We start from the raw sequence: 72,089 nt of genomic DNA, 5'->3' as shown, positions 1-72,089 counted from the left end.
TAATTCTCATTATGTCTTTGTTTTCTCCCTCTCAGTATCTCTCCAACATTCTGTTACCATGTCACGGGGTGGGAGAAAAAGGGAGGGGAGGGAAAGGGAAGAACCAGCCTGGAGAAAGAGGTCTGCACCACATACAACATTCAAATGGATTGCTGACATCAGCACATCAATAATTAAAAGGTTTTATTCATAGCCTGGAAGGGAGGAAAATCAATTGACAAATCACATATTCACTTTGAGTTACTTCAAACATCACGACAATTAGAATGCAGGAAACAGAAGGTGCTGTTGGCTGTATGAGTGTGTCTGTGTAAACAGAAGTAAAATACCAAAATGTGAGTCTGTGTGGCAAGAATGTTACATGTAACCCCGTTTTCTATATATAGTCACGCAGTAATTTTGCACATGGGAACCAGGATGCCACCCGTGAATTAAATCAATGGCGAGAGGAGGAATAGCAGAGATAACACCTGTAGAAACAGTGACTCACATGCCCTTTTATAACTGAAGTATTTAGTGAAGATGAACAACATTTTTCTCCTGCACTTCATCAGTTAGTGAACGTTGATGAATCTCTCATTACATTTGTGCGGACACTGTTCAGATCTCTCATTAGGGAGTAAGGGATGAACTGAGAGATGTGATGGACTGAAGATGATGACAGAGGTCTGTTTCTATTACAGGCTGCACGTCTATCAACTATCGTGTGTTGTGCACAAGTGTGGTGATTACTAGTAATAGTTCTAGCTCTATAAAAGCTCTCTGGCAAATCTAGGACAAAACAGTAGGATGACCAGTTTTGCTGATATTTATTATATTGCCATCAATCAAATAGAAGAATTTGTTTTTTTTTTAAATTCTCACGGTGTTGTGGAATAATAGCATATAAAATATGTATCATTGTGAGGTAAGATTGTGTATGTTCTTGTATTACGTCTTACTTCTGTGTGTCTCAGATTGACAAAGCCAAACAAATGAAGTCCAACTTAGTTTGGGTAAAGTGTCATCACAACACTGGAGTAGACACTCAGCTTGAAAATTAATAATTTATTCCAGAGTGCATGCACATAAAAGTGTGACGCTTGCAGCGGACAACCAATCACTTGAAACATGGAGGGAGGCAGAGTGATTTACTTTCAGCTGAAGTACAAGAGATCATCCAGAAAAAGGGAGTTTCGACACATATTCACAGAAAGAAGCAACACCACTGCTGTCACAGAAGCTTTCTTAAGAAGGCTTTTTGATACAGGGTTTGTGAGTGAATTTGTACAGGAGTTATTAGCTGTGATGCAGATACATATGGCTATTTACTGTAACAATATGTGTGATTTGCAGTATGATCTGTTATCTAGAACATGCAGCATATGTTACTACTGTATGTTGATGTGCCCCAGTCAGGAGTTACCCAGCTTATGATAACAAGACTGGCTCAAACTACTGTAAACTTAAATGTAGCTAAACAACTGCTAACAGGCCTCCGGTCACTCTACCTCAGACACTCACTCGGTTCGTTTCAATGAAATAACCTATTTTTAGACTGATCACAATCATAAAATAATTTAACAGCTGGAAGTAAATGGCAAAATATGTTGAAATGAAGAGGCTGTAGATATATCTGTTTGGGCAGGAGAGAGATGCTGCTAGTGCTGTGTTTTCAGCACGGTGGCGGGGGAGTGTTGATTTATCACTGGCAAACAGAGTGGAGCTTGACTGCTTGGCGGGGAGCGGTGATGAAAACATACATCCAAATGAATGAGTGTCAGGGATTAATCAAGCCCTGTCCTCAGGTCTGGAGACCTGATCATAACTCATTCCATAAAGTTTGCGAGGAAACGATAATCTCAGAGAGTCAATTAGGCTGAGTGCTAATGTGTCTGAACCGCTGCTTAGCGGCTGAGAGGAGGGGCCGGGCCAGTGTGGGTGAGAGAGCTGTGATGTGTAGAGAATTGCCCCTATCACCATCAATCATTGCTAAAGAGGAAGGTGTGACCGGGTAGTACATCACTCTGTCTTTAGTCACGCTAACTAGAGGTTTAAATCTGTGGTCACTGCACTGTTACCTGCCATTTAGCAGATACTTTTCATCCAATTAACTTATGACGAACTCACTGAATGAATAGTTCCCCTGAGGCAGTAAGGGGTTAAATGCCTTGCTCAGTTACACAGCAGTGATAGGGCAGGATTGTGATCTCAGTAACTTTGCCATTTGAGATACTGTAGCCCTGCTTGGGACTGCATCAGAAACCTTTCTGAGAACTGCTTTTGAATGAATCTTTTAAGTGAACAGATCATACTGCCATTCAGAGTTTTTTGGTGTCTCTCTTTTTGAGGACAGTGAGTAAGTCTGAAGTATTGTGACTGCTTTGAAGCCTTTTCCCACCTGTAAAGTCTATCTTGCGAAAGATGTGTAAATGTGACTCGGGTCAAGCTTATTACAATGACACCAAAATGTTTTTGTAACCCATCATGAATTTTAGCCTATTTTTGTTCTTATTTTGTAGCTTGATAAAAGAAACGTCATGCTCAGCAGGTCACATCTGCCTCCTTATTTGAATGGAAAACACTTAAGATGTCCTTATCTAATTGGTTAATAAACCTAGCATTGTGTATTGTGAATATTGTTTGCTCTTTGTCGCTTTAACAACAGCTAAGCATCTGCTAAATAAATGTTACATCGACATAAAATGAAAATTTTCTAAATGCATATGTTTCTGATATTTTTTTTATTTTTTTTATTGTTTTGGACCATGTGATGTTTAAATAAAATATCATAGCTCGATCTTCCAGTGAAATGATAAGACTTCTCTCTGGTGACATATACAGGACTTCTGCAATCATTTAATTCGCTTAAAACAAATCCTTGCATTTTTTTTTCTTTTTCAATAATCCATTACATTTGTCACAATATGAAAGTAAAGATTTGTTGCTACTTCCGTTTCAACATAATGACACTTGTTCCGTTGCGAGTGATTTGGTGCTTTTTATTCATTGATTCAGTGGCTCATGCCTCACAACATAAAAGACGCTCAATTACCGAACTCTGCTGGCATAATTATGTGAACTATGTATTCTTCATGCAATCAATTTTCACTGAATTATTGAATTAGTCTGAATGAATCTTTCTGGTGAATAGATTCAAAAGACTCGATTCACTGGGGTGAATCAAAATTTCCACCACTGCTGTTCAGGTGAATTGGTAGGTGATTCATTGGTGAACAACAGTATTTGTGAAAGCACAATGTGTATTTAATCCTTCAGATATTCAAATATTAAGCATTGTCATATATATTTACAAAGTATACAGATGAAGACTGTAACTTGACTGCACAAAAAACACTGCGGCCCAAACATAACTGCCTGGACTTAGGAACTGTAATAATTCAGACTTGAACCTGCATCATGATGCATGTGATCTACCACTGTGCCACAGACCATAATATGGGTTTATATCTAGAGGCTTACTGTCTCTCTTCAATTCCACACTTTAATGCCACTACACAGGAGAAACGTTTAATTCCTTGGCATAGGGATAGAGCACACTTTCAGGAAACGATTTGCTAAGCCTTCGGTTAAAGTGGGAGATATTAGCAAGACTGACGCACTGATGACATGCGAGCGTAGCACCATGCAGTTAATGGGAAATGGGATCTGCAAAGACAAGGAACACTCAAGCTCTCACCAGCACACTACAATGACGCTCGGTCATCAAACAAAAACATCAAGACATCATCAAGAGGGTACGTGGTGTGTATGTGCAGGTGCGCTGCCATCTTCTTGAGTGTCACCGAGAGAGGCTATGAATGTCTCTGTCAGTCTTTTTGGAGGAACTTTCAGAGTCTGTTTTCATGCCGTTTCTTGTCTTTATAAATGTAATTTTGTGTGTGTGTGTGATGCGCTCAACAGTTTGCCTTGCGCAAATCTTGTCAAGGAGAGAAAGATGAGGGAGAGGAGAGAACTGTGAGGGGAAGATGTGCGTAATCCTCATTTTTTATTGATGGAAGAAGGCGGGGAGGGAGGGAGAGAAAGAAAGAAAGAAAGACGGGGAAAAAGATAAGAGACAGAAATGTTTTTAGCACTTTTCCTTCACATTGAAGCTATGTGGATCACTACTAGTGCCACTATTGGTGATATACAGAGCCTTACCCTGTAACATGAAGCGTTTAAAGCACTCATGCACACGTAGACATGCACATTCACAGTGTGAGAGAGAGAGAACAGGATGAAGGGTGAAGTGTTTTCTCCCCCTACTGACTAAAAGCAATCTGCTTCTTCGCTCATATTTGACCAACGTGCACTTGCAGCCACACACGTGTGCACGGCATGCCTCAGCGGTCAAGTAAAGAGAAAAAGAATGTTCAGGAGACAATAACACCGAGTACTAGTGACAAACTAATGGAGTATCATTTATCTTCAGCATGCATTACAGCCCATGATCTCATTACTTTAAAAATAACTTATTTTGCGAAACTTTCAGACATGATCTGCTGTTCAGTTGTGTTTTCATGTGTGCCTGTGGATTGGTATTAACGGTTAACTGTCTTTCCATTTTTCTGAAGAACGTCAGCTGTACTCACCTCTCTGTGACCCCTTACTTGTTGCACTATGAAGTACTACCAGCAGATCTTCATGTGAAATATAAGTAGTCCCAGTCATGTCAATGGTTCACCATGGCAAAGCAGAAAAACACAACTTTCATGTAAGTGCTTTAACCTCTGCATTAAAGGAAGCACCTCCTTTTGAGTAGGACTTTATTGGTTCAAGTATGTGTCAGCAAGGATCTGTGGGCTTTTTCTGCAGGCCCAGTTGCGTCAGTAGTTTATATTTTTCTTTCCTGGAAACACTGCAATATTTATTTGTATATTGATATTTTCTGTATGAGTGTGCTGCTAAAGTGAACACATCCCGATAAATTCATTAGACATACCTAGGGGATTTAAGACAAGTTAGGTTTTCCTAACTTTATAGGGGTTATTTACGGTGATTTACAAAAACATGGAATTCAAATTCATCTTAGGTGTTCTTAGGGTAAAAACAAAAACAAACAAAACAAAAAACAACAATAAAACAGAACATTAATAAGAAAAGTTTTTTTGGGAATACAAAATAGTATTAACTTTGTACTTAAGTTAGAAAAATAAAAGTTAAAAAGAATTTTATTTTTAAGAATGTTTAGTAAATCTGGCATCTGGTTGTTCTTTATTTAGCCATTCTCCTCCCTAATTGTTGTTTTGAGTTCCATCATGTACATTGATTCAGATTTGTTTTGCAGATTTGATATCATTTGTCATTCTTTCCATTAAAATGTGATGACTGGAGGATCTCTGCTTCATCCTAGTATGAAGGCTTAACATTCCCTGACTTCAGCAAAGCCAGACTTAAAGGTGCTGTATGTATTTATTTGATTGTACTTAAGTATAAAAATATATGTTTGCAGATATTTAGGAAACATGCTATCATACTTGTTTCTCCAAAACAATCCTATATCCAGTTATTCTACTTTGAAACATGTCTTTTTGTTTTGGTCTGTGTGATTCCGCCCACTGCCAATTTACCCAGTAGTATTTTGACACCCAGGGTTGCCACTTGGCGGAAAACACAGCATATTGCAGTCATGGAAGCCAGCAAATGAACTGGATCAGAGATCGTTCATTCTACCGAACCTAAAACCAATTTACACTGTAAGGTTTGTCACCTTCCACTGTCAATTGTGCTAATTCCTCTTATGTGTCCTCAATCTGGCAACCCATGTGAGTGTGGAGCCAGAGGAGGAGAGGGCGGGAGAAACAATCATTTTAATTTTGACTGCAGTACCCATTTCAACCACTAACTGTGAATATTACATACACCACCTTTAAGCTATCTTCTGCAATATGAAAAAAGTCGGTTCCAAAGTGTGTTAAGGTGGCTTAATTCTGTGTCTCTTGCATTCTCTCCATCACGCCATGGTGTGATATAAATTTTATTTACAGCAGTACTATATTTGGAAGATGTACGCTAATGTGGAGTTTGCGTGCTGGTCTTACACAAAATAAATGAAAAACCGACCTCTGTCCTCCCTAAGCATACCCAAATCAAAGCTTAATTTATTTATTCAATCTGTATGTCTGTATGTCTTCTAAACACATCTCATCACATTTATACAAGTCGGCACATCTGTGTGTGTGTGTGTGTGTGTGTGTGTGTGTGTGCCTTTTTGTGGAGTGTTTGTACTTTGAATCTGACATGAAAAGGCACTTCCATGCCCAAATATTACCTTTCTATAAATAAGAGGATGACGTCAAACAACATTTATCTCAGTTGGCCAGTTTACCATGACCCCCCCCCCCCCCCAGGAGTATACATAACAGAGACAGGAATGCTTTTGGGCTGAGATGAGATATGAAGGCCTCGCTCTTCTGACCCTCAGACCATCAGTGAGTCAGTCTTTCATTCTCCGAGGTCCTTTGGATGTAAATATTACTACCATTCATCTCGGGTTCGTCCCTCATTCAGCTGCCGCTACAACAGGAGCAGTAATAAGGTTCTGAGATAGAGTGGAGGTGTGTGAATGCTGAAGGTCATGGTAATTAAATAGCATTCAATGGCTTACGTCAGGATAATGCGAATGTATTATGGGATTGTGAACACAGAGATGGTTCTTTAGCAGTGACATCTCGCACACTGGCCCTCAGACTGATTCCAGGAAGGTCTTATTTGTTGTTGACATTTTTTTTTCTTGGCCTTCATTTGGGTAAAGGATTGGAATTGGGATTAAAAACAGATTATCACACTTAATGCCATCTGGACATGGCTCGCTGTAATGACTTTATGTGGCATTAACCCCAGAAAAGGACTCGTTCAATACTAAAGTGAATTAGAAAAACTAATGTGAGCACTAACTAATTGAACCAATCAAGACTTTACACGAAGACTGCAATGAAAACCCCATTTCACTGACTTTCCAGCTTCAGGCCTTCAAACAGAGGCAAACAGATCAACTAATTGAACGTTTTTAAGACTACATTTATTCTTCATGCTTCTGGTCAGAAAAGGTAAAGTATTTGTACACTTACCAGTGTTTTTTTTTCTTTTTTCTTTTTCAGGGTTAAATGACATTCACAGAAAGAATAAAGCTCCTTGTCAGAATACTGGGAATTTCTGTCTAGTCTCAGGAATGCTGGAAGAGAAAGTGAGATCAAATTATAATGACGGAAAGGAAAGAAACTGTGGGCCAGTAGGCTTTTAAGTTGCTTGAGACATCTTTGAGATCATGATATTTAGACTGAAGTGATGTAATATAAACATCTTGAACTAAAATAGAAAGTCTGTGATTCTAACCACAGCTCGATCATCCCCTGCTGTGTGAGGAAACATTCCAAGAATTCCTCATAGGTGTCCAATGTATCTTTTTATAATGCTGTTTTACACAATATTTGATTAATATTCACAAATATCACTGTAACTACAGTACATTAATCAAGGTTGTAATGTCTTGCCTTATATAGGAGCTCAACGTTCATGTGATCTTTTTACAAGCTAAAGTGCAAATGATTGTGTGTAATTTCTGCACGTCAGATGGAAGTACATGTCTGGCTGGAACATAGCACTGACTCTATAAATAGCATAATTTGAGGCACAACTACCTGTTCGTCCAATCAATTACAGGCAGGGGGAGTGTTTGAAACCTTTTTTTTTTTTTTTGCTTTCATTTTTGTAGTTCTGTTAGGTGACGCAGAAATCACCTTTAAACACTGAACATGGTGTGACAACCTAAAAATATAGAATGGTTTATGTCACAATACAGGTCACATAATAGAAATTCTTTGCACCAACTAGATGCATGTTTTTTTTATTATTATTATTCCCTAAAGAACTAGAGAAGAAAACAAAGTATTTATGAACTGTAAAAAGGTTCTCTTGTGGCACCAGGGTTTAAAACCTTTCGCTCTACCTGGAACCAGTACAGTCATAGTGTCAGAGATTCTGAAAGTCCTCACATCACCTTAACCTGCCCACCTTTGAAAGCCTGTAGGAGTTCTCTCTCCCTCTGTTTTCACAATCAGCCAAATAACTGATGACTTTGCATGCATACACATCAATAAACATGCTGCTGGCCCATGTTTGACAAGTGAACAGCTCTGAAAGTCAGGACAAAGATTCTTTAGAAGTTTCAATGGATATCACATACACTTGGCTGGTATACAAAACATCCTCCTACATATATATATGACTGTAAGATCCAGGGTTGTGCACCATTCAGAAACAAATTAAAGGGGTCATATGATGCGTTTTCTTGTTTTCCTTTTCTTTAGTGTGTTATGTAGCTGTTTGTGCATGTATACGATCTGCAGAGTTACAAAGCTCAAAGTCTCCCACAAAAGGATTTATTCTATCTAAAAGAGAAGGCTGATCCAGACCGGGCTAAAACGCCTCATTCAAACACGCCTCATTCAAACACGCCCCCATGTCTACGTCAGGATGTGGAAATATTTGCGAAATGCCGTCCAAATGTTCACGCAAAGAAAGAAGGCATGGTTTCAGTAACCGCAGTAGTGTTGCTGCAGCCATGTCAGGGAGATGCTGTGTGTTTCTATGCGAAAGCAAAAGCACTTTTTTTGGCCTTCCGAAAGTAGATGCAGTTAGGAATCATTGGTTAATATTTGTTTACAACAGAACAGTACAACCCAAATGTTCGAATTTGTGCAACGCATTTTATGGACGACCGTTTTGTGAACCTAGGAGAGTACAAGGCTGGCTGTGCACAAAGGCTATTTCTTAAAAAAAGAAAAAAGAAAAAAGGGTAAATTCCAACTTTGCTATGACAATCTGGTGCTTCTGAATCGGCGACTGTAAGTATGTTTTGTTATTAGTTTAAGTATTTGCTGTATTGTTTTGTGTGTGTGTGTGAGTGTGAGTGTGTGAGAGAGAGAGAGAGAGAGAGAGAGAGAGAGAAAGACAGAAAGACAGGGTCACATCACAGTGAAGTCAACTGTCTTAACCGCGGATTCTGTACTGCAAATACATATGAGCATCATCACTGAATCTGCTTGGAAGAACGTCGGAGGCGTCCCAATCACGAATCGTAAATATTCAACATTAAAAATCCTGATGTGTGGGGGGGAACCCCAAGGACACCACACACTATAGGAGCAAAATGCTTAAATCTAGGATTTTCCCCCCTCATGTTTGTGGTCTCTCACATTTCATAAGATTTTAAAAATCTTTTAGTGTGTACCCAGAGGGGCGTTACAATCACAATGATCGGCCAATCACAATGCACTGTGTCGGCTGGCCAATCCAAGCAGACTGCGCTTGTCGGAAGGAGGGGCTTTGTAGAAAATGAAGCGTTTGAGAGAGGCGGGGCATAGAGGAACTACAATAATGTACAGTATTTGACAAATAATCAGCATATTCTGTTACACCAAATGATCTTTAAAAAAAGGAACATACTAAACCATTGGAAACAGAACTCTGAGACCACATAATCTCTGAAAAACGTACAGTATTTACTTCATGACCGCCAAAAAAGTATGTTCTAAATATTATGAATGCTTGCGGTATAAATGTAATCTGAATGTACTACAGCATGGAATGCCCTACCAGCATCATCTGCTTCACTTTACTGGCAATCACAAATCCTCTCCTGTGGCCTCATGGGGTAGTAAAGTGTCCATTGGATGGGCACTTCAAAATCTTGCCGGAAGTTGTACTGTAAGTCACGTGGGTGCTTTTCACCTACTATTTTATGAACACTGTGAATTCTAACATTCCACTCTTTTCACATACTGTTTTTATAGTAGGGAAGTACAGTATGTGATTTCAGATGCAGCCTATTAATGGCAATTCAGTAAATTAATGTTCTTGTCATTCCATTTCCATGGCTTATTCAATCAAAACTTCAATGCAGGCACTGAAAAAGAAGCCAATTCGTCAGTTCTGATTTTTGCCCAACTCAGGTCAGCACTAGATATTTTCATTTCTGTTAGCATTGCAATGCAGATTAAGTACTAAAGTTCACACAAAGCTCAAGGAGAGATGAGCACAACAGAGGCCATAACCATCAGGGTGTGCAAAAAATGATGAGACATCAGCTGGGATGCTGACGGTCTTGGAAACCTCCCCATCAAGGTATGTGCTTACATATGATAATCTTTAGTTATTTACAGACTTTTTTACACTTTCAATGTGCTGCTATCTGGTGTTTTGGCTGACTTTTCTGCTCCTGCTCTTGTTCTCTCTGGCTCGTTGAGCTTAGAGATGCGGCCACAGAGTGAGGTGTGCTTGGCTAGTTCAGGCTCAAGTTCTCCATCTCTTTGTCTGGTTCTGTCTCTTTCTCTCTCACTCACTCTGTGCCTCTGCTGTTTGTTACATGCTGAGTTGGCAGTGTGTTTTGGCACTACCCTTGGCCCCCTTCTGCATAGGCTGCCATTTATTGCCAGCTTCACTTTTCAATTTCAAACCGCACTGCGTGTGTATGCAGTGTAAGCTGTTGCAAGTTTTCCAGAGTAACACATTCTGAAACACATTCACACCAACACACTCACAACGGCCCATACAAACACACAAATGCCCACTCACCTCCTTGGCAGGCATTCAGACAATGAATCACTATAATTATCATTCTATGAATACCTGGAACTCCCAGAATTGGCGCAAAAGCTCTATTACAAATTAAATAATGTTGTTGGGAAACTGTGCTACGCATTACAGAGCAAAGGCTGTATAGTTATTTAATCAAGTTAAAAAAATACAGCATTAAAGCTGTACAGCATTATAATTTCACAATTAGGAAATCATTCCTCTTGCGTACAGTAGGGCAATTGAGAGAAAAGTAGAGAAGTTTGGGCTTTTCACACTCTTCCTGAGTCAATCTTGCTCCATGTTTTACACTGAGCATACATTATGCTGGGTAGTCAAGTTCTGAGGTGTCACACTGTACTTTTGTAAACTCTGGGTTAACATATTTGTTTGCAATTTTTTAAAGTTAAGTAATAACTTTGGATAATGGATTGGACAAATACAGCATGCAACATTGCCCATTAACTGCTTGTCCACATTTTTATTCACAGGCAGTTTGTGATTGGTTGTCTGTATACAACTCGCTTTTTAGGACTATTTTATATTGTTTCCCTTTATTGTCGTTTTGTAAATTGTATGCCTTTGGCAAAGCATTTTGCAAGGTTAAAGCTGGCATAGGACAGCTTAATGTACAATATGTTTAATTATATTTACCTTTTTTTCTCAACTGGAAATCATAAATTCTAGTTAATATCTTGGAAATACTGCCCTGGAAAGCATCTCTAACTCTCTAACGTGCATGACACCATGTTTACAAACTTGTAGCAGTTCAAGCAGGAGACACGATTTTTCAGGCTTTTATAAGTCACACTAAAAGAATAAAGGACTAAAAAGACTATTTGCACTAAAATCTATTAAAACTATTTATACAAATTAAGTCTTACCAGGAAAACTGCTGCTTTCTCATTATTAATTTTTTTTTTTTTTTAAAGCTTTGGCAGCAGAGCAATGGCCTGCAGATGCCTTTGCTGTTGCTCATCCGACCATTCATCTTGCCACCTATCAGAAGAATGAGAAACATCACTTCCTCACATGGCCTCGTGTTCTCTAGTGAAAACCATGACTTCATCAGTTTTGACATGACTGGTCAACAGTTCACAGGCTCTGTGCCATGATGGCAGTGATAAGAACAGATGCCACGGATGTCTATACAAACATTTTGAAATGACTCTACAAATACAAGACATGACAAATTGTTTGGAATTGTGTTCAAACAAACTGCACTGCCATATGGACAAGCATGCAATTCATTAGTTTGATCAATAAAATAAACAAGCCAAACATTAAATATTCAGGGAAGAAGTTAATTTGGTTAATGAGTAATTATTTTCTTTTTAATCCAAAAATAAAGCTGGAATAAGCTTGTAAAACTAATAAAACTAATCATGCCTAACCAATGCAAAACATTCTTTGTGTAAGTCATATTTAGTTTTAATTTAAAGGGGTAATATAATACGATTTCACCTTTTTAACTTTTGTTAGTGTAATGGGTCACACTTTATATTAGGTGGCCTTAACTACTATGTACTTACATCAAAAAATAAGTACAATGTACTTATTGTGTTCATATTGTATTGCAAAACACATTTGCTGCTATTGTGGTGGGATACGGGCAGTGTTGGGCACGTTACTTTAAAAAAGTAATTAGCTATAGTTACTAGTTACTTCTCACAAATAGTAACTGAGTTACATCATTATAAAAGTAACTAATTACCAGGGAAAGTAACTATTATGCGTTACTTTAAAAAATGTTCAAATGTCAAATAACTTTGGATGCCCCAATATTAAATATGTTAAATTAATGAAATGGACACTAAAAGAATAAATTATTATTATAAAACATTGTACATTAATCTACACTATTTATCTACTGACACTTAGTATCAGTCAGTCAAGCATTATAATATAATATTATGATAATTTAATATTATATAATGATAGAACTTTAGTAATTAGAATAACCAAGTATGAATGCATATCTGTCATCAATATAAAACGCACTAAGGATTAATGAGCTGCTGGGTTCATGAATATTAATCACGTTGTCTGCGTTCACTCGAATTGATTTGTTGAAATCAAAACAGGGACGATAATAGGTGAGCGCCAGCCAATGAGATTGTCGTTTGCGCATTAGTTCCGCCCACTACCAGAGAACCCGGCAGTTCTTAAAAGCTGAAGAATTCCAAAGGAACTCCGTTATTTTGACAGGAAAATACAACAAAGAATATAGTTTACATGTAGCGCGTCAATTCTGCATGTTATGAAAGACTCTCTAGCTCTGTATCTTTCTTTGCGTATGTATGTGAGAGAAAGCGATGGCGAGTTGTTCGCCTTCACACTAGAGTTTATGGTACGTCAAATACAGCTACACTGCACATCCATTCAGATGAACTGAAAAATGTAATTCTAATAATATAATATAGTAACGCCACATAATTTGTTTGATTACTCGTTACTGAAAAAAATAACGCCGTTAGTAACGCCGTTTATTTATAACGCTGATGTTCCCATCACTGGATACGGGTAAGGTTAGGGACAGGTTTGGTAGTATGGGTAGGTTTAAGGGTGGTTTAAGGTGTAAGGGATGGGTCAACAGTGAAATTATAAATGTGACTACAGAAATGAATTACAGATGTAATTACATATAGGTATTTTTAAAAATATAAGTACAATGTAAACACATGTATGTACACAATAGCTGCATTGTACCAAATGATTAATTTAAATGTAAGTACATAGTAGTTAAGGCCACCTAATATAAAGTGCGACCGTGTAATGTAGCTGTGTGAGCATAAACAACATCTGCAAAGTTACGAAGCTCAAAGTTCAATGCAAAGGAAGAAATCATCTTTTACAGAATTAGCATAGCAGATAGCACCACCTACAGCGAACGGCTGGTAAGGGACTACAACAAAATAATTCCTGGTTAGTGACATCATAAACCCAGATAAATCCCACCTGCAACGAACATGCAATGAAGGGGGTGAGGCCATGCTGCGCTGCTTTAGAGAAGAGGAAGAAAACCAGGGGTGCACGTAAAATTCTATTAATATACATATGAATCGCGATTCTGTCTTCTAATGATTCTAATGGATTCACAAGTTTCAAAATCAATGTTCTTAAGCAGCGGTTCTCAATCCTGTTCCTCGCATCGCCCTGCTCTGCACACGCTCTGCTCTGCATCTCTCTCTCTCTCTCTCTCTCTCATTCAGATCAGCTCACCTCCAACAATGAACTGTTCCACTTATACACTTATTTTCACATAGCTATGACAAGCATTAAACATGGACGCGCATGCGGTTGCCGTACTGTATTAAAGCTTTAATAATGATAAAACCGTATATTGAAAGCTAACATAAGCAGTAGCATAATAACAGCGTATCTAAAAGTATGAGACAACAACAAACAAAAAACATAAGCCTACCATTAAGAGCCATGCTTGCACAGGTACTGCGCGATCCTCTTCACTAATGCCCTCTGCATCTCAACGGGGCTTAAATTGATAAGCAATATAGACGACGCCATTGTTTACAATACAGCCGGAGCACATGCCGCTGAGGTGAGGGGCGGGACGTTTAGACGTACACTAGACGTGGTTTAGCCAATCACAACACACTGGGCCAGCTAACCAATCAGAGCCCATCATGTATTTCTGAGGGAGGGGCTTCATAAAAGCAGGAAATGATCAGAGCGTTTATCAGGAAAGGGACATAGCAGTGTGAAATAAAGGTAAATTATGTGAAAAATAATGCGTTTTTTAACAAACTAAGCATTAACACATGTTAGATTGCACCCCATAAACACAATCAAGCTTAGAAAAAAAAAAACAGTCAACCACCCCTTTAAATACATTCACAATATTTAAAAAAATTAAAGAGAACTCTTTCTGTATGCATGCATTTGGTTTCCTCTCTTCTGGAACAAAGCATACCATTGCAGTAGTTTACCATATTAGACAGTGTTGCTTGAGTGTCTTTGACTAGCTTTTGAGCGATTACTGTATAAGCTACCGCAGAGACTTCCAGAATATAAGCTACATAGGAAAAGAAACACCCTAATGACCAAAAACAGAACATCCGCCATTTGTGGCCCATCATTAGAGGAAATGCCTTTAATTCCTAACATTCCACTTTTATGACATCATGGTGTTCTCCTTAACTCTGAATTATGAATAGTCTGGAAAGAATTGTATTCATTTATTAAGAGGAGGCCTGCTTTTCACTGCATATGCCAGGCCTTGTGTTGAGTCTGCAGCTTTTTTTTTTTTTTTTCGGTGACAGAGGTGCAGGGTGTAAATATTATGACGGTTGGCTGTCAGACTGTGCCATGGGTGTGTTGGCACAGCATGGTGTGAGTTATGCTAGGAGTGTGTGATGAGGTCAGCCTGATAATGGAGGGTTTACATTCCAGCTGTCTTTGCTGCATCTCTCTCCATGTGTCAACTTTCTTGGTGTTAAAGACCTGAACAATTACAAGAATATATCAGGTTCAATGCAAGTTACATTTAATTAACAGCATTTGTGGCATTGTGTTGACGTCAAACGCACCACCAAAAAAAATAAAAAAAATAAAAAATTCAGCTTCTCCCTTGTGTTCTTTACATCTGCAAGAGAAAAAACAAACAAACAAACAAACAAAAAAAAACCTTAAGGTGAGGAACTTGCATGGAAGTGAATAAAGCCCAGTTTTAGAGGATTTAAAAGCAGAAATGTGAAGTTTGTAATTTTATAAAAGCACCTACAATAATAAATGTGTCTATTATTTGAGCTGTAAAGCTTTTGAAATAATTTAATAATAATAACAGTTGTTTTAAGATTTATGTTGTCAAGTTAACTTGTGTATTGTTTATGGGTTTACTATTAAAACTTTTTCCCATTAACTTCCATTTTAACCCAATTTGGTTTTTTTTGTTAGTTTTTTTTATTAAAGAAAAGTGGAAATTAAATTAATAATTTAAATACTGAAAATGTTACATAAAAAGTTTTGTATTATGCTCACAATGATGAAATAATGTTCTCAGTCTGAAAATGCAGTTACAAAACGTAATTTTGACCATCCAGATGAAACAAGATGGGCTTCAGATTGGGCAACAAGCCAGAGATATTAAAAGGACTAGTTCGGTGTCCAAGATCAGCACTGTCCAATCACAAGCTGTAAAGATGGGATTGGGGTGGGGGTGGGGGGTTGTTCTCTATTGAGAATCTGAGCATGAGCAGCAGACATGAAGGTTGGCAACAAAAACTCACAAATTTTAGGCAGGCCAGGAGTGCTAGTACTCAAATCAAGGTCTCAGAGTTTTTTTTCTTTATAGATCAGGTGATAATATATACTGACATTTGGAGGCTCAGCCCAGGACATTAATAAGCCTAGGAGTGTGGGCATGTGGTGTCATCCATCTGATTCTGAGACACTTCAGCACTAGGGGAAAAGAGGAAGTGCGAGAGAGAGAGGGAGGGGAGAGGGTGCGAAACAGGGATGGATGTGAGTTATATTTTTAGTGTTTCATTCATAAAATGCTGTGGGTATTTTTAGATTTTCATTCAGATTATAAATTGAGAAAGCAGCAGCCGTGTCTGCCTGTGGGGAGCAGGCAGGGTGTCATCCTGGAACTAACAAGGCAAAAAATGGAATGTATAGCATTCAATCAGGCAATTGCTTTATTTACACTTGAAGCTGTTTTAACAGTTTTCAAAACCACAATTGTGTGACATAATTACTCACATATTTATTGCTCGCATGATTTTTTCAACATTGCACATAGTGATGCATTTTTAAAAAAAATGTAATTTCTCAAATTCTTTTACATCAAACAGAACCAGTCCAATTACCAGAAAGACACGTTGCAGTGGCACTGAAGAGTATTAAAGAAACTTCAGTCCTTCCTCCTGAAAACACATAAAGTGCGTGTTGGAGATGAGCATGACATTTTAACCTGAAATGTGTCATTTCTGTGCAACTAGCATAAACAAATAGATTAAAAACAGATTGTTTTCAGACAGGTTTCCTAATAGTCTCTTGTCTGCCTTTGGTTGATCAAAGATAGAGTCACCCAAATTAGTTATTTATTGAAACAGTCAATTATCATTTTCCATGTTTAGGGTGTTTGAAAAAAATAAAATGTAATAAAGCAAATTTTTGATTAACATTCATTCGGCAAAAATGAATATTGCTGCAATTCATAATATTCTTTTAATAACATTGCAGGTATGAGAAACTTCGCAGCTTCTTTACAGAGACTGCTTTAATAAAATGTCATAATCACAGGGATCAGTCCGGGCTAATGCTGTTACATTGGAATAAATGTCAGGGGAAAGATTGCATTAGAAGTTCATTTTGACTCTTTAATCTGCAGAAATGGATGATGTAGTGTCCGCACTCACATGTGAACTGCTCGCGCACAATGTCTCAAGGTGGACGGTTTAAAATCCATCTGTGCACCCACTCAGCTGCTTGTGATTGAACTTGTTTTGGTAAATGCTTAGCTGCTCTTGCTCCAGGCCTTGCACAAAGTAACATTATTAAAATTTGAGGGAAAGATCTATGTCTCACAAAAGTCTATTTTTAGGAATAATGTAGCATTGCTATAAATGTATGTAATGCTTTTATTTGATTTACCTCGTGAAGACCTGATTGTAATCCTACTCAACTGTTGTGTGGGTGGTCTGTTCCACCTTGCCTTTCAGTTTAACTGACCGGTGAATCATCTCAGCCTTTAATCATATTTCAAGCGTGGATTAACTTTTATCACTGCGATTAGGTTGGGAATTTCCTGTGATTCTAAATTTGTCTAATGGTAGTTGTGTTACACACTTCCATTAATCCGTGCATTAAACACTCAGAAAATGTGTGTGGTGAAAATCACGACTGAATGGATGGGTGAGAAGATTATCCATTACAAAACAGGACAGAAATAGGATGTTAGGACACACAGATGGGATGTCAGCACGAACACCAGCTACACCTTTGTTTACCTTTGGAAACAATGCAAGTTTTGTTTAGTAAACTAAAATTTGACATGCTGATTGGATCATAAAACATAACTCTTATATGTCTGGTACGAGGATTTTTCCTCTAGACTTGTTTTGACACATTCTCTTCCCTCTTTTCTTGCACTTGTGCCTTCATATCACTATGCCAAACTGGGCCAGGTTTTTAAAATAATGAGATTTATGAAAAACTGACCCTCAGGCCATGGGTTGTGTTAAGAGCACAGGGAGTGAGTTATATAATGAGAAGAGTTTTTTTTTGTTTGGCACCTATTCTTGCCTTTATATTCTGTGTATTGCTGCTGGAGTTCCTAAAATACTTCATACACCTTTAGGGAGGTGTGTTGGTCTGAAAGAGAGCATATTGTTTCCATCTCATTGTGTCTAATGTGAGAACACACTTAATGGTGTGTCTATTTCTGTCGTTTAGGGGCTGCGTTTGACGTCAACACATCACGCCAAGCTTTGGAATCATGTCGAGGCTTGTTCTCATTATAATGAGTACGATGCATCTTAATTAACAAGCCCAAATCAAAATTGTTCAGTGGGTCAGAGAGGCAAAGTTCCTGCACTGTTTTTGGCTAAATGCTAACAGGAATGAAATATATGCAAGTGTTGCTGAGTAAAAACGTGACATGCAAAAATAATTTTGCCCATTTATGTATACATTTGAATGAAATAATTATCACAGTGAAGAATAATTGTCACATTAAGAATAATTGTGAAATCTGTGCTGTGCAATGTAACAAAATCAAGCAAAGTGAATTATTTGCTGTATATAACCAAATCTAATCAGTAGACTGAAAGGAACACAGTTAATAAGCTGATGTTTTATCCATGTTAATCCATGTTTTTAACGTTTTATTTACAGAAACTTGAAGTGTTGATATATATCAAATTAATGATTCAGGATTAATTTTGTGATTCTGAATATAAGAAATATGATCTCAGTTAGGTTAACAAATAATAATAATAATAATAATAATAATAATAATAATAAATATTATATCTGGACCACTAATGCTGTTGTGTGGATGAATCATTCACCTACACGGTCTCCAACACATCAAGGTTGAAATAATGTCATGTCTGCTAAAGCGAAACCAAACAAGACCGTTGATCCTCACATAGGTTCAGTGCTACCTGAACACTTTGTATGTGTAAACAGAAAACTTTGTGGTGACTCAGTTGTGACACCTAGTGGTATAAATACACTAACAGGGGCGGTCCAGGGGTGGCCTTTACAGTATGCTATTATTAATGGCAAATTAATGGAAATAAATGACTGTCGGCTCTTTAAGATCTTTATAGACAAACTGAGGGCAGGAGGCGCTGATAGATGCATAAGTAATTGTATAAAGATTCACATTCTAGCACATTTTCCTTTGTGTTACAAGAGATCCCATTTGGCAACATTTCGCCTTTTCCACCAAATATTCTTATTTTATTTTTGGTTATTAGAGCAATTTAAAAAACATATGGGGAAAAATATTCCACTGTTAGAACTTAATGTATAGCATACCCATGTTATGAGTACACTACTTTATGTGTCAATCTAAGAAAGTAATACAAATATGTACTTGCCTTAAAAAAAATGCATGTCTGTGAGGGACTGTAAAGGGAAAGTCTAGGCTAGAGTACTATATCATTTCATATGCAGTGTTGTTAGCTTGTTTATGGAATTCACAATTTATTTTTTATTTATTTTAAAGCTTGCCACTGTTTCTTCTGAACTTTGAACTGGTAAGGGCTATTATACCAGAAGTACAGGCTTTTCTCTGTGTTTCTGAAAAGGCTAATGTTTCCATCTTTTGTGACCCTCCTCGGTAATTACAGTCTACACCACCTTCTGATTTAAAAGGGGTAGGAGGCACACTTGATTAGATTACTTCCTTATTAAGAACTAGGTGTTGTGTCTTTTCTGCCTGGAAACAAGTTTTCATGTTTATCAGTCAAAATTTTCATAAGTTTGCTGCATTTTTTCCTGCAGCTGTACGGAATGTGGGTAAGGTTTGCATACATTTTTTTCTATCATTTCTCCTTATTACAGCATGTGACCTTATTTTTATCGAGCAAACTCTATGATTGGCAGTTCAGAAGTCAGATTCTGTACCCATCAACAGTTTACAGTTTAATCTCAGCAGTAAATATGCATGGCTGCACACCCAGAAACAACTTCAAAGATTAGACATTAGCCTACAGTCAAACAGAGATAACTGCAATGGCAGGTATTCAGGTAGCTAAGGGGAAACTATCATGAGTTCACCATCCTGAAAGATACATTTAAACTGTAGATGCTTACAGATCCTCTGTATTGTCAGAAATGCCAAGCAAATGTAAAACACCTCAGGTCAAAATGGATGGTTAGTTGCAGTTTGATTGCATAGAAATGATACATTTCACCTATAGGCTAATTACATGTCAATGCAATGCAAACGCTGACCACAGTACAAACTATATTGTATCTATCATGTCTGAAGATTTAGGCTTGGATAAAGGCATCACTTCTGGTAAAACTAGAGAGGTAACCATGGGAAACAATGTGACATCTGATTCCCAATTCATGGAGCATGCTGAGTCACATTCACAATGGATTCTATTTCATAACTCAACTGAAGAAATACGTTTCTTGTGTTAATCACAATGTCGAGGACAGCGCAAAAACCCAAACCAATATCAGAGGCTTAAAATGGTATCTGATTACTTTGAATGAGCATGAGACTTGAACTTCTCCCAGACAATTATTAACTGGTAGTGTGCTGACTGAATCTGGAGTATCATTGCAGATAAAGGTTAGAGGGATTAACTCTGTTAATAAGCAGTTCTCTCTGGGCAAAGATGTAGCAGAGGAGCATTTCATGACAGTAGACGTTGCTTGAAGTATCTTGAAATGTGTTCTCATTTCGATTGTCACCAGAGAAGACAGGTAACCCTATGAATTGGTAAAAAAAAATTTACTATGTGGTACCCAACAGTTGAAAGATCTTTTTTTTTCTTTTTTTTTTTGAAAGGGGCATTGCAACATTTAATATACACTTGCATGATTGGAAATCTATGTGTGGTTTTCGCACAAGATTGATCTATTCAGACCAATGTGCAAAAAACAGGCGGGCTGAATGAAAATGCATAGTCATGCTCTGACAGTAGGTGGCACTTATAGAAAAGCAGGAATACCCGGCTTACCTTACACAAAGCAATGTGCAGCTTTCAGTTTCTGACACCCGCTTGTCACAGAGAAGAAAGGAAGTCAAACAGTATTTACATATTTTCAAACAGCCAATTGGATTTCTGTATTTGCTATGTTGTTTCTTTACAGTAGGATGGAAAAGAGATTAGACACTTCTCTGTGCAAAAATTCAGTCACATTGATGGCATGCAAATGTTCATGTTGGTCTGAACAGATGCAAGAACAGCCGTTCATTCAAATTAAAATGTTTATCACATTGAACATTCTTCTTGGTGTGAACAGGCCTTTGCAGTTACTCTAGCAAGAGCATGCACATTAGCTAGATTTGATTGCAAAAAAAACAAAAAACAAAAAAAAACACACAGTTTATTATTCTTTGTTGTCAGATTTTGTTCGCAATGTGAAATTTGTAATTGGAACATCTTGAACAACTGTTTTGGATCTTTCATACTTTCCCTATTCAAATAGACGTGTACTTGCGTGATTTGAAATTGCTGACTGGGGACATTATGAATATGATAATATGAATCTTTTGTAACATTATAAAAGTCTTTACTATCACTTATGATTAATTTAATGTGTCCTTGCTGAATAAAAATATTAATTTCTTAAAATCTTACTCATCCAAAACTTTTGAATGGTAGCGTGTGCTAGGTTCAGACTTTATGTCACATAAAAAACATTAAAGTCACATACTTTCTAATGAATGAGCAACAGTATACTTCTATATATCTTTATGTATCTACTATCCACCATATATTTTAATGCGGAAGTAAGCCATTTTCTGTGAATGTGCGACTTCCAGTTCATTATCTGCTGTAGGGAAATGAGTTGAAGAATAACAACGTGCAGTAAACAGTAATACTGCACTCTAAAAAATGCTTGGGTTAAATACAACCCAGTGCTGGGTAAATATTGGACGGAACATATGCTGGGTTGTTTTCAACCAACAGTTGAATGTTTAAACATGTAAATGTTTAACCCAACTTTCTGGGCAGTAACCCAACCGCTGGGTCTAAACAACCCAATCGCTGGGTTCATCCATATTTTACCCAGTGCTGGGTTGTAATTATCCCAGCATTTTTTAGAGTGTGTTTACACTACAAACCAGTGTGTTCATAATCGCAGTTTTTCTGAATTGCTTTGGCACATTTTTCGAAACAGACTTAACCCATTTAATCCCTCCAGTCAAAATAGTGACCATAAAGAAGGTTTTCTTTTACAAATCCCTAAAAACCTTACTGACTGATGTTGTAGTGCATTTCCTGCAAATATGACAAAGAAAAAAAGGGTCACAATTAAATATGTGCAGATTCACATGGTTAGTGCAAATTGTCACGTGCCCAGACCAGTTTATTTCCTGTTTGCACCATGAGAAGATGATGACTGCATCAAAGCTCCAAAACATATTAAAGTATGTTGTTAACGAAGATATGACAAAAATTTTTTGGTCCACATTATCTTTAAGGTGTCTAGTGTTAATATATGAATTTGCAATTATTACATTTTGTTGAGTGTTGTATTGTCACATAATCAGTAAACATGTTGATAGTCACAGTTGTGACCGGTGGGATAACAGTGAATTTAGGTATATATATTAACATATACATTGCAGTAGTTGTTAGTGAAAAATGCACTAAAATGTTGCAATCACAAAATATTGCTCTAAATAAAAGGTTAAAACTTTACAAATAAGTTACAGTATTTATGTTGTAATACTGGTAGCACTAAAATAAAAATTTAATGATAAATGTTACAATAAAGTAACAATTTTGAAATATGTTTATGGTTGTATTTTTCTGTAATTTATTTCAGTATTCCTATCAGTGTTGTGTAAGGGTTTTTATACATAATAGTAACCCTAGAATGTGATGAAACAAGAGTTTCAAAGAGCTGGGCTAAGATACAGTGGGGCAAAAAAGTATTTAGTCAGCCACCAATTGTGCAAGTTCTCCCACTTAAAAAGATGAGAGAGGCCTGTAATTTTCATCATAGGTATACCTCAACTATGAGAATGAGAAAAAAAAATCCAGAAAATCACATTGTAGGATTTTTAAAGAATTAATTGTTAAATTCCTCGGTAAAATAAGTATTTGGTCACCTACAAACAAGCAAGATTTCTGGCTCTCACAGACCTGTAACTTCTTCTTTAAGAGGCTCCTCTGTCCTCCACTCGTTACCTGTATTAATGGAATCTGTTTGAAGTCGTTATCAGTATAAAAGACACCTGTCCACAACCTCAAACAGTCCAACTCCAAACTCCACCATGGCCAAGACCAAAGAGCTGTCAAAGGACACCAGAAACAAAATTGTAGACCTGCACCAGGCTGGGAAGACTGAATCTGCAATAGGTAAGCAGCTTGCTGTGAAGAAATCAACTGTGGGAGCAATTATTAGAAAATGGAAGACATACAAGACCACTGATAATCTCCCTCGATCTGGGGCTCCACGCAAGATCTCACACCGTGGGGTCAAAATGATCACAAGAACTGTGAGCAAAAATCCCAGAACCACACGGGGGACCTAGTGAATGACCTGTAGAGAGCTGGGACCAAAGTAACAAAGGCTACCATCAGTAACACTGCGCCGCCAGGGACTCAAATCCTGCAGCGCCAGACGTGTCCCCCTGCTTAAGCCAGTACATGTCCGGGCCGTCTGAAGTTTGCTAGAGAGCATTTGGATGATCCAGAAGAGGATTGGGAGAATCAGATGAAACCAAAATAAAACTTTTTGGTAAAAACTCAACTTGTCGTGTTTGGAGAAGAAAGAATGCTGAGTTGCATCCAAAGAACACCATACCTACTGTGAAGCATGGGGGTGGAAACATCATGCTTTGGGGTTGTTTTTCTGCAAAGGGACCAGGACGACTGATCCGTGTAAACGAAAGAATGAATGGGGCCATGTATTGTGAGATTTTGAGTGAAAACCTCCTTCCATCAGCAAGGGCATTGAAGATGAAACGTGGCTGGGTCTTTCAGCATGACAATGATCCCAAACACACTGCCCGGGCAACGAAGGAGTGGCTTTGTAAGAAGCATTTCAAGGTCCTGGAGTGGCCTAGCCAGTCTCCAGATCTCAACCCCATCGAAAATCTTTGGAGTCCGTGTTGCCCAGCGACAGCCCCAAAACATTACTTATCTTGATTAGCTCTATCGCTCTCTCTCCTCCCCACCTGTAGCTGGTGTGTGGTGAGCGCACTGGCGCCGTTGTCCTGTGGCTGCCGTCGCATCATCCAAGTGGATGCTGCACACTGGTGGTGGTTGAGGAGAGACCCCCCACATGATTGTAAAAGCGCTTTGGGTGTATTGCAATACACATTAAAGCGCTATATAAATGCCTCATTCATTCATTCATTCATTACTGCTCTAGAGGAGATCTGCATGGAGGAATGGGCCAAAATACCAGCAACAGTGTGTGAAAACCTTGTGAAGACTTACAGAAAACATTTGACCTCTGTCATTGCCAACAAAGGGTATATAACAAAGTATTGAGATGAAATTTTGTTATTTTGTCTATTTTGTTATGCGTGAAAACAATGATCATTGCTTCTCATGTCAAGCACGCACGTTTGAGCTTCCGTTTCCCATATTTAATGTGTATAAGGTAAAATAAAAATGTAATGTACTTTTTAAGTTGAAATAAAATTGTAAGGAGTAAAAAGTACAGTTTTTTCTTCAGAAATGTAATCAAGTAAAAGTACAAGTAGTCAGTTTAAATTGTACATAAATAAAGTAAAAATCCCCCAAAATAATACTTAAGTACATTAATCAAGTAAAATTACTCAAGTATTTTACACCTCTGCAACTGAACAACGACCGTTTACCATTTTCTCTTGGAGCTGTGTCGCAGCAGAAATGATTCCATTTGCACCATGGTCGTTATTTCCTGCTGCTTAAATCTGTGCTATAAGTACTAAAATAAAGGCGACTTGACTAGGTTAAAGAGGACATAACACACACAGTTTCGGCCAATCTCATGTTAATCTTGAGTACCTATAGTGTAGTATTGCATCATTCATATCTCCGAAGAGTCTTCAGTTCAATCAGGTTTATAAAAGAAAGATACAACTTTACGATTCTCTCCGAAAACAGCCAAGCTCCTCAAGTACTGCTCACTTCAGAGCCAAATGACCTCTAACTCCCCCTTTCTGGAGGTAATGGGTGGAGTTTGACCTACTCTAGCTCCACCTCTGTGAAACTAATAGGTGGAGTAATGTTTAGCTATAGGGTAAGGGTAGGGTTAGGGTGTAGTTGTGGTGTCTATCTCCACCCATTATATCCAGCGAGGGGGAGCTAGAGCTCCAGTTCCTCCCATTTGGGTCTGCAGCAAGCACCCTCTCGAGCTCCTGGAGGCGAGCCATGGGCGGAGCTGAAGAGTCGCGAGCACTTACTGGCCGATTGGCAACAAACACAGATATTTGCAGATATTACAGTTTTACAGCAGCTCCTAGTACTGACGGGGATCTTTATCGCTGGGACTACTCCGTTTTTTAGTATCAAATGATACGCAAATCCACTGTCAGAATGTGCCTTGTTATAAAACATTCGTCACCGAAATGACGGAACAAACAAACACTCTTGTGAAACTCCGTTGCTGCCCCAGAAAAACTAATTGCATCCACTGTTCACATAACACTGAATAAAGTTATCTTTTCCTCACATCCAAAACCACATGTCTTTAGAGACATTCTTCTCGAGCAAGGTACTACTGCAGCGCTGCCGATGACTTCCGTACCATGAACCAAATGCGTTGAGCTGCGAGCTCTCGCTCGGGTCGCTGAGTGTACATAACAATCCAACTCTTAATAGTGTAACAACTCAGAATGCATGAAATGGCATTATATCAACCTTTAAGCGCAGCATATTGCAACAACAAGCGTGTTGCCAGTAACACAGATAGTACGGCACATTGCCAACTAAACAACTAAACGAGCATGAGCAACTCGGATAACCATAGCAACACGCATGTTGCCAATAACCTGAGAGCATTAAAAGGAACTTAGCCTGTGAAGATGTTCAAGAAACATAGCAGCTGTGGCGAGGATGCTTGATCTCTTAAAATCCTTCTTGGGGATGAAGTTCCCATCTGAACTTGTTCTTGAATTGGTCACGTAACTCGTGGAGTCCATTTCAATAAGGTAGCTATGCGTGGAGTAATGCTAACTCGGTCACTTCCGAATCAGGCAGCTTATGATCAATGCGGTGAATTCACGTGTTCAAGTTAACGAACTTGAATGAATTGGATGTGAATCCATTGGGGAAACGAATCCCACTCGCTATATTCCTGATTCCTATGGTGTTTTGCCTGCCGAATTCGCCATTTAATTAGCTATTGAGCAATTCGAAAACTGCTGATAATACTGAAAGACCTTATATATGATGCTTAGATAGGTGTCATATTCCTATAGGTAGATGGGGATCAGCTGAGAGACAGCTGATACGAGCTTGACTAACGTGACCTGCCAGAACTGTGTATCACACTGAGCATTTCAGGTATTTCAACAGTAGGTAAAAATGTATTGGGAACAGTCAACACTGTAGTACACAAAAAGTAAATGAACATTTTTATTTATAGAGTAGGCTACATTTATTTTTGTAGAAATTGTAGAAATTTCACCTTTGCTTATTCATTTTTACACTCTGTTGTCTTCCCTTTACACCAACACCACCACACATTCTTACATCTTCCTATTGCTCTTCCACAATAAGCAACTGTGAATGTTCCCAGTTTACACGTAACACATTTCTACAGATAAATGTGCTGTACAAATATAAATGTAGGACTGCTGCAACTGTTGCTGTTTCGGGTTGTGATGTCATCCTCATTAAAGGGGTCATGATGCGATTTCAAGTTTTCCTTTCTCTTTGGAGTGTTACAAGCTGTTTGTGCATATATAAGATCCCTGAAGTTGCTAAAAGTCCCTAAAGTCTCAAAACCAAAGAGATATTCTTTATAAAAGTTAAGACTCGACCACGCCCGAAAACGGCTCATTTAAACATGCCCCCACATGTCTACGTCACGGTGTGGGAAGATTTGCAAAACACCGCCCAAATTTATACGCAAAAAAAGAAGGCAGAACTATTATTCTTGCTGTAGTGTTGTTGTTGCTGCCGCTGGTGCCATGTCCTGGAGAAGCAGTGTTTAATTGTGAAAGCGAAACTACTTTGTTTGGGCTTCCAAAAGAGGACACAACTAGAAATCAGTGGTTAAGTTGTTTACAACAATGTTCCAGAACACTTCAACCCAAATGTTAGAGTGTGTGCGGCGCATTTTACAGAGGACTATTTCCTGAACCTGGGAGTAGCCTGCCAGCTGTGCACGAAGGCTGTTTCTATAAAGTGGGGCAATTCCAACTTTGCAAGGACAGTCTGGTGCTTCTGACTCACAGCCTGTAAGTACATTTTCTTATTTAAAGAATTTGCCACTGACGATTCAAACGCGTAACAAATGCCTCGTTTATAATGGGTTTTATTGTTTTTGTGTCGTCGCGCCGGGACATGGCATCACAATATGGTAAGGGGCGTAATATTTCTCTTGCTTGAGGTATTCGGTCAATCACAACGCACTGGATAGCTGGCCAATCAGCATACACCTCGCTTTTCAGAACGATGAGCTTTGTAAAAATTGATACGTTTCAGAAAGGCGGGACATAGAGGAGCAACAATAATGTATAGTATGTGGAAAATAATGTGTTTTTTTAACTTTAAACCGCATAAACACATTATATTACACCAAATACACAAAATAATGTTCTTTTTAGCAACGTCATATGACCCCTTTAAAAAATTGTATTGTGCGGGGCAAACTCTATGTATACTGTATATGCTTCCAAACTTGATTGATTGGCAAGATTGTATACCCCATTTCATTACAATGGCAAGTAAGGTTTCAAAGGGGCAGACGTTTCCTGGTGAATTTCTGGAAACTTTCCAAATGTTACTGCAAATGTACAAATGTTTACCAAAAGTGTCTAAAAATAAAAATGAATTAAAAATAAAAATTTTCCCAAAATTCTGGAAACTTTCAGGATTTTTTCAGGAAATTTTCCACCCCTTTGCAGTCCTAATGGCAAGCCATTTTCCAACTTAGCAGACCTTACAACTATTCCATGTCTGATATTTATGGAATTTACATGCTTGTCTGAAAGATTTTGATAATTGAACAAATCATTTTGCATGTGATGGCTCACACGATGAAAGAACGTTAAGAAGTTGTGAAGAGTTTGACAATTTCACTGAAAATCAGCTCATCAGTTTTGATCAACAAGCCATGTACATTTAGTTGTTGTGCAAATTTTAGACAATTGCACTTACTCATTTGCACACATGTGCCAAAACACATGCAATTTGCTTAAATCAATAAGAAATTCAAATCTGATGTGAACTAATTGTTCAGACATTTGAACTTATTGTTTTGAAAACTCTCATTTGAGAACTGAGCCAAAGAGATTTGGCTCAGTTCAGATACAGAAAAACTGTAAGATCATTAAAATAATCAGATAAAACACACCAGTTTGCTATATCAAGCAGCAAAACAAGCCAGCTAAAAATAACTGGAAGCAAATCACACCAGAAGCCAGACCCATTAAATTTACAAATGGCCACGTCCACTCTTACTGGAAAAATAAGGTGGATATATCTTAATTTCTTCCAAGTGATGTTTAAGACTCTTAGGGTGTGTTCACACTTGGCAGGCTTGGTTTGATTAAAATGAACTCTATTGCTCTCTTAGTCTAGTTCATTTGAATAAGTGTGAACACTGCCAACCAAACCTTGATGCACACCAAACAAGCAAACTTTTCAGGGGTCTTGGTTCGCTTCCAAATGAACACTGGTGTGGTTCAACTAAAATATGAATGCAACATGGACCAAAGACATCTGACATCTGAACCAAAAAGCATTACAGTTTGGAACAGGTGCTAAATGTATTGTTTTCAGCAAGAGAACTACAAGTGTGAACACACCTTTTCACTATGGTCTCAAGATGGTGGCCACTATCTTGTGTTGGTGTGAAAAAAGAAAGCAGTACTGTTTTTCAAAGGACTACAGTGAAGTGTTTAATGCTTTGAATGACCTATCAGAATCAGGCATTCCAGTAAGCAGTATAATAAAATGTTCATGTTAGCAGTGAAATTACTGCACATTGAGTTTTTTTTTTACTCAGTAAAAACACTGTTTATCACACTAGTCAGACAGCAGACATTCAGAATTGCCTAGAGGGGTTACACTTCTTTTTCAGCATTTCAACATGTTATGATGAAAGCAGAAGATGTGCTCTATAAATAGACAATTAGTCAGAGAGTAAAAGTTTATTTTGCACAGGCTGTCTTCATGCACATAATTTATTTTTTCCCTGAGATTGTTTGCTATTCTTTACAAGAAGAATGTCTGGGTAAATCATTGCTTTCACAAAGCCATAGCCACCAAGTGTCAAATCCTTTAAAACGTTTGTCCAATGTCTAACTTAGCAGGCAGCTTTAAATGTCCTATCCCACGGAAAAAGATGAGGTTCAGTGGAACTAATTTGCATTGTATCGGTCAATTATACAAAGACCCTTCCCACTCAGCCACTTGCAGATGTGGACCAGTCGGTCCCACGGGAAAAATCATCATGTCGTGTTTTTGTAATGATTGTAGCAGTTGCATGGTGAATTGCAGTGCCACTGTATCACAAAGCTAAGATTTTAGCGTAATTAGTTGGAGACTTACATTCATTCCACAAAGCCCATTTCTTAACGCTGATGCAGAGCATTTTCTAAATGAAGATGAGTCATACTCTGATTCATAGGCTCAAGGGACCATCGCAGTCCAAAGGTAAAGTTGAAATAAATTAATCATTTCTCTCTCACTCACTCTGTTTCCCCCTCACTGCCTCATTAAAAGCAGAGTTACCACAAATAATAAAATATTCACCATACTTGATTTAATTATCATACAGAAAAGTTTTCAATTTCATTGCGTTATTTGTATGTTTAACCAGCGGGTATGAAATGTCAGCTTTGAATGCAAATTCCAGCATCTGCAGAGCTCAAGTTGTTTTTCCTCATATAAATCAATATGAGATCCTTGATCATGCACCACTCATATCTCCATGTCTGTGTGTGAGTGTGAGAGAAGGGGACATGTTTGTGTGGCCAAATGGCATTTATCACAGTGCAGCACTTCAGATGTTTGATTCTTCTGGTGGTTCATTTCAAATTATTAATTCTATATTGCAATATTTAAACATTTTAAACATGCAGACTCCAGACCCTAAAACGATGATTTCCTAACAGTGCATGCGATAAAACTCATGGGCATGCAATTTCAAACTAGTATGTATGCTTGTAGCATTATTGCTGTACATCAACTGTAACAGCCCTTAGACAATCATACATTCGTCAAAATATTCCACTGCTGTGACTAATCCTCATCAACGTAATATACCTGCAGCTAATATATTACAATATGCACTGGGTTTCATAGCACCATCTGTCTACACTGCAACTGTGCCATAGAAACAGGCTATAAAAATGTATCTGATTATGTTTCTGTGTTTCTCTCAAAATCTCTTATTATGCAGGAGCACTTTAGTGTTTTTCAAACGAATGAAAAATATCTCTCTGTTATTAGAGTTAGCTGGCCGCATACCTTTGACACAAGATGAAGTCAAACAAATCCATTCAATTAGCATTCTGGGGATTTCATATAAGATCTGGCATCCTCTCAGTGGGAAGAAGTTTTGAGGTGAAATGGGGGAAGATGCCTCCTTAAGATCAGTGTTCATGTAATGCAAAATGGTAGGATACAATGTAAAAAAATTCCATAAAATTTATAGTAAAAAAAATAATAAAATAAAATGCAGCTGTGGTTGCCAGAATTTTACCTTAAAAAAATTGGTTACAACATTTTTTAAACTTGAAATTTACATTTAAATACCATAATTTAATTACCTGATATAATATTAAAATGCCAACCTATTGAAGTACTGAAATCTGTTTTGTACCTTTGTAATATACTGAGAACCTCCAAAAGCAGATTGTGATGAGAAAGTCACATGATGAACCAAAGCCCATCACAAGTCAAACGAACACTAAACACCATCATGGTAACACACATGAAACTGAAATAATGCAATAAATATTAATTTAACAATATTAGATGTAACATACAACCCTAATGTACACAACTGATAAAAAAACTAAAAAGAAACATAGTTATTTAAAAAAAAAAAAAACACCACAAAATTTGAAATGTAACACAGGGAATTCAGGGAATGTCAATTTACAGTTATCCACTGTAAATTATAATTTCTTTTTCACTTCCAAAAACGGTATACTACCGTAAAATTACATGTAAATGTTATAAATTGACCTAGTTTCCTTAGTTCCCCTGATTAGTTCATTAGCTCCACACCTGTTTCTGTTTCCCCTTGATTACGTTTAGTATTTAAAGTATTTAAAGTGTTCTTCATTGTTTCTTTGTCTGCTATTATTTCATCTACGTGTTTGCTACCCCTCGCTCTTGGATTATTTCTGTTTCTTGTGTGAATTCTTATTAAAAGACTCTGTTTTGTGGATACTCCTTCGTCGTGTGCTTTATTAGTATAAACACGTAACAGAATATCAGACCGTAAAGTGAGTTATTTTAAGCAGCATTTTTCTTTCTGTTTATTTTTTTTCTTGGTCCTCTCCCGGAATGGATCTGCCCGCCGTCCAACTCCTGTGCCAGGAGCAGATGGACCGTTCGCTGGAGGACCATACCAGGGACTTTCTCGATCTGGCGTGCCTTACCCACTTCCCCGACCGCTCGCTCTGCGTCTTCTACATCTCTAGCTTGAGCGAGTGGTGTAAGGCATGCCTGCCGCTTGTGTGGAGTGGGTGCTGGAGAATAATGGACTGTATTTCTCCGTCTGCCCCTCAGAGGAGGATATCTCCAGCCCCACTCCCAAACCAGAGACCAGCCAGCCATCACCCCGCTACACGGAGCTACTGCCTGAGCCCACTGCAGATGGAGAGCCTGAGCCCGCTGTGACTGAGCCCATCATCGCCACAGAGCCTGAGCCTCAAACATCGTCTGACCAAGTGCGTGAGCCAGCAACATCGTCCGTCCTCGAGGGAGTTTTGGTGGTGTTCGAGGGCTTGGAGGGAAGCCCCGCCCACACTCCCGCGACTGAGGGTGAGCTGCATCTGGTTTCTGGGAGCTATAAAGAGGAACTCATGGACATTTTCAAGATGGACCTTATAGACCGGTTTGGAGAAGTATTAACCTGTGCTCCTGAATCTCCTGCGTCTCCGCTGGTTCCGTCCAGCTCATGTCCTCCTGTGTTCCCTCCCAACCTCCCTCTCCCGCCTCCTCTCAAACCAGCTAGTTCCTCACCTCCATCTCCGCTGATGCCTGTCAGTCCCTCAGCTCACCCTCAGTCAGCGCCTGCCATGCGCTCTGTTCTGCCGTCTCGGGACTTCCAGTCTCCAGCTCCGCCCAGACATGCGGATCCCCTGTCTCCACTTCCAGCCTCCGAGCCTTGGATTTCACTTCGGTCCTCCGACCCATCGGCTCCGCCTCGGCTCCTAGCTCCCTCGTCTCCACCGTTGCCCATCATCCCACTGGCTCCACCGGGCTCCCTCATCCCTCCGGCTCTGCCTTGGTCAGTCGTCGACCATCCGCTGCCTCGGGACTCCACTCCTCTGGCTTTGCCTCGTCACTCCATGCCTCCGGCTCTGTCAGGCTCCTCCTTCCCTCCAGCTCCACCTTCATCCTCAGTCGCACCGGCTCCACCGCGGTCTTCCGGATCCCCGCCTCCACCTCAGTCGCCTGAGCCTTCAGCTCTGCCTTGGCCCTCCAGATCCTCAGTTTCCCCCCAGCTCTCCATCTTCTCAGTTCCACCTGGGTCTCCACCTCCAGCAGCTCAGTCTCCGTCAGTTGGTCCCCTGGTGTCGTCGGTCCCTTCTCCACCATGGGTCCTCCCGCCGTCAACTCCACCATGGGCCACCATCCTGGCTGGCCTCTGGATTGCCACCTGGCTCCTCCTGCTCCGGGCTCCTCCCTGGCTCCTTCCTCCATCTACTCCACCCTGGCCCCATGAACTGTGCCCCTTTCCCGTTGCCTGCCCCCCTCTGCCTGCCCACCTCCTGAACCCCCACCCTCCCTCCTCTGTTGGACTGCTTTTGTCGGCGCAGGGACGCGCCGTTCCGGGAGGGGGCGAAATGTTATAAGTTGACCTAGTTTCCTTAGTTCCCCTGATTAGTTCATTAGCTCCACACCTGCTTCTGTTTCCCCTTGATTACATTTAGTATTTAAAGCCTGTGTTCTTCATTGTTTCTTTGTCTGCTATTATTTCATTTACGTGTTTGCTACCCCTAGCTCCTGGATTATTTCTGTTTCTTGTGTGAATTCTCATTAAAAGACTCTGTTTTGTGGATACTCCTTCGTCATGTGCTTTATTAGTATAAACACGTAACAGTAACATCCAATACAGTTTTTCACCGTATATAGTAGGGGAACTTACCATAAACCATTTTACCATTAAATTCACTATTATTTTTGTGTATGGAAAAGTTCAAATTGATTGAGCTGAGTGATGAATGAATAATATGATGAATAATAAAGAATAAACATCTAATTTTCTGAATTATCGAATAATAATTCCATGAATTATAATAATTTTCAATAAACACCAGCAACAACATGTCATTAATGGCCATGAGCAAAATGAAAGGATCCCAAATATAACCCTATATATTATGAGGGTATCGTTTATGAGACATTTCACAATGACAAGCGAGATCTTGGAGGTTACCCAAGCCTGATGTATCTTACAGAAATGACAGCTGTACAGCATCAAAAGGAATGAAAGGAATCACATGAGGAAACCTCAATATATTTTATCAACAGTCTGACAATCCTCTTAGCGAACACAGGCACATCTGTGTCAGAAGTAATCCAATAGCGATCTCCGCAGCTACAAGAGGACAGAGGCGGAACGGCGGGCCCTGTGCCCTTATGACCCATCAGCAGACTGATTACAGTGCGTGGCTGAGACGGTGTGAGCCTGCTGTGATAACCTCCACCTGATGTGCCCCACTTATCCTCTGTAGATACCAGACATACACTGCTGGGTAATTTTCCAAAACACACTATAAACTACTGAATCATCTCAGTATGGAAGCACCACTGTTTAAGCTAGGTATCTCATGCAAACTGTTGTGAACAATGCCATCAATGACTGTGAGCGTGCCAAACTTAATTAATGCTTTAACTGTTACCAGACACACTGTTAACAGAGGCTGTGAGGATGAGAAGACTGAATGGATTGAGCTGTCAGGAGATGTTCAGCATCACAGCACTAAATGTTATCAGGCATGTATGTTCTCCATTCATTCACTCAGAGTCACACATACACTGTGATAAACTATTAGGCCCATAAAGGAGTACTGTGAAAGGGGCTTTCATTGCACTACAAGGCTATTGAAAATCATAAAAAGGGGATAAGGATAGTTATATAAAGGATTTTTTTTTTTTTTATGTCCATACATTGAAAGTCTGCAGAGTCCAATGTCAAAATATCTTATTTTGTAATTTGTGTCAATGAGTATAAATGATGAACTAAGACAATAGAGTTCAAAGAAACATTTTGTATTTCATTTTTCAAGGAATACTATTTTTCTATGGTTATTAAGTTGTCTGTTGATGCTAAAGATGTTTACAGGGCTAGATAATCTTACCTACATTATATACATCTATATTTACATGACAGACTATACAGACATCCATTCTAAAGCTCCAGCGCCCAACTGAATTCTCTCTTTGAGTTCTGTGCCCTGATTTGGTTCCCTTATTTGAGACACTAATTCTAATCTGAATCTTAATTACTGTGTGAATTATTAATTAACTGTGGCCTGGGTGCTGACAGCAAGACTAATATAAGTCAAAAGTCAGCTTCTAAATGTGCTAGAATAATTTCCTGAGGAAAGTAAAATGAGGAGCTGTGTAATCCATAAAAATCCATTCATACCCTTCAGAAGCTTACTGTATACGTAATACTTGCTATTTCTGGTTCCATTTCCAAACAGCATTAATGGAGTAACAGCTGCACAGTCATGGGAGAGGGAATGATATATACTGTACATTCCCCTTATATTGTACTGTAAATTTGTGATACACCTATCAGTCAAAACAAATTAAACAAAAGATGGAAGCTCTTTTTAATAAATGTCACACACAGTAGTGTCACCTCCTCTATTTCTCCTTTTATTTCATATTCCGTTTTACTGAGCACTTTCGCAGTCATTATTCCGTCATATACGATTTCTTGCTCATCTTCACTTTTCCTACATTTTTTCATTCTCACATTTAGTTTCTTATATCCGTTTTCTCTCTCTTTCCTCCTTCTCAACACACCTCCATGCTTCTCCTACTGTGGCACCTCATGTGGTTTGCCCTGATGAGAATCCTGCTTCTGTAGATCAGTTTAGATTGGTGAACTGAGATTTTATAGCTGATGTGCTGTATGTTTTCTGACCTTGATACTGCTGCAATACTTTTGTTTCAGATTATAGCGTGACTGACAACAGGACTGTTGACAGGCAGCCATTACCCCAACTGATACAGCAAGGTACTGGAACATCAATTCACATATTCTTGCAAGAGTCACCCACTTTTTATAACTTATTTATAACATATCTCATTGATTAAAACAGATAATGAAGAAATGTCGTAATATAAGTGTTTCACCCCTACAAAAAGAGGACCAGCCATAGACTATATTTTTCACATACTGAGAAAAACAAAGGAATTGAGCTGTAGTTTTAAAGCATTATTTCTTCTTGCCTCAAATCTCAGTCTTGTGCCACTCATGGCCCACGTGTAGATGTATGTGCAGATGGCAAAGCATCAGAAAATGCACAGTACGGACTCATCCTGACTCATTTCTTCACATCACAACAAACAACCCGAGACAAACTGTGCAGGAAGTAAATAAAGCATCAGTGGCAGATTTTGTTTAGCTTTTTTATGTTAGGCCTCAAAGCCCTGCTGCTCAGCAAATCAAATGCAGGAGAGTGCCAAGAGCTGCATGAGGGCTGGGTGACTCTTCTCAGGAGGACACTGTATGAGGAGATGACTGTGGAGCTGAGGAAGGGCTTGCTATCAAAAGCAGGAGACAAGGATAATTGGTCATCTGGTTGGTAACTGTTTTCATTCCAAAAAATTTGATGCTGTGTCAGAAATTAATAATGGTTTCAGAAATGTTACAGTTTTTGCCATCTGTCTCTGTGAGTGAGACAGTGTTTGAATGCTTCAAAAACTTGGTTTGCCCTATGTACTCATTGCCACTTCTCATAGTTTCTTTCTCAAATAAAGAGGATGGTCCATTTGTTTTGTGTATTTAAGAAGGCAATACTTTGCTGTAATACAGTACTTAATGAGATGTGACTGCAACTATTTGACTGTATTTGTCTGACGAACAGAAGTATGAAAATATTTGCCACCCACATGCTGGCCTGCAAATATTTGATAGATTGTCACGTAGTAGCAGGTAAAATAATGGGATTTTGGAAAACTGAATGACAAGGGATGAAATATCAAAGGACTTTAATTTATGTTCTATGATGAACAACACTTTAAGGGTCATATTATAGGAAAAGAAATATTGTAGCCGATGCAAAACTATTTTGCTGGATCAAAGGGAGAATAAGAGTTGTGTTGTTGGTTGACACCCTCCATTAATATTGATCATATTAATGAATATTTGATTTTATTATTATTATTATTGTAACATATCTGAATTGCATTCCCATGCAATTTATCATGCACATAGTCATACACTGAAATCCAACATCAAAACAACATTTGAAAATTGCTTTGTAGCATTTCTTTTCTGTTATGATCAAATCCTTCATGCACAAAAATATGGAATTTAATATAATGAATATCTCTTAGTAAAATAATTTAAAATAATTAAAAATATATATAATTATAAATTTAATATCTTACTGAAAGGGCATTAAATATTTATTTCTGATGTGACGATTTCACATACACTCTTAAAAATAAAGGTGCTTAAAAAGTTCTTCACAGCAGTGCCATAGAAGAACCATTTTTGGTTCCACAAAGAAACATTCAGTCAAAGGTTCTTTAAAGAACCATCTCTTTCTTACCTTTTTATAATCTGAAGAACCTTCTTTCGCCACAAAGAACCTTTTGTGAAACAGAAAAGTTCTTCAGATGTTAAAGGTTCTTTATGGAACCATTTAGACAAAAAAGCTTCTTCTTCTGTGGCATCGTGAAGCAGTGTATATCACTATAAAACTTGCTCATAATAAAGGATACAACAGCTGAAAGAACTGAAGTATTTATAGATTCTTTTTCGAACCACAGAAAAGTAATTTTTTTAATAGAGGTTAAGCTTATCGTTAATATGCAACCAGTGTGTAGTACTATTCGGAGACATGGATGCTGAAATGATTATTCGATTGCAAATGCTTCCTATCAGACGGCTTTATATATTGAGGAACCTGCCATTTCTCCTGCATGCTTTGCTGACGTTTGCTGCATCCTTTTTCTTTGATGTGTCAGTGACCTGATGTCTTGGGCCCCTGTTCTGTCAGGGGGACTGATGAAACCAAAAGCTCAGCCAGAGAAAAATGCTGTCTAATGCTCTGCTCTTTCAAGCCACTCTCCAGATCGAACGCTTTATCCAGTATCTGTTTTAAAAGGCAGCAGAGAGAAAGAGTGTCCGAGAGATGTGCTTGCAGAAAGGAAGCGGCATGACTCTTCCTTTGTTGTTGTTGTTTTTCCCCCCTCGATTTTTCTGCATGGGCAGGATTACAAGTACAACTTCCGTGCGTCATCACCTCAGGTTCATGCCCCTCTGAGCTTTTTCCTGGATGAGATGACGGGCTTCAGAGACGAGAGGCTGCACATGTCCTCTCTTCTTCCTTTTAACACTCTAGTTTGACTGACACCTGCTGACTGGACAGAGAAAAAGCTTCCCTCTCCAGTCGCTCTGGGGTGCGTTTCCCAAAAGCATGGTTAGCTAACTATGGTCATTAGTTCAAATGAACTCTATTGGTAACGACGGAACTCGCAACCATAGTTGTTTTTGGGAAACGCACCCCTGGACAGCTTGAGAGAAGTGATGCCTCTAAATGTTGTCACTGAATGTCAGAGATACACAAGCCAAATCTGTTGAAAGTGAGTGGTACTTTCGTAATTAACCTTTCGATTCTGTCATTCAGTAACAGGCTTGAATCAGGATGTGTGCTGTATTGTACGGCACCATACACATGGAGATGTTGGTGGCACTGAGTCTGATCTGTATGGAGAAGTGTTAATTTATGCTCTCAGGATATGTGGCAAGCCTAATTGGCACTTTGATCTGACACTTGCCTTGGATGTTTTAACACTTCACTTTGCACTCCACCTCATTCATTCATTAGACAAACACCAACAGCATGGGAGTGCCGAGCAAGGGCAGCGGGGGGTGAGAGCGAGCAAATGAGCTGCTCTGCTTGTGATCTTTGACCTTGGATCATGACTTCATGCAAAAATCAGTGAGCAGAAAGGCCTGAGTCACACAAGAGGCTTCAGGAAGCCAGCCGATATTACTGCTCTTAATGGGATTAACGTTGTGGCACAAATTGCTTGTGAGGGAATTCATTTTGCATCTCATATGTCAGAGTTGCTGCAGAGTTGTTAGTAATTGTTTGACTGTACAAGATGTATTTTGGAGAACTGGAAAGTCTGTTTATGCTTCATGCCAAATCTAATTATGCAGGGTTTATGTGACTTGTGAAAAGGGGGTATTCATTTGAGCGGTGTTCTGATTCCCAGCCACTTCATTACTAATTTGTTGTGTGCTGTGTTAAAGCTAAAATACAAAGACTCTAATTTGCAGAAGATATTTAAGAGATGGTTCTGTTTTGCATTAGATATATAAATAGTGTTGTGAAATTGTCTGTTTGAGCTTAAATTTTAAACACGCTGTAAGACATTTACATTTAAAGGGATACTCCACCCCAAAATGGAAATTCATTCGTCTTCGGAACACAATGTAATATATTTTAGATGAAAACCGGGAGGCTTGTGACTGTCCCATTGACTGCATAGTAAATTGCACTGTCAAGGTCCATAAAAGTATGAAAGATGTTGTCAAAACAGTCCATCTGCCATCAGATGTGCAATCTGAATTTTATGATGCGACTAGAATACTTTTTGTGATTTTTTTTAAAATTCAGATTGCATGTCTGATGGCAGATGGACTGTTTTGATGACATCTTTCAGCTAACACTAGGGGAGTGCTAAACGCAAAACAATACTCGGCGATCTGTGAAAGGAAGTCCATGGTTTATGTAGGGTGTTTGATTGTGTGATAGTTCTTAGGTGTGAGCGTGTGATAGTGAAATCAGCTGTGTGTGAGTCATCAGTGCAATGGATGTTGGGAATTGAAGTCCTGGGTGACGTGCAACAGTTAGTGTAGTGCAAGAGTCAATGTGGTGAGTGAGTGACCTATGGTAGTGAGTGAATGGAAGTCCATGGACCTGATTCATGACAGAGCCCCCACCCCCCCATCCCCCATGCAATGCAGACGGGCCCGAGGATCCCCACGGCGGAGCAGAAGACCACCAGAGCAGGACAGAAGACCACCATGGCGGAGCAGACGGGGCAGAAGACCTCCACGGCGGAGCAGACAGAGCAGGATCCCACCAGTGCGGAGCAGACAGAGCAGAAGACCTCCACGGCAGAGCAGACAGAGTAGGAGCCCACCAGGGCGGAACAGAAGAGCACCACGATGGAACAGGCTGATCAGGAACCCACAGCAGAGATTGGAGTCTTGGAAAAACAGAAACACAAGAGACAGAGAGAGTATCTACGGTTTCAAGGACCAAGGCAGGGAACACAGGAAGTCCATCAATATTTTCTCTGATGACAACTGAGCAGGCAAACAGTTCATGATCAGGTTCACTGGTCGAAACGGTACAGACATAGAGTGCATTTATGGTTTCTGAGTTCGTGACAGGGAGGATTAAGAGTTCAACGGCAGGTCCTTGGCTACAAGAGCCTACAGGGAGCTCGGGTAAAGTTTCTGGGGTCGTGACTGGACTAGTGGGTCAAAAAATAGATTCATAGATAGAAATGGGACAAATGCATGGTTCAACATCATACACAATGCTTAAATCGGGACTGACAGATAGTTCAACATTAGACTCATGGACTAAAACAGGACATACAGATAATTCAGAAAACACACTTGGTGGTAGTGGTCCGGCAGACAGATCAAAACCGGGTGCATTGACTGAAACTGGATTGGTAGACATTTCAGTAAGTGACATTAAACAGGTAGACAATTCACATTCAGACTCATAAGTTGAAACCAGACAGACGGATAGGTCTGAATCAAGCTCGTTGACGGAAACTGGATAGACAGACTGTTCACTAGGGGTATCTTTGGCAATGACAGAGTTAACAGGACATACAGACAGTTAATTTAAAGTTTCCGTGGCAGTGACAAGTAAGATAGACAGTTCGAACTCAGACACACTAGTAGAGACGAGATGGACAGGCAGTTCACAATCAGTTACCTTGGCCAGTTCAGAACAGGGCGATAGTTCAGAGATAGCCTCCTCGGCTGGTTCGGAGCAAGGCAAAACGTTCAAGAGCGGCCTCTGTGACCGTGACAGAACAACCAGGCAGTTCATAGACGGCCTCCATAGCCGTGACGGTACAGGACGAGGATTCGCAGACGGCCTCCATAGCCATGACAGGACAGGACGAGAGTTCAGGGACAGCCCTTCTGGCTGCGACAGGACAGGACGAGGATTCGTAGATGGCCTCCATAGTCATGACAGAACAGGTCGAGAGTTCAGGGACAGCCCTTCTGGCTGCGATAGGACAGACAAAGAGTTGGTGAGTAGATACCACTGACACCTCCGAAGGTTCTGCAGCAGTTGCCGCCACCTCTAGAGGTTCTACAGTAGTAAACGTCTCTTTGACCGCGACACGACAGGCTGAGAGTACATTGCTGAGTGCCACCACCATACAAGGAGCTGAAGCAAGCATTGCCACTTCGGGAGGTTCTACAGCATGTGCCGCCACCTCTGGAGAAGCTGCAGTGGGTGCCATCACCTGGGGCAGTTCTGTGGTGGTGTACGCAGCCCAAACGCAACATAAAGCGATCCCCATCATGGGAAGCGCTTCCGACAGGGCAATTAGTGCAGGAACAGGAGGGTTAAAGTGAGCTGGTTTGGGGATACCAGCAGTGCGTGCTGACACCAGCGGTGGATCCCCCACACTGGAAGTTTCCCTTGATAGGACAGTGGAAGGTTGTAGTACAACAACCGCAACAGAACGTGGCTCTGGGGTGGTAGACATGACGTGAAGCAGTTCTGGAAGGTCAGACGAGACATGAAGAGGCTCTGGCAGAGCAGCGGCGACGTGACGAGACTCTGGGTGATCAGCTGTGACGTCACTCATGAAGATCAACTGTGACTTGACTTGATTCACGTTGATCAATTGTAACTTGACTTGATTCATGTAGATCAACTGTGACTTGACTTGATTCATGATGATCAGCGATGTATTGGCTTGACTTACGAAGATCAACTGTGACGTTATTTGACTCATGACGATCAGCTGAGACATGACAGTGTGTTGTTGTGGCCGCCATCTTATGAGTGTGTTCTGGTGCGTCCGCCATTTCAGTCACAGACGCGGTGTCACGTTTCTCTTCCGCGACACCCACAGTAAACAGAGAGTCAGCACACAGCAAAGCATAGTCCATAAAGTCCTTTAAAGTACAATCAAACTTCCCTTCAGGCAAACACGACTTAATGGGCTCATTTAATCCGAAGCGAAAAATGTCTTTTAATACGACCTCATCAAAGGGTACCCTATAATATAACTCACAGAATTGAGTGACGTACTCCTCAATAGATGAACTCCCTTGTCTCAGGTCGAGCAGCTGGTTGAATGGGTCCGTACGTGGCCAGGGTTCCTTAGAAAAGCCGCTGGATCCTCGTGTGGCCGAGTATTCTGCAACGGGGCAAACGAGACGTGAGATGTGCGGATCCATTTGCAGGCTTTTATTAGACAGAGACGTAGTCATAACAGGCATAGTTCAAACAGTGGCAAACAGATATGTTGAGGACAAGACACAAGAGAATTCCGAGGCCATGCGTGGGTCGTAGATCGGTGAACAATATCCAAAGGGTTAAGTCAAGAGGGCTAATCTGAGAACACGAGCAATAGTCCAAGCAGGGGCGAACAGAGTCCAAATGGGTTCAAAGACAAAGGGTTAATCCAATATACACAGGCAGGAGTCGGGGAACAGGAAACAAGGCAACACAAGATGACAAGACTAACATGAACAGGAGACTAGACTCAGTAAAACAGCTATCACAAGGTGAGTGATTATCGCAGAACAATACTGGAGATTACACAGAATGGCTCGGTAAGGCAGCTAACAGTAGGGGAGTGCTAAACGCAGAACAATACTCGGCGATCTGTGAAAGGAAGTCCATGGTTTATGTAGGGTGTGTGATTGTGTGATAGTTTTCAGGTGTGAGCCTGTGATTGTGAAATCAGCTGTGTGTGAGTCATCAGTGCAATGGATGATGGGAATTGAAGTCCTGGGTGATGTGCAGCAGTTAGTGTAGTGCAAGAGTCATTGTGGTGAGCGAGTGACCTCTGGTAGTGAGTGAATGGAAGTCCATGGACCTGATTCATAACAAGTAGGTTTGACTTGCCCAAAGACTATAAACACTACTGACATGTGATTCTATCCAATAGCTTGAGTTCGGGCCTGAACTGTTTAGATGAGAATTGACGTTGCAATGGCCACTGCTTTTCGAGGGTGGTTCTCGATCTGTCTGTCAAAAAAAAAAAAAAAAAAAGACGATGCAAGCCGGCTCGCTTGTTGATGTACATGATGATTTTGGAATAAGTTGCATTGTGCAAAAATCAGAAAGCACAAGCATTTGTATCAAGTGTTATGTTGGGATCTACCTAAGTGTCAAGAAGTTGTGCAGTCTACATGTCATTAACATTGACATTAACACACAGAAAAAAAAAAGTAATGGACATTTTTCAGAAACAAGCAGGGGTGAATGATGTTTGTGGTGTGTTTTTCTTAAAATAAAGTTAACTTTGGCTGCATGACATATTATTTATTACTTATCTGAGCTGGACTGGTGATTCACAGAGGGGTCCATTCAGAATGCTAAAAATGCAAATGCAATGAAATCAACAGATGCATGAGTATCTTGAATGAAGACCATGTTCTTTTAGTATACACTTTAACAGTAGATAGATATTTACAGAGAAAATAAACCAATTATCTTTCTCAATTTTTCTGACTTTGTAGCATACTACCAAATAAAACTTTAAAACTGAATGTAATCAACCAAATTGCATCAGGTGTTAATGAAAACTGGCCCAACAGACAGTTGTTTTTGTACAGTCTTTTTAACAAGATGGGGTGAGAATGGTGGTAGGACTGTTTTGGATATCATTACTGTTGCAAATATAGTAGTTGCTGCCACTAATTACACAGTTCACCTTGAAATGAAAATTCACCCTATTTTCTAAATGCATGTTGTTGTGAACAATTCATCCATGCAAGTTTCTGTTTCTTTTGTCTTTTGTTTCTATTTTTTTTTTAACAGTAATTTTTAATCAAAATGTCAACTCGATCTTCCATTGAAATGACAGATGTGTTCTCCTTCAATCATTTAGTCCGCTTAAAAGTTCCTTTCTTACAATCGACTGCTAGATTCGACTGCTAGACTGCTAAGACCATGTTATAATAAAGGCCCGTGTTTGTGCATAATCTTGAGATTCCCTGGCATGTTCTGACAGCAACAATAAGATGATTTGAAAGTCTGTGGAAATATGGCTGCTATGCTTCCAGCCATTATACAAGACGTTTCATTTGCACCAATCACTTATGAGCAACTGTCTGTGCTCTATTATCTCTTGTCATAATTAAGCTGTGCTGAAGTGTGCGAGCAAACCACGCAGCTGCAGTAAATCTGTACCTGAAACTCGTATTCCATATATGTAACAGCATCCCTCTCCCCATCTCTCCCTCCTTCAGGCCATGCTGATGACTCATCGGCCAGCCTTATTAAGGACCCGGAGAGACTATATGAGCACTTGTGCTCAGCCCTGGACTACGCCATGCTAATTATTTTACTGCACATGCCTCCATTACGGAATAGAGGGGAAACAGTGAACAAGGAAAATGATAGCCAGATGAGAAAAAAATGAGCAGGAGATGAATTGCTTTTGAAATTCTTCAAACCCAGTTATGAATTTAAGATAAGAAGGTAAATATATCATTTACCATTTGAAACTGAAATGTTTCAAAAGATGTATGTGCACGTACAGTGCATGTGGTCGTTGTGAAGAAGAGAGAGTATCAGTCCTCTTTGTTCTGATGGCTTAAAAAACATGCTTTCAAATCGTACCGTGATCCTCTGTCATCAGAAATACATCTCAGACACATCATGCTTAAAAATCTGTGTTTGAACTGTTGTTATATGGCCGCTTGTATTATATTACAATTGGTGTTTAACTCGCATCTCATCTCAGTATTCTGTTTGTTTAAATAATGTTTGAAGGTTTATATCTATTTTCAGACAAAATCTGAATTTATCCAACATACAAGAATGTTAAAAGTGACCCATGGTTCAGTCTGCTGTGTACTGCCAGAATGCCTGGCAAAAAAGGCTGAAATCATAAAATATGAAAGAAAAACAGAGTTGAAATAGATTTAAAGGAATAGTTCGTCAAAAAATGAAAATTCTGTCATTGTTTATTTATTTACCCTTTCATTCCAAACTTGTTTGCTGTTTTTCCCTATGGAACATGAAGTATTTTTTTTTGGAAGAGTAGCTTTTTTATTGTTATTATTATTATAACACATGCAATACCAATGCTGTACTGTTGTAAATTACATCAAACCTGGTATGATACATATTTTTTAAATCTATAAAAAGTATGGACTTACTGTATAGAAAATATCTGTAAAACTTTCTCAAAATGTCTCTTGAGCGTCATAAAAAAATAATAATATAATAATAATAAAAATAACCACATTCAACTTTGAAACATAATGAGGGTAGGATAATAATAGCAGAATCTACTGCTGGATGGCCTTCAGGATGTGGCTCAAACCCACACTTAAGAACCAAAACTAAGGGAACCGACTAGTAGCCTACTTGAAATTCATATTATAAATAATTTTTTCTGGTTTCCAAATAATTCCTATTGTACAAATCACACAAAAAAGTAATAAAAGTATATATACAAAAATGTCATACCTGCATGTTATGCTCTTTGCCAAAGATCTGAAATGGTTTGCGTTAGAAAGCAAAAGGCATTTCCATCAACTCTAAAGCTTTCTATAGAGTCCATGATATTTATCAAAATTTCTGCCTATCCTCATCAGATGACCTTATCAAAAACTGAGGAGGAGAGGAAAAAACGCAGAATGACAGTGAGAAGGATATCGCCAACACAGCCATTTCTCTGTAGTAGGGGTTTACAGTTACCTGAGCCAGGCGAAAAAACAAGATTGGCTCATAGAATATACCGCGGTGCTTTATGGCTGTCTGCGTGACCTCCAGTTTGTCACTAAACGTGCAAGGTACTGGAGGGGCTCCCTCTGTCTATTCATCCCTCCATCCCTTCTGTTCTCCTTCTCATCATCCCTTCCAGTTTAATCTCTCAGATTTGGCAGGAGCTTAATGAGGCAGTGGGTGAGTCAGCCGCTCTGCTGCTGGAGGTGAGAATTACATTGAGAGAGAGACAGAAAGAATGAGAGGAATAGGCCGGGAGGTAGAGGAAGACCGGGAGGGATGAGAAAATAGGGGGAACAGTGGAGAAATATTAAAAAAGAAAAATGTCAATGGCCAGAGAGATAGACTGATAGAAGGTCCAGGATGAAAATGCCTTATGCAGTTCTATAGTATTGCAATACTGCAGATAAAGGCTAGACAGAGTGCCATAAGGAGAAGACAAGAACAAAGAAAAGACTATATGAAGAAACTATATAAAGAAATTTGAAAGAAGAGAAATACACCATAAAGACTGCATCCGGTTACCTAACTTTTAAATATTTGAATAGACTTCAAATATTACACACTAACAGACTACAGTTTATAACAAGACTACATACAGTATGACCTGAATTTAAACATTTTCGTTATTTAACAGCAAAAATGTTACAATTTGCAATTCTGCAATTTTTTTTTTTGGTGAGACAATAGGTAGTCGAGTGTCTAATTTTATTTTTGACTCACAAACTATCATGTTTTGGAACAGCAAATTTTCATTTTTTCAAATGCTCCATTTAAAAGGCACCTATTATGCACAATTCACTTTTACATGTTGTTTGAACATAAAGAGTGCTAGCAGTGTGTACACAACCACCCTATAATGATAAATCCACCCACTCTTTTTTTTTTTTTTTTTTAAATACCCATACATCATAAGCAGTTTCTCACTGTCGTTTGCAGAATCTGTAAAATGTGACATTACACGTTACAACTGTGAGCCGCACAAAATTTGCCATGTTTATTTTCACACTAGAACATTTAAAAGCAGCATTCAAGTAAGAAATGTCTTCGTATTAGAGCTACAGAAATAATTATTCATTCAAGAGTAGTGAGGGATTTTCAGTTTTAATTTTATTGCTTCAGGCATATTATAAGCATAGACAGCAATATACTGTAGGAACTGTTATTATATAATATATATTATAGTTACACTCCTATCACTTAATATAAAGATCTAATATAAACATGTGATTTCTTTCCCAGCTGTTTACATTCACAAACATAACCGTCTGTTTTTGTAACTCGTGTGTTTTTAACATAAACTTGTATTTGACAGTTTAAGCACAATAAGACATGAAAGAGAACTTAGTTTAGAACTAAGAACTAACTTGAGCTTCCACTCAAAATAGGAATTTTCAAAATGATATAATAAATCATCTGTGGGTTATTTTGTGCTGAAACTTCACAGACACATTCTGGGGACTCCTGAGACTTATATTACATATTGTACAAAGCATAATAGGTGCCCTTTAACCCCCTGGGGTTGAAGCCCGCACCAGTGCGGTCTGTCTCGTATTTTATTTTATGACCGCGAAAAGAACTAAAAATACTCCATGAGTTTTGATCGTACAGATAAGAACAAGGTATCGTTTGAAACTGCAAAGGGTCTACTTTTATTTGTGTATAGTCATAATAACAACAAAACAATTTGTTTTTAAAAAATAAAGAAAATAAACAGGGTGTGTTCTCTGCTGGCTGTCTCTGTCACCTCTAGACACGTAAATAAAACAACATGAATCTCTGCGAATACTCACCTCAAATACATGAGAAATACACGTAGGCCTATAAAAAGCTTGAAATGTCGGTAACACTTTATTTTGATGGACCCTTTTGAACATTCTGTTGACACTAAGTAATGTTGCAACTACATGTCAACAAACTCTCATTAGATTATTAGTAGACTGTCTGCTTCATATCTGCTAACTCTTTATTGTGATGGTCTCTTAACAGACACTCTACTGACTGTAAGTAACTTTGCAACTACATGTCAACTTATTCCAACCCTATCCCTACCAGTCAACTAATACACTACTAACAATCTAATGAGAGTTGGCAGAAATGTAGGTGCAATGTTACTTATAGTCAACAGAATGTGTTAAAGGGACCATCAAAATAAAGTGAAACCGAAATGTCTACTTTTAAATGAAGTCATGTCCAAAACAAATATTCTCTGTTAAAGTAATCCGTATGAAACCAACGCGATGTCCAGTTTTCCCATCTCAATTCATTAGGTGTGTTCGACTTGAAGCGGCGCTGTGCAGAATGATCAGTGTATGACATCAAAGTACCGCGAGAGCGATAAGAGAGCCGACAGATCCTTATTATCATTCTGCGCAGCGCTGTTTCAAGGCGAACACACCTATATCTAATGCGGTCATGCCCACGCACCGATCGCGCTTTTCAGATTCTAAACATTCACGTGAGGCGCGCACGAATGTAAACGCCCACATAGTATCCGTGCAACCTGATCTCACAGAATTCCGTGTAATGTTCACGGACTTAATTAACCCCGAATCTGTGGTGGCATCACGGAATCGCCGAAAATTCCGTGATGGGCTCACAGAAGGCATCAGCCGTGGTCCATGCACAGATTCACTGGTTCAACACCAGCGCTGCATCGGACCACGTAAAAAGAGTGACTCCGATGCAGTTATACTTTCACTGGAGTACCTGACCCCACCCCTACCCTAAACCTACCCAAAACCTACCCAGTTCTGAACAATAATGATGACGATAAATTATCGCGTCGGCATATTGAAAGTGTTGAACCAGTGGATCCGTGCGTGGTTCACAGCTGATGCCTGTCACTGACTTACATTGGTATCACTTCTGTGAGCCAATCACGGAATTTTCGGTTAATTAAGTCCGTGAACATTACACGGAATTCTGTGAGATCATGTTGATCCGTGTAAACAAACAAGTTCATCCTGGCTACTTTCTGTTTCTGGAGGAAGATCTGCTGAGAGAAATAACCCAGATTTTTTTTTTTTCCTTCAGAGCACATAAACAATATACACTATGGAAATGCCAGGTATGTGATATTCATTTATATAATTCAACATGACACACTACCAGTCAAAAGTTTTTGAACAGTAAGATTTTTATAAAGAATTCTCTTCTGCTCACCAAGCCTGCATTTATTTGATCCAAAATACATAAAGTTGTATTTGCTAAAGCAGTAATATTGTGAAATATTTTTACTATTTAAAATAACTGCTTTCTATTTGAATATATTTTATTCCTGTGATCAAAGCTAAATTTTCAGCATCGTTAAGCCACTCTAAAAAAATTCTGGGTTAAAAAGGGACGAACCCAGCGGTTGGGTTGTTTTGACCCAGCAGTTGGCAGAGGTGGAAAGTCCGGGGGTCAGAAAGTAAAAGTCCTGCCATATGTTTATTCCACCCATGAACTCAGCAGCTGATTTCACCAGAGGAGGAACCAAGACATTCCTTTCAAGTCAAAAGCAAGTCTCAAGTCAAATCCCAAGTCCTCAAAGAGTTAAAGTTAATGAGATAATTAAGTGACTAATTAAATGACGATTGTGCATTAGCGATGAACACCTGCTGTTATTGAGAATTACAGAGGATCAGATGTTGATGTTTTATTGGTTAAAATGATGCCACCATCATGGAGATCAGTGTTTGCTTTAGTTGGGCTCTTGACCCTTGACTTCCAATCTTAGATATCTCTCTGTAGCAATGCATGTGCTGTTGTAAAGCAGAGAGATAAGTACTATGCAGTAAGCAGGTGTTAACTGTTTTCATATGATAAGATAGTCATCATGAGTTGGCCTGGTTACAATCAAAATAACTTTGTTTTTTCTTTTTTTTCATTTATATGTTTAAGTTTTGCTTAATCAACCCCGTGAAACTACAGCATGCAAGCAAAGTTCTGCTCAAATAGATAAATAATTTAATAAATCATTTTAAATTACATAACATATAAAATAATACATCAAGAACCACCATATGAATCTCAACAATGGTGACAATCAACAAAATGTTTCATGCTGCAATGCATGCTGGGTAACACCATAGTAAAAACTCCCATCATGCACTGCAGTATGAAAAATTATTGTCACCACTGTTGAGGATCATATGATAATGTGCATGTCTAAAAGCCTATATAGTTCTCTTTTTTTCAATATTGAAGCATTATGGTGGTATTTGTTTAATAGGATTTTATTTTTCCAGTTCAATGATGGTTGAATGTCCATCAATAAACCAAAGAGAGACCACTTCATGATGTTCATTCAAATGAGTTTTTATTTTCAGAAGCCGAAAGCAAAAGTTAATCTGCTACTTCAAGGTTTGATTCAGCAATGCACAAATATTTGCAGTAAAACACTATTGCAATTGCTTAAAAGAAAATTACTTTGTGTTACTTAAAGTCTAAAGAGCCCAACTAAAGCTTGGAGTCAGTATATATAGAAATTAAAACTTTTATTTAGCACACAAGTGATGATAAAGACATTTATCATGTTACAAACGTTGCTGTTCTTCTGAACTTTCTATTCATCAAAAAAAAAAAAAAAAATTACATGTTTTTAAAAATTAAATGTTTTTTATGGCCTTATTTCAGTGACTTCAAAATTTTAGTTTTTCACTAACCACGCATAAACGTTGCTTTCTCAAAAACACAATCATGTACATAAATGCTGCTAACATATTATTTTGTGCTGATTACAGTGTTATTAGACTTTAGCCATTTATATGTTTATAAGCAACTGAAAAAAGCACAAATGTCAGGGCATGTCAAAACTTCTCCAGACCCCCAAAACACCCTCAGACCCCAGAGGGTTAAGGTTTGTGGCTCCATATGCTTGATTTCTATTGGCTGGTCCCCATATGACTTCTAATTTTGGGTCGTCGATCATCATACACCACTAGATTTTCATTACAGACCCTTTGATCAAACGACTGAAGTAGACAAGCACAGACTCTGCACGACTGCAAAGTGTGGCTAAAATCTGGTAACATCCTGCCTTTATAATGCTATTGAATTCTTTCAGCCTTGAAATGACTTCTATATTCAATAAGAGAGACATTGCATCAGTCCTTACTATTAAGATGTTAAAGTCTATATATGGTGCATACTTTAAAAATTGGAGGCTGAAGTGTGACAAGAGGTAAAAAAAAAAATGTAAAATTTTAGTGTGAATAAATACATCCAGCATGAATTTCTCAGGGAAGTTTTTTTTACGCATTTGTCTGTGTGTGAGGGAGAGAAATACAGCGTGTGGGTGAGAGAAAGAGAGAGAATGCGTGTGTGTGTTCTCATTACATTTTGTTATGGCATGTTGAGCATCGTGAGAACAAGGTGAGGTATGTGGTTCGTGCCCTGACACACGCGCCCCTGTAAACATTAGTGTGAGGTATTGATGTAGAGCTGAGAGAAAGTGGGAGGCGTAGGCCTGTGTTGGTCCACGATGTCCTCGACTGTTCCTCTTCCTAACTATGGAAGAGCTATCGCTAGCTAAGGAATGTTCGATATGCATCGCCCCCGAAGTCACTAGCTATGACACCTTTTTCCATGACTGTGTTTGGGCAATGATCTGGCAGCTCAGCGGTGCTAACACTTTGATTCATGTGCTAACTTTCTCCAGTTTTTTTTAAGTAATAAAATGGCTCTCATCCAATTTGTGGCTATTTTTAGTTAAAGAAGGGAATGTGGATAATGCTAGTCGAGTTACTTTAGGTTAAATCATCAACCTGACGTAATGGTTCGTTTGCAGACAGAAGAATGCTCTCAGCAGGGACAGGAGCTTTTTGTCAGAGTTTGGAAAGAATGGTGGGGATCTCCACAGGCTGCCTGGCTTGTTTCTGAAGAGATAGGCCAAATAAGTAACTGGGCTTACGGGCAGACTGACCTTGTTTGAAGGTGGAGAACTGAACACATTGAAATGATGTGCAATGAACCAGTGCAGTCTCATAAGGGAAACTTTGTTCTAATGACTTTTTTCCAGTGGAAACGCACCTTTGTAACACTGTCTTTGAATAATGCAAAACAATACATTTTAATTATATTTATATTATAATACTCAAACATAATACTATCATTAATAATATTTTTTAAATCTATAATTACAACCCTAATCACTCGACACCCTGCTGGTAGATGTTGTAACTGCGCCGTCTGGCTGCAACAAGCATCTTTATTGACAGCTAATTTTTGATGTATTCTCATGGAATGCATTTCATGTATATTTTTATGAATATATATTTCATAAAATGTTTTATGTTTCTTTGTTTTTAATTATTTTATTATCATTAAATATCTACATCATCAAGCAATTTTTTTTGTTCTCTGTGTCCAAACGCTTCAGTGCGTGAGTGAGCCATCTGAATGATTCAGACTGAGTCAACTAATTTATTTAGAAAAACTGAAAGTGAAAAGAGTGATTCATCATCAATTTGTTATTTATTCTATGACACTCAAATCTCATTCATAAATATACATTAAAACTTGGTGTGTTGCAGTTGTGTCACAAAATAAGCAAGAGCCGATGGCATTTGACATGATTGGCAACAAACCTGCCGCAGCACATCTCGAGGTGATATGTTTTGAATAATATGAACTGCAAATGAGATTTTGAGTGTTTTGATGAGGAGGATTTTCAGTGTAGTCAGTCTGTTCTTCACATATTTACATTTCACATTCACATTTATTCATTTAGCAGAAGCTTTTATACAAGCTGATTTACTAATGAGAAGAATAGGACTGCTGAAGTAATGTAGTATGTAGTATGCTTTTGTAATGATGTGAGGGTAGGTACTGTAAATTACAAAATCTTAATTTTAACTCTAAAAGTTTGGGTAAATCTGTGACATCTAAAATAATGGATGAAATGTTTCCATAGTGTGTTCAATGACTGTAACGCCACACTTCACAAATAATGTGCTACGCAGGATGTTTATTGGGTTGCTATTAATCAATTAACCATTTGAGAAGTTTGGCTTTGAAGGCAGCTGCTACATTTCCACAAACAAACACAGTTGCCGAAATGATCACCAGAGGGCATATTATCGTTCACCAAGTTAAGATCAGAAGTTGGCAGCACATCTGAGACTTCGACTGAACTCTGCATCGACACTGACTTCCATCTGCTATGGCAGCTGAAACAAAGGAAATAGATGTCACACACACTCACACAGTCGTGCTCTCTTCAGATGAAAAAGTCTCACTGCACCCCACCAGGGCAGCCCAGCTTCACGCTAGCATAGCAGAGAGCGCAGGTAATTACAAGACAGGAGCAGGCCACCATCCTTGAGGGGTCACTGAAGTGCACTCCAAACTCACAGCAGCTGCCGCCTTTTATTGTCCAATCTGGATGGCCTCCACTTCTCTCCTCAGCACAGCTTCTTTCCTCAGACACGCATCTCTCCATCGAGACCCGCCTGCCACTGATTCAAAAACTGAAGGCCTTTGAAGGCTGTGACGTCAAATCAGGGCATCAGACATCATCCTCTGGATTTGAGCAGTATAAGAATAATGCATCAGCAGGTCACTGGATAACCTTCAACAGAAAGAGAGGAAAGAAAACACTGCGCTGCAGATGGAGTACAATAATTTATTTAAGGTGTAATAGATTTTTATTAATATAATGATACTAGATGAAAACAATAATAAAATCATTTAAAATGTGAATGGAAGATGTACATGGAAACAAATAACAAACAATGCATCATGACTCATTGCCCCAGTCCCTCGTCTGAGTGAGGGCTGTATATTCGGAGTTCAAGTTCATATATGCACTCAAGAATTTGAAGAACCCTCAGTGCGTTTTAAGGCACATATAAGATGGCTTATACAGGCACTCTATAAAAATGAAGATTCCAAATATATCCTATAGAGGCTTTTACTTTAGGCTGTGTGTGTGTGTGTATTTTATTTATTTTTTTATTTTTATTTGTGTGTGTGTGTGTGTGTCACAGAATGTAATTTTAAGAGTGTAGGCGAGAATGTACTTGTGTAGACTTCTAATATGTGGTTTGTTAATAAAGATAACATCTGTTTGAAAATTTGCTTAGACGTTTTCAGAGATGTGAGCTCCGGGGTGTCAGTGGTCGTTCAGTGACCATGAACAGGCAGAGAGCAGCCTCACCTCGGCCAGATCTTCTGGAATTTGCCGCTGGCTCTGATGTCTCTATAGTGGTTAAACATGAGATATAAATTGTTTTGGGTAAATCTAACGGGCAGTCTTTGGTCAATCTATTATTTGTTCCAGAGCAAACTATTTTCTTTTATGTAACTTTAATGCTGTATATCAGAGCGCTACCTTTGTACTTTTGACTGAATTGCCTAACAATGTTTTATGATGGCTGTTTTTTTTATTAAATATTATTATTCAATAAATCATATTTTATATTAATAATTGTAGTATTTAATAGTAGTATTTCGGACAAGGTGTTCATGACGGTGATTATAGTTGCATTGTTCCTCTATTAGATGGTATAAAGTGAATGTTTTTATGAGTAAGTCAGTAGTAGAGACTTTTATATTGAAAGAAACTGAAACAAGTGTTGTAAGTGTGAAAAAAGTGTTGTAAACAAGGAAGTTATTTTTACTTTCAACAACACCTCATAAGACGCAGCCAACAAATGAACTGAGCAGCAGCGTTGTCATCAGAAAATAGAGATGCACCGATTGCAATTTTCTTAGTCGATTCCGATTTCCAATTTTTTTTTTGTGTGTGACCTACCGATACCGATTTTTGCCGATGCCGATTCCGATTCCGATTTTCTTTTCTAAAAACTATAATTGACAGCATGTACAAACAAAAATCTGTTCTTTTTTTAATGGGGGAAAAAAAATATTTACATACAGTAATAAAAAAATATTAAACATTGCCCCCCAGTCTGGACAAAGTTCCAGATGTGCTCTCACTTAAACAACTTTCAAAATAAAGTGCTCTTTGACTAGAAAAGAGGTAGAAATAATTAACTGAAAAGGAGGTGCTGTATTTAACAAAACAGATGTCATTTCCCACTGTTTCTTAAATTGTGATTTTTTTCACTAACCTTATTAAATATGTCATGTTTCACGTCAAATTCTTACATTGTTTCAATTAATTCACTTAGAATAATAAGAAACTCTTGAGCTTCTACCATTCAAATGAAATCAGTATCCACAAACTCCATCTTTCCACTGCAGGAAACACAGAAGCTACATCTGAAGTGGCATTAGATGTATTTACACAGACTGTTTGATGAATCTGAGGTGCCATAAATTCATTTACACTGCAAAATTTCGAATACATAAAGAATTTTATAAGATTAAGGTTTTAATTTTTTTTTTAAACATACGAATAGGAAATGTTAGGAAAAATGCAAAGATTTAAATATGAAACCAAACCAGTAGGTGGTGGCAAATGACTGAATGAGTGAGTCATCAACTTTCACTTCATTCAACAGATTCGTTCAAACGGCTGGTTCATTCAGAAACAAGGCAAGTGACAACTGTCTTTATGAATGGGTTACTGAATCATTGACTCACTTGATTTTGTTCAAAAATGTGGATTTATTCAGTAACGAAACACCACTGTGTTGCTCGAAGACACAAAACAGTTCTGCTGTGTCTTTGATTGGAACTATTTTCATCAACGAAACTGAGCAAAACAGTCAATAATGTGTCTAAAATGTAAGTCACATAATTTTAACTTTGTGCTCATTGAACTATTGTATAAAATCACATTGCAATCGTGTTGAAACATTTTGGTCGTTCAATGTTGCATACTTAAATCATATATTATAAATTTCTTTTTTTTTTGTTGCATTTTTATGTATCTATAACTTTATATGTGTGCTGTTTCGCTCATTTGTTTTGATTTCTGCACAAGTTTCTCTCACACACTCACTCAGGCTGCATGAGCCTCATCTGGCCCAACATAAATACATTATCATTCGCCGTAAGTGTGTCGTCAAAACAGACTGGCTCGGAATTGGCAGATTGTGGAAAATAAGCTAATTCCGGTTCCTAGAAGGTCAATCAATCTCTGTCAGAAATAACCCTTAACAGATATCGACGATATCGTCTACATGATTGCACAGATACTATTTAAACTGAACTGAGTTGGACGATGACATCACTGAATTCAATAATGAAATGCCTTTAACTGAAAATTGAGTGTTTAATCTTGTCATTTTACATTATTAACACTATTTTCCTATTCTGATATTGGAAAGTTGCTTTGACACAATCTGTATTGTTAAAAGCGCTATATAAATAAAGGTGACTTGACTTGACTGAACAGATGGAAGGATAGTATGACAAAGATTCTGCTTTCCTCGACGGACATTCAAACTAATGTTTTATTGTGAATATGAGATGGAGCTGAATAATGAATGCTGTATCAGATGCAGGTAATCACATTCGCTCTATCCATCTATCATAATACTCAACTCTGCATAATACAGATAGCTTTTAAAGGAGCTGTTAAACTGTCAATCTGAAATTTGAATCCGTGGTGGAAGGAAGTAGTTCACACAAAAGAGGATTTTTAAAGACACTCTGTTGTTGTTTCTTGTGTATTTACACAATCGTGCTGTCAAACTGATGTATAAACACAATATCACCCTCATAGCTGTGCGATATGGCTGTATATCGGCACGCTGTGATTAGCTACGGTTGAATCACAGCGGTGCCAATATACAGCTATATCGTACGCCTACGAATGTGAAATTGTTCATATATACAGTATATATACAAACATATTATATTATGGTCTGTTATGGCATGTTTTATCTCCCGCTCAGTTCCATCAGTCGAGTGGAGCTGTTTTCATTTTATGCAAAAGGCAAGAGTAATTAGTTTTATTTTATGTAAAAAGTGAACTATTCAGTAAGAAAGCAAATTATTATGAAACCAACGCAATTGCAATATCAAGCACTTTATCCAAAATCCAAGAACATTTCAAACACTTCATTAAAATTCAAGCATTTTCAAGGATTTCAAGCACCCGTATGAATCCTGTGTGATCACAAACAGTTATTGGTGTACCACAAACAATAAGATGTATCCTCACAGAACGGCATTAAAAATTACCCAAAAACAAGTTGTGCCTCAGCCACAGATGGTAATAGAGATGACCAAATTTCTATATGTGGTTTTGTGTATTTTTGCGACTTATTAGAAGTCAGTGCACCATCAGAATGATTTTGAATTTGAAACTGATATTTTAGGGTAAAAAGAAGAAAAACATGTGTACAGTTGCTTTAAGTGATTTTATTCCAGTCTTCCCTGTCCCTTCTAATTATCATGTTTTTATTGCTTCCAGCTATTGAGTTACTGTAGTATTTTTATTTTGTCAAAATGATCTAAAATGAGTTTATAACATCACACTGGGTAACATCACATAAGTCATTTATCAAATTATACAGCATGTCCAAGCTAAAAACTACAACATATTTCTCAGTGCTTGTCTGGATATGTCTTAGTCATTCACTAAGTGTTAAAAAAAATATTTGTTTCATATATAGCTTGATTAATGATAACTTTGAAAAAAAAAAAAAAAAAACGTGTTACTTGCCAGGCTCTGGTAATATATGTGAATATCCCAAATGACTAGAAATGTTCTGTGTGGGTGCATGTTCTTTAGCGGGTGAGAGCCAGGACCACCCCTACTGCATGCGTTGTTGCAAACAAGCCCAAATATGACTCACTACACTGTCTCAGGTAGCCTGCCATTCCTCTGAGAGGAAAGCCCAGCCTTCTAGCAGGATCGTGAAATGGCATCATTACAATAAAGATCTTTGTTAGAAATAATACGATCTGATTACTATTATGGTCACTTTACAAGGTGTGTGATTCCTTGTTTATATAATCCATATAGGGGCATGAAAAAGTAGGTAGGTGTGGCTTACTTTTTGCAATGAAGAGGCATCATGTGCCAGACAGGTTGTTCCAATATCAAACTTTTATAAATAACCCTGCCCAGTAACTTGGTTATGAAAAGGAAATCTTGTGTTTTTCAGTATTGTAAAATGTATCCCAATAGCTGCCTTCTGTAACTATGTAACGATGGAATATACTAATATACTGTATACAGTGGCATTGCAGAGTTATATGTAATACATTTTTTAAAAATTCACTGAGCAACAAAACAACTAATTCTGTAAAAACCAACTACCATGTACTGAAATCTGAAATAAATGCTGAGAGATTTTCATTCTTGGTCAATATGATGAGTTTATTATAATGTAAATACAAAAGCTGTACAATATTTGGATATATTAGAATGAAAGGCAAGCATACAATAGCTGGCACCTGACAAATGTGACAGATATGAATCTTTTTTTTTTTTAGTGAATCAGTTGAATGAATGATCAATTGACTGACTTATTATAGATGGCCACTTGTTTGATTCCTGAATGATTCAGCTTTTTAACAACTTGTTTGGTGAAAGATTCAATAACTCATCTGTAAAGACGTCCCTAAATGAATATGTGTTTTTGAACGAAACAACTGAATGAATGATTCGTTCACTCACTCACTCAACTCACTCATTCACTCATGAATGCTGAAGTGATAAAAACAGTGAAAAGTCCCATGTGTATAAAGTAAATGATTGATGACTGCTTTTATTTACAGTACATCTGTAGTGGTTCAGGTAGGTCCACACAGGTAGGTCTGTGTCTGAGAGAGGACTTAATTAGTTTCAGGATAAGAGCCCAAGGCTGATCTCTTTAACTATGGTAATGCCTTAAAGAACATTAATCACCACATGCGCTCTCTCTCTTTCTGTGCTCCATTCTCTCCCCTTCAAGCTCCATTACACATAAGATTGACAGATGAGGCAGAGAGAAGGTAGGCTAATGAAAGCACTCTTAGGCTGATGCTGGTTACAGAGGGACAAATGAGGATTTTATGAGAGCCTCTTTAGTACACAGTGGACCTACACCACACACAACAGAAGCTCCTTGCCTTAAGGGCAGCGAAACAGACATGGGACATACTGTTTAGACAGGAACACTACATCAACACAGACATCTTCACCAGCACATTAATACATATACAATCAGATGATTCAGTCTAGTAAAGATGGTCTGAATATGTGGTAATGTTTTAAAAATTCCTGCAGGAGGAATGCAATATTCATAAATTAGGCTTAAAGATGAATTACTGAGAGATGTTTTATCCTCATATATATGTGCAATCATAAAATAACAGGATGATCTGAGCTGCCTGGTGAATTTGGAATGTGATTGTGCAGTGATGTTTGTCTTTAGTGTTTCACTGTTTGGTAATATCTTCATAATATCTCTACAAATTGATAGACATGCATACGTATTCAAGACACATTGCTTTGTACAAGACAGGCTAATCAACCCTTACAGCTAAAGGTAAAATCACTGTTGAATAAAGTACAGAAATGTCATACTCAAGTATAATTTGAAATAATAGATGCATATCAGTATCAACTGCTTGGGTGCTGCTGCCATCAAGTCCTAGGATGTTCCTGCTTAAGAGTTTGTAAGTTGCTATTATGATGTGATGTGCACTCATGTGATTTTTTGTTGGAAATAAATTTGCCCCAATTTAGGAAATAAAATGTAAAGGTAATACAGTGCCATTCAAGAGTTTAGGGGTCAGTTTGGAAAGATTTTCTGTTCGTTTGATCAAAAATCTAGTAATATTGTGAAATATTCTTACAATTTAATATATCTGTGTTAATATACTGTAATTTAGTCCTGTAATGCCAAAGCTGAATTTCAGCAGCCTTTGCTCCAGTCTTCAGTCACATGATCCTCCACGTGAGAAGCAATTCTTATATTGATGTTGAAAACAGTTAAGCTTAATCATTTTCTCAGGGATCTTTGATGAAAAAAATAATAATTTGAAATAGAAATATTTGGTCACACTTTATATTAGTTGGCCTTAACTACTATGTACTTGCATCAAAAAATAAGTACAATGTACTTATTGTGTTCATACTGTATTGCAAAACACTACTGCTGCTATTGAGGTGGGATACTGGTAAGGTTAGGGGCGGGTTTGGTGGTATGGGTAGGTTTAAGGGTGGGTTAAGGTGTAAGGGATGGGTCAACAGTGTAATTATAAATGTAATTACAGAAATTAATTACAGAATTTAACTACATATAGGTATTTTTAAATATATAAGTACAATGTAAAAACATGTATGTACACAATAAGTGCATTGTACCAAATGATTAATTTAAATGTAAGTACATCGTAGTTAAGGCCACCTCATATAAAGTCGGACCAAATATTTTATAACATTATAAATATACTGTATTTGCTGTCACTTTTGAACAATTGCTAAATAAACATGAATTTCTTTTTAAACTCTTACTGACCTCAAACATTTGTAATGTGCAAAATGCTCTTTTTTGTTCATCCACAGAAAATAATTTTCACTTGGGTAAGCACCAGAAAAATATTGTTTCATTAATGTGCTTCTCTGTTTGTTTTTAGCCAAATTCTCATGCAGCGTTTACATGCATGACTATTTGCGTTTACATAAAGGAGAATTGTGTGTTGGGCTGATTCAGATTAAATGAGCTTTAAAGATGTACTTAATACTAACTGATACTTAATGAGTAGATGCAGGTGCTTGCAAAGGTGAGAAAATTGCATAGTGCTGATGGTGAACAGGAAAAAGCAGATAGGTTATGTTTACTACTGTAGTCTATAGATTAGTTCTGACTGTGTTTGGGAAGTCAGTACCAGATACCAGCATTTGGGCACGGAAAGAGAAATATCAGAATCTAGTTTTGCACCAGCCTAGAGAAAGAGAGAGGGTTAGGATACACAGACACAACTGATCAATATGAGACTTATTTTGTGCTGTGAGGTTGAACTAGCCTATACAAAATCCCTTGCTTTTTTCAACTCCCAAGCTGTTGGCTGTGTGGCCTGAAGTATAAATAGGTAGAAGTTTAGAGAGGTAGGGTCTTGTCTGAATAAATAGAAAAGCTGTCTTTGTAGAGCTTGAGGACTGAGTCATGATGACTCCAAATTAAGATATCAAAGCCTGAGATTTTCTCTGTGGTCACAGATCAAAACATGGAAAAAGGCAATGTGTCATATCAGCAGCCTGTTGCCCTGTGGCTCTTGACTGGTTAATAACTGATGATAAGCGGGTTGATCCTTGTCAGTACATGGATGGGAGACCACTGTGGAAAAAATCTTCAAATAATGCAATCTCAGGACTACAAATCAAACAGAAAGAAATTCTGAAAAATAGCCTTTCTACTAAGCTGATTTGAACATGAATGAATGAATCAGTCCAGGACCATGTTAAAATATATCACCCATTTAAATGCAGAATCGGCATTGATTATCAGAGGATGAACTGGAACAATTCTACTAAAAAGGCTTGGTTTTCCTAACCAACACATATGCTTCCAATCATTTAACCGAAGAAGTAACCAGACAGACACACAGCAGCTACAAACTAGCAGAACTAAAAAAATAAAATACTCTACTAAAAGCTACCAGGGAAAAAAAAAAAAAAATGTTTTGGACAGTCTGTCGCAGCTGAAGCAGGAAAAATACATTGTCTGAACAGTACATTACTACTTTTACCCTCGGGAAGCCACTGCTTGTCTTTATGGACTTTCATAAATACACATGGAAGAACCCTGTTTTGGCCGATAGCCGCTATAATAAACTGTACATGGAGCATTTCAGCAGCAATGGTACAATCAAATCCATCACATCTAGAATTCCAAGGACTTTGTTGACAAAGTCTGGGACCCAAGAATGGAAACAGATGAGACAGATGGTGCTTTACAATGTCACATCACTGTTTATATGCATTCCAGCAAAACAGGCGGCGAAAACCGTGAAAAACAGCTGTGACAAGACAGCACCCTGAGAAACATTGCATCCCGTAACTCTTTGGCCAAACTCTTCAGCTATGTTTAAACACTACAAGATAGTTTCTGCAGACAGATATGTAGGTTTGAAATGGGGTTACTAATGTCTTTGCATTGCCCTCTGTAGGATCCTAATGAAAGAAGTGGAATGGAACAACCTAAATACCTGGGGAATAAAACACTGCCATCAGTCCATAATGGGGCTCAACACAGAAGGCCAAACCCCAGTGGGCAAGACTAAGCCATATTCTTACAAGGACAAGAATCACTTATTTATGGTCAGTATTGTAAAGATAATGGATGGGGTTTTGGACTGAGAGGACAGATGAAATGAGGCATTCGACCCCCAAATTGCAAGGAAGTTAATGGCACTGTTCACCATGTACAACGTCCCATCTTTACCGCTAAAGTGATGTATAGTACTGTACATCAGTTCGGAAAAACTATTTCAACAATGATTTTCTTGTCAGAGCAGCATGTAAATAAATGGAAAATTCCCACTATTTTACCAATAATGAAAATACAACCTCAACCCCTCAATTGTTTAGAAAAGACCAACAAACAAGATTCAAACAAAACTAATTTTTTTACACTGTTATGCCGCAGTGTGGCACAATATGGCATATAATATTCCATTTTAATAGTAATCTGTTACATTAGTACAGAAAATGCCATAACCTGCACTGATTTCACAGTAAAATTATGAATATTTTAATGTAAGAAATTACTGGTAAAAGTATCTTTATACTAAATATAAGTAAGTACCTAGTACAAACTTTTTAGCAGTTAGCAGTTAATTAGTATAGTTTGCTATAAATAAATAAATAAATAAATAATACATTTTAATAAAAACTTTACTATACATATTATGGATAGTAAGATTCACCTGTTTACATCAGTGCATTGGCATAAAAGTTAACAATGCAATGCATTGATTAAAGAAAGTGTGCATAGGATACAAGTTGGAAAAAAACCCAGTTTATTTATATATAATTATTAGTAGATGCACTATACTTTTATTATTTAGACAGTGACCAATACTTTGAGACAACTATTTTATATGTATATTTCTCAAGCCTGTTCTCTTTTCACTGCTGCTACGTGAATATGACATATCACAACATTACAGAGACAGATTAGAAGTCATAAAACACTTAAGTTAATTTATTATTTGTTGTCTCTCTGAACCAAAGAAATAAAAGCGAACTATCTGTACCATATTGATAGCATCATACCCCCATCGTATTACATTGAATCGCATTTGGATCACACTGCATCGTAAGAGGAGTGAATCATTTTGCATTGCATCGGTAGCTGCTTCATATGTATCTTTAATGTATCGTATCATTGGCTATGCATCAAGATGCGTATCACATCAGCATCAGTTATGGAGATGCACATCCCTAATACATACATTCAATATATACTCACTATAATCTCTCTGTGTGTTTTTCTGTTCATATAGCACACATACAAACCGGCTTAGGTTGAAAACTCGTCTCACAGCCTTCAAAACATCAGCCATCATCCCTGTGTCCGACTTTGACTTCTAGTGTCTGTGTCCTCTTTTAGAGAAGGGCATGAAGGATGATTGACAGCTGCTGAAAAGCTGCATCTAGGGAAACGTTGCTCACTTTTACATTTGGATCTTGGCAGACATTCCAGAAGGTGGATATAATAATGCGGAGAGAAATAAATTCTGTCAATCAGAAAATGGTCTGCATTAGGTTTGAATTCAATCACGGGTGAGGCCTCTTGTCGTCTGGTTCCCTCCCATTCCACGTTAATTAGAGTCTAACGGTAATTCTGTGGCCTGAGTGGCCTCACAAACCAAATTATTACAATTTCACCAATGTTCTGGTGCCAACGCTGCTGTATTATTGGCTTTATCATTGGCTCTTTGATGCTGAGCTGTTTTAAAGTACTCTGACAGAACTGGGATTTCATTTAGAGCCTCCAAAGTGTTCCTAGAATGGAATCAACTTGAGTGCCTTTGGCCTTGCTGCCATAGTTACCAGATGTTGCTAGGAAGTGATGCATGATAGGAAGTGATGCATGATGCATGATGAATAACGAATCTTAGGCTGTAGGTGACATTGTGAAAATGCAAATCGCCCTCTTGACCTCATCTGCGTGAGACTTTGACATTTTACTTGAACTGTGGCATGACAAGGCAACATCTGTTTAGCAATCAAAACCATGTGATTCTATTAGAATATCAGATGTGCTATACAAGGATTCCAGACAGAGCTTTGAAAGACTCATCAAAGTATCAGAAAATGGTCTTGTGTCTCAGTGAATAATCGGTGTAAGCGATCTCAGAGCAGGTCGATATGGTTCTGATCTTATCGCGGGACTTTCTCCTAGCGCTGTAGTTTGTATCGTCCTCTGCTAATTGTTTTATGTAAAGGTTTGCTTATCTCTGAGTGCTGCAGAACGATTTTGTCTCTCTTTTACGCACACACATATATACGCATGAACGTACATGGGTCATTTACACTTGCCAGTTAACAAGCGTAATTTCCTTGTTTAGGGTCAGGGACTATCTTTGCCTTTAATTTGAGCCAATCAATATCTCTCCAAGTGGCTTAATCTTATCTCGTTAATGCAGTAATGAGGCTAACATGGGTTAAGGTTCTCAGACAATACAGGCCAGTTTGTTGATTGGTTGGGGTGGGGGGTGGGGGTTTCGTCTAATATCTATTGATTATGTGTCTCTAATGTTAGTCCTACAGATAGCTTTGTACACTCGTAATGGGCGAAAACGTCAGCATGGACGTTCATTTCCTGACAGCACAAAGACAAACATACACAAACACAATATTGCAGTGACAAGTACACATAATGTGCTCTCAAATTCACATATACACTCCTACATGCAGGCACATACAAATGAATGCACTCACATTCACTCAAGCACACCCACACTAACTCGCTAAGGTAACAGTCTTTAACTCTTAGTCTTCAGTGCCAACTAGTGGTGGGCTGTGAGATTGCAGTTCAGTTGAGGTCGAAGATGGATTGAAACCTTTGCTCAGAAAAACCCTCAGTCCTCCAAAAAGCCAAATTATACCCCTAACTTAAACCCAACTCTTACACAGACCTGTAGATATCAACTGAATTGAAGCAAAACTTATTTATGAGCCTTTGAAATAGTGAGGAGCACTTCAAATATCAGGTTCTGACAGGATTCACTATATTTGTGTGGACATTTTCAAACATCTGGCTGTCAAAAGTATAGTCAGACCTTTGTGCACAAAAGAGTTGTCCACAATATGGCTAAACAAGAAAAACAGTTCCTGTTTGACAGGAATGAAACTGCAATTCGTTGCAATTTACACCCTCATTTGTCATGGTGTAGCTCTGAGCATGAAAAAATTAAGCAAATATGTACTGAATAATTACACCCTGAATAAATGACACTGTTAATATGGACCTTCTTAGGGGGAGAGTACTGCTTCCATAATTAATTGCAACAGTGAGCACAGAGACAGCTGGTGACAGCAGCTTGGCCAGGCTTACAATGCTTTAGTCAGTGTTGTGCTGTTTGTTCATTGTGTTTGCTTGTTTGTCATGAGTGTACTTGTTTTTCTATTTCTGCAAGAAGCGTGGAAAGGTTTCCATTCAGAGGTTGAATCACTGCCTTAATGCAAACTAAATTTGCAGTGTGTCTTGTAACAGGTTGAATCATCCTTACTTTAACTGACATTAGTTCATTAGCCTGATCTCCAATACAGAGCTTTAGGCTAGACCATTTATACAGAGGGCTTATATGTGTGAGTATGTATGAGAAAGAGAGGAGAAAGTAAATAGTATGTAAAATAAGACACGTCAAAGTCACTCAAACAAATCTTATTTGGTTCTAGCTAGCAACAGCACGCATAAAATGCGGTACAGCCATCCTCAACCTCTACTCTTCATCTAAATTCCAACAAAACAGAATATTTAAAACTAACAGGGTTCTCCCTTTTTTATTTTGCCCAGAAACACATAAAATAACATTTAGTTTCAGTTTCAGTAAATGTAGGTTTATCATACGTCCTCTTTTTCCTGAAAATGTTCTGGCTGGGATTTATGAGTTGTCTGCAATGTTTTCCTATCTTTTTTACTTAAGGAAACGATTGAAAAGTAGTTTGACCAATAGCATCCAGGTACTGGATTTACACTGAAGAACCTTTTGTGCAATGGAAAGGCTCCATGCATATTAAAGGTTATTCATGGAACCATTAATGCCATTAAAGAACCTTTATTTTTAAGAGTGTATGTGGACTGTAGAGAGCACATCAATAGGAAAACAAAACCTAAACATGAATATGGTCGTCCTAGTTAATGCCAACAAAAACGGATAACGTAAAATGGATTAAGTAAACCTCTGTTTTACAAATTTAATTGGGTTGCACAGAGTTAAATTGAGTTATGACAATATATTCAAGAACTGTGAACTTGCATTAGCTCATTTTAATATTTAATGTAAATTGAACCAGCAGCATTTTGTGTGTCCTGCCTTCCATTTCTTCATAACTTATCTCAAATTAATGTTTTCTTGAGAAGGTGATTTAGTATTTTGTGTTGCACAGTCTGCTAAGTCTGTGAGTTTAGAGTGACACTTGTTCTCTTGGGGGTATGATATCCTGTTTACCAGCTGTTTACTGAATCTTACTGTTACGATCAAGGATGTGCTGTTAGCAAATCAGCCAATGAGTCATGAATGCACCATCAATGATAAAACCATTGCCTTATTTATCATTGTGAGATTAATCATTGGCTAATCAACTCATTTAAAAAAGAATTTGCATAAAAGTAATTTTTTGTTCCCAATATTCATTGGAATATCACATATGAAGCAAAAAAAAAATGAATAAAAAAAATAAATAAATAATAATAATAAAATAAATCTGAAGAGTTTTAACGATTGGTCACAGACGAGGACCAGGGTCAGGAGGAACAGGATAGAAGAGTGAAGTTTCAAGAGGGTCTCAATGAGCAGAGGCCCGGATAAGGGGGCACTCACTGGGCCCAGAAATATCTGACATGCCAAATGTGTTTGTATTTAGTTGAACAAATTTCTCTTCTAAAAGAAATAAAGAGGGAAAAAATAGATGTTCCTGCTTTTTCCAAGATACAAGCAAAAATGTTGCATCAGCATTATGGATATGCAATAAGTGCTGCAAGTCTTAGCATATCAGAAGTTTGAAAAAAGCATGCCACAGCAATAAGACAAGGAAGAAAGACCATATAAAAGTCAATTTAGGAGGAAAAAAACTCAAATTCAATCTTTACTTATTTTTCTGTATTGTCTTATTATCAATTTCCTGCCTCACAGAGGTTTTGTTGTATCTCTAAAGATAGACAAAGGCAAATCATTTTCAGTTGCAGAGCACTGTAAATTAAACATTCTGGATTTGTTGCTGTTGTTGTTGTTGTTTCTGAATGTGTTTTCAACCAGAAATCCTCTGTTATCTCAAGCAGCTAAATGCACTCAGACAGACTTGTGCTTTATCAGGTCAGCTTTCCCAGTTAACCTGAAGGAGAAGGGTTGTGGAAGCCAATAATCCTGAAGTCTCTTCATTGTGGCATAAAATTGATACTACTGCTGGTACATAAAAAGGATGTTTAGTTGACTTATATAGGTCATGTCAACATTGGCTGAGTGTAACAATGTTACCCTGACCACTGAATGAAGCTGGGTGCAGTTTGACTTGACTGGCAAGTGTTGGTGTTCTTAAAGGTCAAAATGAAAAATAAACAAATAAAATTTAAAAAGGAGGACTTACTAAATTATCTGTAGAATCAAAAAGGGTGGCAGTCTTGTAGCCAGGCCTCAATATTGTATTGCTACAGGTGAACTAGACACTATACTAACAAGAAGAGGCCATTATAGACTCTCCAGCTTACATAAAATTGGTGTTTGTTCCTACAGGCATACAGGTAAACCAGAGTCTTATGACTGATGTGTTATTGACTGTTTTACCACCGACATTTTGACAAACTTTCAAGATAGTGGTATCGCAGCAACTGCGAGATACTGAATTTTCAAGACCTCCAAGTGAAAGCAGCATCGCCCGAATCACAGAAGATGGAGGGCAGGTTGTTCAGCTTCACAATGCCAAAAATACGAACAACTGATGCAACTTTAATCTTCAGAGAAGTCACAACCAGTGGCAAGATTGACAAATGACTGCAGAAAAAAAAAAAAAAAACACTGGAAGCATGGGAGCAATAGCTGTAGACAGACACAAGACTATTGTTACACTGCTAATAAGGAATGGATGTTTTTCTGATCAATATTAGAAAAAGATGCCAAATTAATTTGTTTTTATACAAATATTTACGTGAAACCAATTATTATTATTATTATTTAAATTTATTATTTAATCAATATTTGACCTTATACCATTTAAGTATTATCATTGCTTTGCTATTGTTCTTTCGTGTTATTTTTATTTGTATAGTGTGTAAAATGAATAACAAAAGTAGGATTTTAAACCATGTGGGAATGCGATTAATAGTATTAATAAGAGTCTTTCTGTCTTTTTCTCTGTCTTAACCCTGTGTTATTCTGTTTTTCTCTATCTCTCTTTCCCTCTCTCCATCTCTTTGCAGTAATACTGCAGCAGGCAACATATTGCCAGGGTACGGTTAATTTGGTAATGGTCTCCCGTGTGGCGAACCGTTAGATTAATAATTAATAAGGCTTACTGAATAGCAGACATGACAAATGGGAAATTTCCCTTAAACTTTGACACTCTAAATGCATGCAATATGGAAAAGGATGAACAAACATATAGAGAAAACAAGCATATAGTATATAACAAATAGAGATGAAAGGCGATGATACGGTGTGATAAAATGATATGTGTTGAAATTAGACTCACGTAGCAGAGGATAGATGTAGAATTAGGTGTCAAGTCACTCTTTGTGAGAATGGAAGAGGAAAAGAGGGCTGTGTGTTTGCGTGCGAGTGGAAAAAGTACAGACGGATGTGCTGTTTTAATGAATCTGTGGATGTGTGGTGGCGTCACAGTGTGGACTCACAGAGCCAATGGGATCAGCTCAGAGCTGCACAGTGCTGACCTTGAAACTGGAATTAGTAGAATGACGCACAGGCCACAGGTGTGGGAAAAGAAAGACAGAAAGAGAAATAGAACTAGAGAGACAGACAGAGAAAAGACAAAGAGTGAGTGGGATCAGCCATTGACTTTTAATGAACATGCAATGCACACACAAACACACACACACGTGCGCACATCTTGTGTTTGTACAGGTAGAGCTGTGTGAATATTGTGTGAATGGTTTGGTGGTTTCATATGCATGTCATTTCCTTCTATTCATGCGTATGTGTCCTTCAGGGATTGAGTGTGAAACAGATGGAGGAGGGGTAGATGAGGAGAGAATAAAGAGGGAGCCATGAGCCTGTTTGAAATACATAAACCAGCCACAATTGATATGAAAGCAAATAAATGGGATGGAGCATATTTATCAATTACTGAAAAAGTAAGACGTATGACTTCAGGTCCATCGTGTTCCATTTTTCTCATGTTCATATTTTACCGTGTTCATATTAGAGGTCATGAATATTTAAAAAGGTAAGCACTGAGGCTGTTTGTTATTGGTCGTCCGTTGCTAAACAACTGACCATAACATTCCAACACTGCATTGTTTCACTGTGTAGACATTTGCATTGCTATTCAGGGTAAACCAGTTCTTTTATTATGTGTAAACTAGTCTTTACCAAGGTTTAAAAGATGTTCCCTTTCATAGGTCACTTCAATTCTGCGGTGACGTCATCGTATGGGAACACGACGAATGTCTGAAGCCCTGTACCGTCCCGCCAATCCTATTGGCCAAATAGCGCTTGGCACCGCCTTACGCATGCGTAAGCATAGTATACCTGCGTGCCGCACACTATTTTGCTCAGATTTAATTTCCTTCAGGAAAGCGAAAGTGAGTTTTCTGTGCCCTAGAAAGCATCCCACGTTCTCAGCGATATATTTTATTTCCCGAGCAGTGTTAACTCCTCTTCGCGGACGTGATTAGTCATTGGAAATGTAAGGAGTCGTGTAGCAGGTTTATCACGGCGGGAGACACTCATGATAGGTGTGTTGTGTGCCTGGGCTTCGTGGAGCCCTTTGTTTTCGCCGACGAGGATCTACGGCCCGCCCCAGAGGCCTACAGTACAATCTCCTTCTACGACGTTTTGTCCACCACGGCCTCGGAGTCGGAGGATTTACTGGCCGATACATGCGGATCTCTCCTCCTAGCGGACAGGAGAGATGCAGCTCCCCGTCCTACAGCAAGCTGTTGGACGTGGTCACTCGCGAGGTGGATAAACTGGGGCTGGATTGGGAGGCAGACACGGCCCAGGTCCAATCTAAGTTCGACGACCGTTTCCTAACTTGTCGTGCACCTGCTCAGACCTGTAAGCCGCTCCCCTTCTTCCCGGACCTCCACCAGGAGGTTTCGAGGTCCTGGAAGCAGCCGTTTTCAGCACGCATCACAAACTCCACGGCCGCGGATTTCGCCACCATTACTGACATGGCGGGCCGTGGTTATGCAACGATGCCGCCGGTGGAAGACACTTTGGCCTAACATCTCGTGCCGAACTCGGCCACAGCTTGGAAGTCTCGCCCCCTCCTCCTGTCGCAGCCGTGTCGAGTCAAGTCAAGCCTCGTCGGGAAATCTTACTCGGCTGCGGGTCAGGCGGCAGCCACGCTCCACTCGATGGCAGTGCTTCAGGCCTACCAGGCAGAGCTATTGAAGCTACGTGCCACCAAGCACGGTTGAGCGCCACCTTTGGCTCAACCTCACCGACATAAAAGAAAAGGACAAATCTTTTCTTATGGATTCCCCGTTCTCCAAGGATGGACTGTTTGGAGATTTAGTCACCGCGGTGGTGGAAAAATTCAGGGCAGCAAAGCAGCAATCAGCCGCTTTCCGACAGCTGATTCCGCGCAGGCCCTGGGAAATAGAGCAACGACAGCCGCCGCCGGCGCGCTCGTCATCCTCACACCGCCAACCAGGTGCCCTGCGAGAAGAGCTATCACTATCACCTCGTAAGGATTGGGGTCCTAGGGCTTATCCACTGGCTCAACGTCAGCGGAAAAGATTAGACCTGAGCTTGATGGCGAAAACCTCTCGTCCTCAGGCCAGTTCCTGATCCTTCTTCTGTTCATCGGGGACTGTGCCCTCCACTAGAGAGCGCTGTTGGACCGCTAAAGCGTATCCAACAATCTCACTGCAGTCCCCAGGCTCAAACATTGACTGTCTCGCTGCAGAACGCGTCTCGAGCAGCATTAGAGCGAGCCACCACTCCGAGCGCCCCCTCAGACTATCTGCACGCTTCAGCCTTCAGGGTTCGAGGGACAGCCCAAGGGTCTGGCAAGGACGGCCCGTTTATGACGGCCCACAAAGCCGCCGCTTCGTTGCCAGCACCGAGGCCCAAAATGCATCCTGTCGGAATGATTCCTGCCGTTAACACGCTTCAGGATCCTATACAACGAAACAGAGAGACCTTGACACATGTACTTCCCATTCTTAAGGACACCGTGAGTTTTCCGTGCTCGGAAATTCTAACACATGTGGAGACATCACAGCCGGGGATAGATCTGGATTCTAAGCGATGAGGGCACAATTGTCTCCTCCGCGCGTTCAATCATTCACGTCATGCCTTTGCCACTGACGGTGAGTTTGTGCCTCAGACTTTTGGGTCTAATGGCGGCAGCGTCCCCTGTAATCCGTCTAGGCTTACTTCACATGCGCCCATTTCAATGGTGGACAAAAAGGCAGAGGATTTCTCCCTGTTGTCATCCGCATTGAACGATTTCGGTGACACGGAGGTGTGTTCTGACGTTAAAGACCTGGACATCGTCCAAATTTCTCCGAAAAGGAGTTTGATTGGGGGCCTGTTTTCGCCACGAGACTGTCACAACTGACGCGTCATTCACAGGCTAGGAGGCTGTTTGTCAAGGACGCCCAGCCCACGGAACATAGACGGAGGCACAGCGAGGGTGGCACATAAACAGATTGGAGCTGCTAGTGGTCTTTCTAGCTCTCCAACATTTTTCAAGACTGCTGAACGGCCGTCATGTGTTAGTCAGGACGGACAACACAATGGTGGTGTCGCATTTGAATCGCCAAGGAGGATTACGCTCTCGCCCCCTATGCAGGCTGGCGAGGAACGTCCTTCTGTGAACTTCCGAGCGGATATGCTCTCGAGACAGAGCCTGGAGGAAGGGGAATGGAGGCTGCACCCCCAAACGGTGGCGAGTGTTTGGAGAAGCAGAAGTGGACTTATCCGCGTCGAGCACGACTATGCATTGTCCGCTATGGTTCTCCCTATCCCCTCCATTGCCCCTGGGACTGGACGCTCTAGCCCACGAATGGCCCAGAACCAGTTTGTATGCTTTTCCTCCGATTCGGCTAATTCCAGCGGTGCTATCCAGAATACGGTCGGACAGAGTGGAGCAACTGCTGCTGGTAGCTCTGTGGTGGCCCACTCAGCCGTGGTTTGCGGAACTGATCGGTCTGTTAGTGGGCTCTCCGTGGGAGGTTCCCCTCAGACAGGACATGCTGTCGCAAACACGGGGAATGATCTGGCACCCACGGCCAGATTTATGGAAACTGTGAATGTGGCCTCTGAGCGGAGTGAGTTAATATGTCCTGGTCTTTCAACTGAGGCTACCGAGACTATAAATAATTCTAGAGCGGTCTCTACAAGACGTTTATATCCCTTCAAATGGAAACTGTTTAATACCTGGTGTAGACGTCGTGATATGGATCCAGCTTACTGCCCCGTCACTTCAGTACTGGAGTTTCTTCAAAGCTGTTTTTCAAGAGGGAGTAACACCAGCCACTCTTAAAGTATACGTGGCAGCCATATCCGCTAACCACGCATACATAGATGGTGTTTCGGTGGGCCGTCATCC

This window comes from Onychostoma macrolepis, chromosome 07 (assembly GCF_012432095.1).
Source record: "Onychostoma macrolepis isolate SWU-2019 chromosome 07, ASM1243209v1, whole genome shotgun sequence".
Taxonomy (NCBI): domain Eukaryota; kingdom Metazoa; phylum Chordata; class Actinopteri; order Cypriniformes; family Cyprinidae; genus Onychostoma; species Onychostoma macrolepis.
The sequence above is the reverse complement of the archived record's forward strand: the minus strand, read 5'-3'. Positions refer to the sequence as shown.